Raw genomic sequence first — 72,089 nt, 5'->3', positions numbered from 1 at the left:
AAGTTAGTCTCTTGTGGGAAACATATAATTGTGCCTTGTTTCTTAATCCACTCACCCATTCTATGTCTTTTGATTGAAGAGTTTAGTCCATTTACATTTGAAATAATTATTGATAGGTATGCACTTATTGCCATTTTGTTAATTGTTTTCTGTGTCCTTTTCATAGTTCCTCTCTGTTCCTTTCTTGTTCTTGTTCTCTTCCTTTGTGGTTTGATGACTTTCTTTAGTGTTAAGTTTGGATTCTTTTCTCTATTTCTTTTGTGTATTTACTATGAGTTTTCACTTTGTAGTTGTTGTGAGATTCATATATAAAACCCTATATGTATATAATAGTTTGTTTTAAGTTGATAGCAACTTCAATTTGAACACATTCCAAAACACATTTTTACTCCCTCTCCTATTTTTTGTATCTTTGATGTCTCATTTTACATCTTTTTGTTTTGTGCGTCCCTGAACTAATTATTGTAATTTTAGTTAATTTTTACTATTTTCATCTTTCAACCTTCACACTTGCTTTATAACTAATTGATTCACTACCTTTACTATATACTTACCTTTTCCAGTGAAATTTTTACTTTCATATGTTTTCTTGTTATTAATGAGTGCCATTGCCTTTAAGCTCAGAGAAGTCCTTTAACATTTCTTGTAAGTTTGATTTACTGGTGATGAACTTCAACTTTTCTTACCTGGAAAGCTCTTGATCTCTCCTTTAATTCTGAATGATAAACTTGTGGGTACAGAATTCTTGGTTGAAAGTTTTTTCTTTTCAGCACTTTGAATGTGTTTTGCCACCCTCTTCTGGCTTGCAAATTTTCTGTTGAAAAACCTGCTGCTAGCCTTATGGGGTTTCTCTTATATGTAAGAAGTTGTTTTTCTCTTGCTGCTTTTAAAATCCTCTCTTTAACTTTTACCACTTTACTATAACATGTATTGGTGTGGATCTCTTTGGGTTCATTTTATTTGGAACTCTCTTTCCTTCCCCAGATTAGGTAAGTTTTCAGCCATTATTTCTTCAAATACATTTTCTAGTCCCTTCTCTTTCTCTTCTTTTTCTGGGACCCTTTAATGTAAATGTTATTCTGCTTGGTGTTGTCCCAGAGGTCCCTTAAGAAATCTTCATTTTTTTTAATTCTTTTTTTTTTTTTTTTTTTTGCTGCTCTATCTGGGTGATTTCCATTGTTTTTCAGCTCACTGATTCATTCTTCTGCTTCATCTAGTCTGCTGTTGTATTTTTTAGTTCATTTATCTAGTGTATTTTTCAGTTTGGTTATTGAATTCTTCAGCTCTGTAGCTTGTTTGGAACTTTCTTATATTTTCTAACTCTTTGTTGAAGATCCCACTGTGTTCAACTATTCTTCTCCTGAGTCTGGTGAGCATCTTTATTACCATTACTTTGAACTCTGTATCAGGTAGGTTGCTTATCTCTGTTTCATTATTGTCTTTTTTTCTGAGGTTTTGTCTTGCTCTTTTCTTTGGAATATATTCCTCTGTCTCCTCATTTTGCCTGACTCTTTGTGTTTATTTCTGTGTATTAGGCAAATCAGCTCTCTCTCCCGGTTCTTGAAGGAGTGGTCACTGGAAGACTGGGGGTGTACTTTGTTCTGTTGTCTGTGCAGTACTCTGGAGGTGCTAGCCTGCCAAGATCTGTCTCTCTGCTTGTTTCAGTCCCATGGGGCCCAGAAACACAAGCCCTCCTGGCCACCAGCACCAGGTGTTCAAGTGTCATCCCTGTGTGGGGTGCATGCACCTTCTATATCTAGTGGGGCGGGACAGCTGTGGATAAGAGCTAGGATGGGGCAAGCCCATCTGCTGGATCTGGCAGTGCAGGGACTGTGCTGGATGAGTGCTGGACTGGGGTGAGGTCTCACTCTGGGTCTGGTGAGGTGAGGGCTGTTGTGGGTGATCAGCAGGCTGTGTGAGCTGTGCTAGTGAGTGAGATTGAGAGTGCCAAAAATGATGCCTGCTAGCTCCAGGCTAATGAGGCAGAAGGAGAGTAAGAAAAATGGCACCTGCCAGCATCTCTGTCCCTGGAGAGGTCTTCAAAAGACCCTTACTCTCCGTATACATCCTAAGACTAATCAGCAAATCTCCCTCCTCAAGTGCTTCTCAAGCTATGGCTTCTGCGTTGGAACTTGGAGCCAGTGTGTAGGCCCTGCAAGAGTGGAGTTTCTGTTTTATACAGCCCTTCAGCTCTCTCAGAATAAGCCCTGCTGGATTTCAAAGCCAGTCATTCCAGGGGTTCACCTTTCTGGTTCAGGTTTCACAGGCTGAAGTGTCAAATGTGGGGCTGAACCCCTTGCTCCTGAGGGAGGAGCTCCCTCCTGCTTGTTGGTCACCTCTCTTACCCATCTTGATGTGCCTTCCCCCCCTCCTTTGTCTTTTGTTGTGGAAGAGCTGTTCTGCCAGTCTTCTGGTCTTTTTTGAGAGAACTGTCCTATATGTAGTTGTAAATTTGGTGTGTCCATGGGAGGAGGTGACCACAGGATCTTCTTATGTCACCATCTTGAACCCTTTTCCTGTGGTTCAGTTTTGACTGTGATGCCAATCGTGTGGCCATCCTTTGCTCCTGCTCATTTTCTAAACCTGGTTCTCCATCTTCTCTCCTTAGAGTGAGTACCTTGTGTCCTTTCAATATTTTCTCCTCTCCTTGATCCGGCCAGAGTCAGTTTCCTTTGCTTGCAGACAGGTCTATCATGCTTGGTTTTTTCAGGTCTCAGCCAAAACAACTCCTCAGAGAGACCTCCTCCAGCCACAGGGGAGGTAGCCTGTTATTCCCCAGGACAACACCTGTGTTTTTCCTTCATTACACTTATAACAAACTGTCAGTATTTTATTTGCTGGTTTACCTGCTTCTGTCTGATTCTCCATTAGGATGTAAACTTCATGAGTTGGGGCCTTCCCTGGTGGCACAGTGGTTAAGAATCCACCTGCCAATGCAGGGGACACGGGTTCGAGCCCTGGTCCAGGAGGATCCCACATGCCACGAAGCAACTAATCCCATGTGCCACAACTACTGAGCCTGCACTCTAGAGCCTGTGAGCCACAACTATTGAGCCCGTGTGCCACAAGTACTGAAGCCCGTGCCTAGAGTCCGTGCTCTGTAACAAGTGAAGCCACCACGATGAGAAGCCTGTACACCGTAATGAAGAGTAGCCCCCGTTCACCGCAACTAGAGAAAGCCCGTGCACAGCAACAAAGACCAACACAGCCTAAAATAAATAAATAATAAAATAAATTAAAAAAATAAACTTCATGAGTTCATAGACCACTGTATTCTCATGTGTGCAGTGCCTGACACAGAGTAAGTATTTAAGATGGTTGTGATTGAGTAGATGCATAGATGACTGATGGATGCACGGATGGTTAAAGAGGCTTGTTTTGGGACAGGGCTGACCTGGGAGGCATCAGATGAGCAGATAAGCCCTTTACCTTAGGTCACATTCCTTACTCCAGAGTCACTTTGAGTCTCCCAGTTCTCTTCATCCATGATGAGCAGGCACATCATTTTTACACGACAGCATCATGAAGAGAGAACCCTATTCTTAAACAGAACCACAAGGGTTGCTCCTGTCCTGGGTGGGGAGTGTTCCTGCCTCCTCAACAAACAGGCACCAGCCAAGCACAAAGGGGAACAATAATAAGATAATATTTAGATAAAATGCTTTAATGTCTGTGCATAATGCCTACTTAGACACTGATAACCCTGGAAATAATAGGGACACATTAATGACACTGGGAAATTATTCAAGAGGCTGACATGCACTGAAGCTTGTGTCAATTAACTGATGCGTAACAAACTACCCCCAAACTTCGTGGTGTAAAACATTTATTTATTGTTCTCATGAGTGAGGATTTCAGACATGGCATGGTGGGGATGGCTTGCCTGTGTTCCATGAAGTTCAGAGCCTTGGCTTGAAGACTTGAGGGCTGAGTGTAACTCAATGTCTGGGGCTGAAGCTACTGAAGTTTCGTTTACTCACATGGTTGGCAGTTGATTCTGGCTGGTGGTGGGAACCTTAGCTGGATTTTCAGCTGGCATATCTACATGAAGTCTCTCCATGTACTGTGGGCTTCCTCACAACATAGAGGCTGGGTTCCAAATGTGAGTGCTGAGAGAGAGAGAGAGAGCAAGAACGAGAGCAAGCCAGGAAGAATCCATGTTGTCTTTTATGATTTATCAGAAGTCCCATAGCATCACTTCGGCTGCATTGTTCATCAAGGCAGTTTCAAAGGACAACCTTTGAGAAGGGGGGAGATTAGACTTTACCTTTTGATTGAGTCTGGAAGAGCATATGGAACTAGGATTGTGTCCATGTTTGGAAAATATAATCTGCCGTACAGCCCCTCCCCCACTCTGCCCCACCAAATTGAAATGAACTCTGGCCAGTCAGGGTCAGGCTTTTCCCAGTCCTCATCCACTTGCCTCTCCAGCCTCACATTCCTCATGTTTAGCAGCAGATCTTCCCTTCTCATGCACCCCCCTCACCCGGATCCAATGTCTCCTGCCTGAATATGAGAATGTCTTAACATCTTTCAAGGTCAACTCATCTGAGACGTTCTCCTTGATTGCCCCAGCCTCCCAGCTGGACCTCAAGTCTTCTTTTCCCTCTGAAACCTGCTCCTCCTTCCAAGACTGGTGTGGAGTTCTGAACACCTGGGACATTGACCAAAGAAGATGTTTCCTGGGCCTAGGCCAGGGTCCCAGCACAGGGGTTAGAGGGTTAGACACAGAGAGGTGGCCAATGGGGGGCCAGAGTGAGTCTGGAGGGAGAGGTAAAGAGCTTCCATTTTGCAGTCCCCCAGGGCTTACCTAGTGGAGGAAGAGCAAAAGAGCAGTGCTCCGTGAGCCCTGGAATCACTGTATTGTTCACGCTAGTAGATGTTGGTGTCAGTTATAAGCCTCCTTTCTTCACATTCCACGTCTAATCCCTTGGGATGTCTAGTGGGTTCTGCCTTCTCCACCACTTCTTCGTCGAGCCTTTGCTACCCACACTGGTCTGAGCTACCATCACCTCTTACCTGGATGGTTACAGTAGCCTCCTCACTGGACTCCCTGCATCGGCCAGAGGGTTTCTTTTAAAACACAAGTGAGATCCTGTCACTTCTCTGCTCAAAACCCTCCTGGACGCCCCATCTCATCCAGGATAGAAGCCAAAGTCCTTACAGTGGTCTCCAAGGCCCGATGGAATCTGTGCCCCCCACCCCACCACTCTGCTTTCATTCCGATTACTCTCACCCTCACTTCTCCTCTACAAGAGCATTGCTTCCTTATGTTCTGATTACACACCAGGGATACTCCCACCTCAGGGCTTTGCTCTGCTGTTCCTGGAACTCACTCCTTTAGATCTTCACATGGCTTTCCTTCATAGTTCATTTTCTGTTTCTAGTAAATATTACCTGTCAGAGGGCTGCCCTGCCCAGTCCCTCCTCAACACATATCCCCATCCTGACTTTTATTCATCAGTGTACAATAATTATTTGAAGATGTATTTTGTATTTATTTGATTACTCATTTTATTATCTATCTTCCCACATCCACTTCTATACCTCTGTTTCCCCATGCCAGAAAACTTCTAGAAAACAAAGATCATCTGTGCTGAATCCCTAGAACCTGGTCACAGTAGGGGTTCATGAATCATCTGTGATTCAAGAAATCTTGGAATTTAATGGCTTGGTGACCCTAGGAGGTCGCTCACATCAGGTGAGTTGGATTGTCAATGTCATATACAAAAACACCAAAATCTTCCTGTAGAGTTATGCCTCCAGTCTCCACAGGGATATCAAGTTTAAACAGAAGGCTGGACCTTCAGTCTGAAGCACTGACCATCAGATGATTTTACAAAAGCCTGTAATTCTCACCATGGAAGAGTAGGAGACCCCCCTCTCTCCTCTCTCAAGGGCCCAGAAGTTGGAAAGGGCACACTCCAAATTGACAACTTGTGTGTTCTCTAGAAAAAAGAGTAGAAGAGGGGTGGGAAAGAGAACTGTCTGTTTTTCAGTCTCTGTTTTGCTCATGTATTTAAGGGATTTTTATACTGTAACTATATTTGTATAAAATATTTTAATAAATGTATCTGTATATGTTAAACATTTTTATTTTACAAAAGAGAAAGCTAATTTACTATGGGTTGGCCATTAATAAGGTGATATCAATAACTCATTTTATGTACATTTGCCTATGTTTCTACCTTGTTTATTGGCAACTATTGACAGATAAACAAATGATTGCAATAAAGATGATCATAAAGGTATGTGAAGGTTAGTATGAGAGCAAAGAATGGAGAGAACTTGCTCTAAACCTCTGCTTCCCCATTGGTACAAGGGAAGTAAATAATGTCTGCCTTTCAAGGTTGCAGGGAGGGGAAATGACACATGGCAGGAAGACCCCCTACTATGCGGCAGGCTCCAGGAGATGCTGGTTGAATTCAGCTGTTTGAGGCTGGCTTCTAAGGCAGGTGTGATCAAGGTTGGGAGGAGGAGTGGTCTAGAGCCAAAGGTAGGACGGGTAAGGAGGCTGTTTCTGGGAAGAGGGACTCATAGCTCCCCTATTGATGGCACTTAGTGTGGGAAGGAGAGAGCCAATAACCAAGTAGTTGCAGGAAAGTAGTCTGGGAGGAGGCATCCAAGAATGCCTCTCCAGGGCTGGGTGCCATGGCAGAGACACACTTCCTTGACTTTCTGCATCATTTACCCCCTTGTTTCTTTGTAAACCTGTGATGGCATTTATCACTGGATACCTTTTCAGAATTTGTGTAGGTAGTACAACGTAACATAGAGGTTAGGCACTATAGCCAGTCTGCCCAGGTACCACCACTGCCACTTACTAACTCTCCTGTGACCCAATTAAGTCTTGAAGTCTCAGTTCCCTTATCTGTAAGGTGAAGATAATGTTAGTCCTTTCCTCAAAGGTTTGTTGGAAAGCTTAAATAAACAAGTACCTATAAAATGCTTAGAACAGACTTCTGGCTTCCCAGTCTGACATGTAAGAAGCTTGGAAGTCGCCACTCTGTACTAACAACAAGTAAAAATCTAAACAAACTGAAAAATCAACAACTCTTCTTAGATCCATAAGAGAAGTGAGGTCCCAAGGCAAACTGCTGTCCCCCAAACTGGAGAGATTTGTGAATACAGAGAAACACTTGAGCAGCAACCTCTGTGGGAACCAGTGTTGGGGTAGGAAAACCTGAACTGAAGTGACTTTTTTGTTCTGTTTTATACTTTATTAAGATTTTTAAAATAACTCATCTTAAACAAGGTCAGTTTTTACAGGATTACTCTAAAGAAAGTGGTGATTGATGGAGGCTCATTGTGGACAAGTCTGAGAGTTAAAAACTCCAGGGGGACCCAGTCATAGAGGGTCCCCAACATCTCTGTGGGTTTTCCCTCCAGAAACCTTACCAGGTTTTCTTGGTGAAGATCGGAGAAAATTCCCCTCATGTTTTCTTTGTTTTTCTTATTGTTAATTGATCTAAAAGATAATAGTTTGTTCAAAATAATAATTGATCTAAAAGATATTATTTTGTTCAAATAATAATAGTTTGTTCAAATAGTAATATATTTGATTGTGTATTTATATATTTCATATATATGGTGTATATATGTATGCTTACATAATAAGAAGTGAAATGAAGGAAAGCAGTGATATAAGGGACAGGAGAAAAGAATTTGGATTATTATTATAAGGTACTTGCACTAAAAAAAAAGAACAAAAGATATGCTAAGCAAGGAGAAAAAATGGAATAATATAAAATGATCAATTAAAAGCACAAAGGCAGAAAAATAGTGAGAGACAAAACTAGAAACAAAGTAACAAATAGAAAACAGTAATAAATGTAGATATTAACCCAACTATATCCAGTTACTTTGAATGTCAATGATCTAAATACACCAATTAAAAGACAGAGATTGAAAGAGTGGATCAAAAAACAAGACCTAACTATATTTTGTCTAGAAGAAATCCACTTTAAATATAAAGACATATATAGATTAAAAGTAAATGAATGGAGAGAGTTGCACCATGTTAACACTAATCAAAAAAATGTGGGAGTAGCTATATTATTTTCTGACAACAGATTTCAGAAAAAGGAAAGTTATCGGAGATAAGGAGGGTGTTACATAATGATAAAGGGGTCAGTTCTCCAAGGAAACATAACAATCCTTAACGTGTATGTGCCTGATAACAAAGCATCAAAATATGTAGGATAAAAATTGATAGAACTGTAAGGAGAAATAGATAAATCCACTATTACAGTTGGAGATTTCAACATATCATTATCACAAATGTGTAGATCCAGCAAGCAGAAAATCAGTAGGGACATAGTTGAATTCAACAATGCCATCAGTCAACTGGATATAATAGACATCTATAAACTAATACACCCCAAAACAGAATACACATTTTTCTCCAGCTCACATGGAATATTCACCAAGATTGACCACATTCTAGGCCACAAAACACACCCTAACAAATTAAAGGAATAGAAATTGTGCAATGTGTGTGCTTAGACCACACTAGAATTAAACTAGAAATTAACAGCAAAAGGATAGCTGGAAAATCCCAAGATAAATGGAGATTAAACAACACAATTCTAAATAACACAGGGGTCAAAGAAGAAATTTCAAGGGAAATTTTAAAATATTTTGAGCTAAATGAAAATATAACTTAAAATGTTTAGGATGCACCAAACCAGTGCTTAGGTGGAAGTTTATAGCACTGAATGCATATATTAGAAAAGAAGATCTAAAATCAATAATCAGTTTCCACTTTCGTAAACTAGCAAAAGAAAAGCAAATTAAATCCAAAGTAAGCAAAATAAGGAAAATAAAACTTAAAAATAAAGCAGAATCAATGAAAAACAAGAAATCAAAAGAGAAAATCAACAAAACCAAAAACTAATTCTTTGAAAAGATCAATAAAATCAATAAGCCTCTAGGCAAGCTAAATAAGAAAATATAGAGAAGACACAAATTATTAATATCAAAAATGAAAGAGGGGACTTCACTGCAGATCCATGAGCATTAAAAGGATAATAGAGAAATGGTATGAATAATTCTATGCCCACAAATTTTGTAACCTAGATGAAATGGACAAATTCCTTGAAGACACAATCTGACAAAACTCACAGAAGAATCTGAAAAGGCCTATATGTATTTAATTTCTATCAAAGAAATTGAATCAGTACAAAACAAGAAGAACCAGCCCAGATGGGTTCAATGGTGAATTTTACCAAAAGTTTAAGGAAGAAATTACACCAATTCTCTACAATCTCTTTTGGAGAGTGGAAGCAGAGCGAATACTTCCTAACCCATTCAATAAGGCCAAATACCAAAACCAGACAAAGACATTATAGGAAAAGGATATGACAGACCACTATCTCTCATGAACATAGATGCAAAAATCCTCAACAAAATGCTGTGTAAAACATTGTGTAAAAAGACTTATGTACCAGAATCAAGTGGGATTTATCCCAGATTTGCAAGGCTGGTTCTGCATTCAAAAATCAATTACTGGAGGAGACCATCAAGTTGGCTGAGGAGTAAGACATGGAGATCACCTTCCTCCCCACAAATACATCAGAAATAAATCTACATGTGGAACAACTCCTACAGAACACCAACTGAATGCTGGCAGAAGACCTCAGACTTCCCCAAAGGCAAGAAACTCCCCATGTACCTGGGTAGGGCAAAAGAAAACAGAATAAACACAGACGAATAGGGATGGGACGTGCACCAGTGGGAGGGAGCTGTGAAGGAGGAAAAGTTTCCACACACTAGGAAGCCCCTTTACTGGCGGAGATGGGGACTGGGTAGGAGGGAAGCTTCAGAGCCATGGAGAAGAGTGCAGCAAAAGGGGTGCAGAGGGCAAAGCAGAGAGATTCCCACACAGAGGATCGGTGTCAACCAGCACTCACCAGCCTGAGAGGCTTGTCTGCTCACCTGCCGGGGCGGGTGTGTGCTGGGAGCTGAGGCTCAGGCTTCAGAGGTCAGATCCCAGGAAGTGGACTGGGGTTGGCTGCGTGAACACAGACTGAAGGGGGCTAGTATGCCACAACTAGCCGGGAGGGAGTCTGGGAAAAAGTCTGGAACTGCCTAAGAGGCAAGAAACCATTGTTTTGGGGTGCACGAGGAGTGGGGATTCAGAGCACCGCCTAAACGAGCTCCAGAGACCCGTGCGAGCCACAGCTATCAGTGCAGACTCCAGAGACAGGCATGAAACACTAAGGCTGCTGCTGCAGCCACCAAGAAGCCTGTGTGCAAGCACAGGTCACTACCCACACCTCCCCTCCCGGGAGCCTGTGCAGCCCGCCACTGCCAGGGTCCCGTGATCCAGGGACAACTTCCCCGGGAGAACACACAGCGCACCTCAGGCTGTTGCAATGTCCCGTTGGCCTCTGCCACCGCAGGCTCGCCCTGCATACGTACTCCTCCCTCCCCCCGGCCTGAGTGAGCCAGAGCCCCCGAATCAGCTCCTTTAACCCCATCCTGTCTGAGTGAAGAACAGACGTCCTCAGGTGACCTACACGCAGAGGCGGGGCCAAATCCAAAGCTGAACCCCAGGAGCTGTGCGAGCAAAGAAGAGAAAGAGAAATTTCTCCCAGCAGCCTCAGGAGCAGTGGATTAAATCTCCACAATCAACTTGATGTACCCTGCATCTGTGGAATACCTGAATAGACAACGAATCATCCTAAAATTCAGGTGGTGGACTTTGGGAGCAACTACAGACTTGGGGTTTGCTTTCTGCATCTAATTTGTTCCTGGCTTTATGTTTATCTTAGTTTAGTATTTAGTTTATTATCATTGGTAGATTTGTTTATTGATTTGGTTGCTCTCTTCCTTTTTTTAAAAAAAAATATATTTTTTTCCTCTTTTGTGAGTGTGTACATGTATGCTTCTTTGTGTGATTTTGTCTATATAGCTTTGCTTTTACCAGTTGTCCTAGGGTTTTGTCTGTCCATTTTTTGGGTATAGTTTTTAGCACTTGTTATCATTGGTGGATTTGTTTTTTGGTTTGGTTACTCTCTTCTTTTTGTTTTTTACTTTTTTAAAAATTACTTTTTAATGTTTTTTAATTTTAATAACTATTTTTCACTTTAATAACTTTCTCTCTCTTTTTTTTTTTGCAGTATGCGGGCCTCTCACTGCTGTGGCCTCTCCCGCTGTGGAGCACAGGCTCCGGACGTGCAGGCTCAGCAGCTGTGGCTCGTGGGCCTAGCTGCTCCACGGCACGTGGGATCTTCCTGGACTGGGGCACGAACCTGTGTCCCCTGTATTGGCAGGCGGACTCTCAACAACTGCACCACCAGGGAAGCTCCCTCTCTTTCTTTCTTTCTTTCTTTCTTTCTTTCTTTCTTCCTTTCTTTCTTTCTTCCTTCCTTCCTTCCTTCCTTCCTTCCTTCCTTCCTTTCTTTCTTTCTTTCCTTCCTTCCTTCCTTCCTTCCTTCCTTCCTTCCTTCCTCCTTCCTTCCTTCCTCCCTCCCTCCCTCCCTCCCTCCCTCCTTCCTTTCTTTCTTTCTTTCTTTCTTTCTTTCTTTCTTTCTTTCTTTCTTTCTTTCTTTCTTTCTTTTCTCCCTTTTCTTCTGAGCTGTGTGGCCTGACAGGGTCTTGGTGCTCCAGCCAGGTGCCAGGTCTGTGCCTCTGAAGTGGGAGAGCTGAGCTCAGGACACTGGTCCACCAGAGACCTCCCAGCTCCATGTAATATCAAATGGTGAAAGCTCTCCCAGATATCTCCATCTCAACGTTAAGACACAGCTCCACTCAATGACCAGCAAGCTACAGTGCGGTACTCCCTATGCCAAACAACAAGCAAGACAGGAACACAACCTCACCCATTAGCAGAGAGTCTGCCTAAAATCATAATAAGGTCACAAACACCCCAAAACACACCACTGGACACGGTCTTATCCCACCAAAAGGACAAGATCCAGCCTCATCCACCAGAACACAGGTACTAGTCTCCTCCACCAGGAAGCCTACATAAACACTGAACCAACTTTAGCCACTGGGGGCAGACACCAGAAACAACGGGAACTATGAACCTGCATCCTGTGAAAAGGAGACCCCAAACACACTAAGTGAAGCAAAATGAGAAGACAGGGAAACACACAGCAGATGAATGAGCAAGGTAAAACCCCACCAGACCAAACAAATGAAGAGAAAATAGGCAGTCCACTGGAAAAATAATTCAGAATAATGATAGGAAAGATGATCCAGAATCTTGTAAACAGAATGGAGAAAATATAAGAAACGTTTAACAAGGACCTAGAAGAACTAAACAGCAAACAAACAATGATGAGCAACACAATAAATGAAATTAAAAATTCTCTAGAAGGAATCAATAGCAGAATAACTGAGGCAGAAGAATGGATAAGTGACCTGGAAGATGAAATAGTGGAAATAATTACCACAGAGAAGAATAAAGACAAAAGAGTGAAAGAAGGGAAGAAAGTCTCAAAGACCTCTGGGACAACATAAAATGCACCAACATTCGAATTACAGGAGTCCTGGAAGAAGAAGACAAAAAGAAAGGGACTGAGAAAATATTTGAAGAGATTATAGTTGAAAACTTCCCTAATATGGGAAAGGAAATAGTCAATCAAGTCCAGGAAATGCAGAGAGTCCCATACAGGATAAATCCAAGGAGAAGCATGCCAAGACACATATCAATTAAACTATCAAAAATTAAACACAAAGAAAAAATATTAAAAGCAGCAAGGGAAAAACAACAAATAACATACAAGGGAATCCCCATAAGGTTAACAGCTGATCTTTCAGCAGAAACTCTGCAAGCCAGAAGAGAGTGACAGGACATATTTAAAGTGATGAAAGGGAAAAACCTACAACCAAGATTACTCTACCCAGCAAGGATCTCATTCAGAGATCCTTGACGGAGAAATTAAAACCTTAACAGACAAGCAAAAGCTAAGAGAATTCAGCACCACCAAACCAGCTTTACAACAAATGCCAAAGGAACTTCTCTAGGCAGGAAACACAAGAGAAGGAAAGGACCTAAAATAACAAACCCAAAGCTATTAAGAAAACGGCAATAGGAACATACGTATTGATAATTACCTTAAATGTAACTAGATTAAATGCTCCAGCCAAAAGACATAGACTGGCTGAATGGATACAAAAACAAAACACCTATATATGCTGCCTACAAGGCACCCACTTCAGACCTAGGGACACATACAGACTGAAAGTAAGGGAATGGAAAAAGATATTCTATGCAAAGGGAAATCAAAAGAAAGCTGGAGTAGCAATTCTCATATCAGACAAAATAGACTTTAAAATAAAGACTATTACAAGAGACAAAGAAGGACACTACATAATGATCAAGCGATCGATCCAGAAGAAGATATAACAATTGTAAATATTTATGCACCCAAAATAGGAGCACCTCAATACATAAGGCAAATACTAACAGCCATAAAAGGGGAAATCGACAGTAACACATTCATAGTAGGGGACTTAAACACCCTACTTCCACCCATGGACAGATCATCCAAAATGAAAATAAATAAGGAAACACAAATGATAATGATAAATGATACACTAAACAAGATGGACTTAATTGATATTGATAGGACATTCCATCCAAAAACAACAAAATACACTTTCTTCTCAAGTGCTCATGGAACATTCTCCAGGATAGATCATATCTTGGGTCACAAATCAAGTCTTGGTAAATTTAAGAAAATTGAAATTATATCAAGTATCTTTTCTAACCGCAATGCTATGAGACTAGATATCAATTACAGGAAAACATCTGTAAAAACCACAAACACATGGAGGCTAAACAATACACTACTTAATAACCAAGAGATCACTAAAGAAATCAAAGAGAAAATAAAAAAATACCTAGAAACAAATGACAATGAAAACAAAACAACCAAAAACCTATGGGATGCAGCAAAAGCAGTTCTAAGAGGGAAGTTTATAGCAATACAATCCTACCTCAAGAAACAAGAAACATCTCAAGTAAACAACCTAAACTTACACCTAAAGCAATTACAGAAAGAAGAACAGACAAACAAAAAAAACCCAAAGTAAGCAGGAGGAAAGAAATCATAAAGATTAGATCAGAAATAAATGAAAAAGAAATAAGGAAACAATAGCAAAGATAAATAAAACTAAAAGCTGGTTCTTTGAGAAGATAAACAAAATTGATAAACCATTAGCCAGACTCATCAAGAAAAAAAGGGAGAAGACTCAAATCAATAGAACTAGAAATGAAAAAGGAGAAGTAACAACTGACACTGCAGAAATACAAAGGAACATGAGAGATTGCTACAAGCAACTGTATGCCAATAAAATGGGCAACCTGAAAGAAATGGACAAATTCTTAGAAAAGCACAACACTCCAAGATTGAACCAGGAAGAAATAGAAAATATAAACAGACCAATCAGAAGTAATGAAATTGAAACTGTGATTAAAAATCTTCCAACAAACAAAAGTCCAGGACCAGATGGCTTCACAGGTGAATTCTATCAAACATTTAGAGAAGAGCTAACACCTATCCTTCTCAAACTCTTCCAAAATATAGCAGAGGGAGGAACACTCCCAAACTCATTCTACGAGACCACCATCACCCTGATACCAAAACCAGACAAAGATGTCACAAAGAAAGAAAACTACAGGCCAATATCACTGATGAACATAGATGCAAAAATCCTCAACAAAATATTGCAAACGGAATCCAACAGTACACTGAAAGGATCATACACCATGATCAAGTGGGGTTTATCCCAAGAATGCAAGGATTCTTCAATATATGCAAATCAATCAATGTGATAAACCATATTAACAGATTGAAGAAGAAAAACCATATGATCTTCTCAATAGAGGCAGAAAAAGCTTTTGACAAAATTCAACACCCATTTATGATAAAAATCCTCCAGAAAGTAGGCATAGAGGGAACTTACCTCAACATGATAAAGGCCATATATGACAAACCTACAGCCAACATCGTTCTCAAAGGTGGAAAACTGAAACCTTTTCCACTAAGATCAGGAACAGGACAAGGTTGTCCACTCTCACGACTGTTATTCAACATTGTTTTGCAAGTTTTAGTCGCAGCAATCAGAGATGAAAAAGAAATAAAAGGAATGCAAATCGGAAAAGAAGTAAAACTGTCACTGTTTGCAGATGACATGACACTATACATAGAGAATCCTAAAGATGCCACCAGAAAGCTACTAGAGCTAATCAATGAATTTGGTAAAGTAGCAGTATACAAAATTAATGCACAGAAATCTCTGGCATTCCTATACACTAATGATGAAAACTCTGAAAGAGAAATTAAGGAAACACTCCCATTTACCATTGCAACAAAAAGAATATAATACCTAGGAATAAACCTACCGAGGGAGACAAAAGACCTATATGCAGAAAACTATAAGACACTGATGAAAGAAATTAAAGATGATACCAACAGACGGAGAGATATACAATGTTCTTGGATTGGAAGAATCAACATTGTGAAAATGACTCTGCTACCCAAAGCAATCTACAGATTCAATGCAATCCCTGTCAAACTACCAATGGCATTTTTCACAAAATAGAACAAAAAATTTTACAATTTGTATGGAAACACAAAAGACCCCAAATAGCCAAAGCAATCTTGAGAAAGAAAAAAGGAGCTGGAGGAATCAGGCTCCCAGACCTCAGACTATACTACAAAGCTATAATAATCTAGACAGTATGGTACTGGCACAAAAACTGAATTATAGATCAACGGAACAGGATAGAATGGCCAGAGTTAAACCCATGCACATATGGTCACCTTATTTTTGATAAAGGAGGGAAGAATATACAATGGAGAAAAGACAGCCTCTTTAATAAGTGGTGCTGGGAAAACTGGACAGCTACATGTAAAAGAATGAAGTTAGAACACTCCCTAACACCATACACAGAAATAAACTCAAAATGGATTAAAAACCTAAAGGTAAGGCCAGACACTATAAAACTCTTAGAGGAAAACAGGCAGGACACTCTATGACATAATTCACAGCAAGATCCTTTTTGAACCACCTCCTAGAGAAAAGGAAATTAAAAAAATAAGCAAAAGGGACATAATGAAACTTAAAAGCTTTTGCACACCTAAGGAAACCATAAACAAGACAAAAGACAACCCTCACAGTGGGAGAAAATACTTGCAAATGAAGTAGCTGACAAAGGACTAACCTCCAAAATTTACAAGCAGTTCATGCAACTCCGTATCAAAAAAAACAAATATTCCAATCCAGAAATGGGCAGAAGACCTAAATAGACATTTCTCCAAAGAAGATATACAGATTGCCAACAAACACATGAAAGAATGCTCAACATCACTAATCATTAGAGAAATGCAAATCAAAACTACAATGAGGTATCACCTCACATGAGTAAGAATGGCCATCATCAAAAAATCTACAAAACAATAAATGCTGGAGAGGGTGTGGAGAAAAGGGAAGCCTCTTGCACTGTTGGTGGAAATGTAAATTGACAGAGCCACTATGGAGAACAGTATGGAGGTTCCTTTAAAAACTAAAAATGGAACTACTATATGACCCAGCAATCCCACTACTGAGCATATACCCTGAGGAAACCATAATTCAAGAAGAGTCATGTACCAAAATGTTCATTGCAGCTCTATTTACAATAGCCAGGACATGGAAGCAACTTAAGTGTCCATTGACAGATGAGTGGATAAAGAAGATGTGGCACATATATACAATAGAATATTACTCAGCCATAAAAAGAAATGAAATTGAGTTATTTGTAGTGAGATGGATGCACCTAAAGTCTGTCATACAGAGTGAAGTAAGTCAGAAAGAGAAAAACAAATACCGTATGCTAACACATATATATGGAATCTGAAAACAACAACAACAAAATTTCTGAAGAACCTAGGGGCAGGACAGGAATAAAGACGCAGACGTAGAGAATGTCCTCAAGGACAAAGGGAAGGGTAAGGGTAAGCTGGGACGAAGTGAGAGAGTGGCATGGACTTATAAATACTACCAAATGTAAAATAGATAGCTAGTGGGAAGCAGCCGCATAGCACAGGGAGATTAGCTCGCTGCTTTGTGACCACCTAGAGGGATGGGATGCGGGGGGCGGGGTGGCGGGGAGAGATGCAGAGTGGGGAGATGTGGGTATTTATGTGTGTGTATGGTTGAATCACTTTGTTGTAGAGCAGAAACTGTCACACCATTATGGAGCAATTGTACTCTGAAAAAGATGTTAAAAAAAAAATCTGTGCAACTCAAAAAAAAAAAAAAAAGAAATCAATTATTGTAACCAATTACATCAATAGGCTAAAGAAGAAAATCACATGTCACATCAATAGATGCAGAAAAGACATTTGCCAAAATGCAACACTCATTTCAAACCTTCAGTAAACCAGGAATAGGGGGGATTTTTTCAATTTGATAAAGAACATCTACAAAATACCTAGCATCATACTAGAAGGTTTCTCACTAAGAGCAGGAACAAGGCAAGGATGTCTCCTCTCACCATTTTTTTTCAATATTGGATGTTCTAGCTAATACAATAAGAAAAGGAAATGACAGGTGTACAGATTGTGAAGGAAGAAATAAAGCTATCTTTGTTCATAAATGACATTATTATTTTTGCAGAAAATCTGAAAGAATCAGCCACAACAGCAGCAAACTCCTGGGACTAAGAACCTATTATAGCAAGATTGCAGGATTTAAGGCTAATATAAAAAAAATCAATCATTTTCCTATATACCAACAATGAAAAGTGGAATTTGAAATTTAAAAAACCATACTATTATTTAATTTAACACCCTCCAAAATAAAACAGATAAAATGCTAAGAAAATACATATAAGATCTATACAAGGAAAACTACAAAACTCTAATGAAGAAATCAAAGTACTAAATATAGGACAGATATTCCATGTTTATGGATAAGAAGACTTAATATTGACAAGATGTCAGTTCTTCCTAACTTGATCTGTAGATTCAAAGCAATCCCAATTAAAATCTCATTGAGTCATTTTATGGATATCAACAAAATGATTCTAAAGTTTATATGGAGAGGCAAAAGACCCAGAATAGCCAGCACAGCATTGAAGGAGAAGAACAACATCAAAGGACTGACACTACTCAACTTCAAGATTTGCTATAAAGCTACAGTTATCAACACAATGCGGTATTGGTGAAAGAATAGACAAATAGATCAGTGGAATGGAATAGAGAGCCCAGAAATAGAGCCACATAAATATAGTCAACTGATCTTTGGTGAAGGAGCAAAGACAATACAATGGAGAAAAGATAATCTTTTCAACAAAGGATTCTGAAACAACTGGACATCTACATGCAAAAAAAATGAATCTAGACACAGACTTTATACCATTCACAAAAATTAACTCAAAATGAATCACAGACCTAAATGTAAGATGCAAAACTCTAAAACTCCTAGAAGATAACATAAGGGAAAAATCTAGATGACCCTGGGTTTGGCAATGACTTTATTTATTTTTACTTAAAAAAATTTTTTTTTGGCTGCACTGAGCAAGATGCAGGATCTTAGTTTCCCCACCAGGGATTGAACCCAGGCCCCCTGCAGTGCAGCAGTGGAAGCACGGAGTCCTAACCACTGGACCACCAGGGAAGTCCGTGGCAATGAGTTTTTAAATACAACACCAAAGGCATGATTCATGAAAGAATTAATAAGCTGGACTTCATCAAAATTAATAATTTCTCACCTACCAAAGACACTGTCAAGAGAATGAGAAGACAGCCACAGACTAGTAGAAAATATTTGCAAATGACATATCTAATAAAGGACTGTTATCCAAAATATACAAAGAACTCTTGAAGCTCAACAATAAGAAAACAAATAACCTGATTAAAATAAAGGCTAAATACATTTAGCAGACACCTCACTAGAGAAGATATATAGATGACAAATATGCATATGAAAAGATACTGGACTTCATATGTCATCAGGGAAATGCAAATTAAAACAATGAGATACCATTACATATCTATCAGAATGGCCAAAATCCAGAACACTACCAATACCAAATGCTGATGTGGGTGTGGAGCAATAGGAACTCTCGTTCATTGCTGGTGGAAATGCATAATTCTACTTTGGAAGAGAATTTGGCAGTCTCTTATAAAACTAAGTATACTGTTATTGCATGATCCAGCAATTGGGCTCCTTGATATTTGCTCAAAGGAGTTGAAAACTTATGTCCACACAAAACTCTGCCCATGGATGTTTATAGAAACTCTACTGATAATTGCCATAATTTGGAAGCATCCAAGGTGTCCTTCAGTGGATGAATGGATAAACAAACTGTGCCACATCTAGACAAAGGAAGATTACTCAGAAATAAACTATCAAGTCATGAAAAGACTTAGAGGAAACTTAAATGCATATTACTAAGTGAAAGAAGTCTGGCTGACAAAACTACTTACTGTATGATTTCAACTATGTGGCATTCTGGAAGAGGCAAAACTATGGAGACAGGAAGAGGATCAGTGGTTGTCAGGTGTTAGAGGAGAAGGAGGGTACTATAATGGTGGATACATGTTATTATAAAGTTATCCAAACCCATAGAATGTACAACACCAAGAGTGAACCCTAATGTAAAACTATGAACTTTGGGTGATAATGATGTGTCAATATAGGCTCATCAATTGTAACAAATGTACTATAGGCTCATCAATTGTAACAAGTATACTATTCTAGTAGGGATATTGATAATGGGGGAGGCTATGCGTACGTGGGGGCAGGGGATATATGAGAAATATCTGTGCCTTCTGTTCAATTTTGCCGCGAATCTAAAACTACTCTAAAAAATAAAGTCCATTTATAAAGAAAGTTAAAAGGACAAAAATAAGAATAACAATGATTGCCACTCAAGAATGCTATATAGGATTCAGTAAGATAATGGACATGAAACATTGAGCACGATATCTGGCACATAGTAGGCACTCAATAAATTTTTAAAAATCCTTAGAACAGTGACTTACAGATTTTACACTCTCAACGAATGTTAGATATTATAATTTTTTAGTACTTCCAATTAGTCACTTCATTCATTCATTTGTTTGTTCAACTACAATCTCATTCACCTCTTTGGTCTTTAATGAATATCTATGGGTACTTAATCTACACCAGACACTGCTAAGTGTGGAGGGCTAAGGGAAACCTGGTTCTTGCCCATGACAAGTACATAGTCTAAGATGGGGAGAGGGATGTACAAAGGCCCAGATGACTTTAAGCCAAAGTGGTCTAAAAAGACATGTGCACAGTGAAGGGAATTTTAGATGAAGGAGGGGCCAACTGTGTATGGGTGCAGCAAGGGGAGGAGGGATACGGAGAAGGTTTCTCAGAAGAGGGGACATTTCACTGGAAAGGGCAAGGATGTATGCATGGACATGGAGAAAAATGGTTCCTTTGCTGTATAACAAACCACAGGAAAACATAGTGACAAAACAACCAGCCGCTCTGTGGCTTGTTTGGCTTCTGGACAGTTTCTGCTGGTTTTCACTCCAAACTCAATTTCTTTAACAGATATGGGGAATATCTACTTTTCTTGAATGAATTTTGATAGTCTGTGTCTTTCAAGGAATTCATTTTATCTAAGTTGTCTGATTTATTGGCATAACATTGTTCATAATATTCCTTTACTCCCTTTAAATAGCTGCAGGTGCATTCATTCCTGATATTTGTAATTTGTGTATTTTTTATTTTTTCCCAATCAGTTTGGCTAGAGATATATCAGTGTTATTCATTTCAAACAACCCACTTTTAGAGTCATTGGCCAATGGGATGTTTGCAGAAGTGAAGTGCATAATTTCAACTTTTGACTTTCAGATTGGGAAGGAGGGTGCCCATCTATTCCCCTTTTCTTTCTTCCTGCTGGATGGCCTGTGGGCTTTTGCCTTGAGCTGGAAGAACCACCTGGAATTGATAGGTGGAAGCTATGTGTGGAGGATGACAGCATTGTAAGACAAGGAAGCCTGTGTCCCTGAGATGCTTCCCTTGGCTCTTATATGAGAGAAATGAATGCCCATTCTGTTTAGGACCCTGGCAGTTTGGGTTTCCCTGCTATGGCTACTGAGCATATATCCTAACCAATAGAGTAAGGTCACCTAATTCTGGGGTTCAGCCAGCAGGCCGACTGCATCTCACACTTTGCTACAACCTCTAACTTCTCTTCTACCAGAAATAAATATGGCGCTGTGGCTTCTGCCTGCTATTTCTTTGTTTTATTGCTAAAATCCTTCAGAACCCAAGTGGGGGGGAGGGGTGTATAGACATAGCTCTAAGACACACGTACTTGGGGTTGGTTACAAACTCCCCATGGATTTTTAATGACACACCTTAGGAGACTCCCTTGAGGATGGAAACCCAAAGGCAGGGATCATGCTCTTGTTGGTTTTTAATCTCTCTGGACAGAGCCTGGCAGAAAGCAGGCACTCGGGAGACGCTTGCTGACAGGGCTGATGCTTGAAGGATTTAAAGTCTGGGGCAGGCCTCATGTGGATGGGAGGAAATGGAAACCTCTGGATTTCCTTTTTTCTAATAGAAACCAGGGCAGAAGTCTGACTATTTCACCCTGCCCCTGCTCACTGGGGACTGGTGTCTCTCTCCAGGCCAAATCAAGGGGCATTTGAGAGAGTGGCAAGGCTCCAAGAGGAGAGACGAGCTTCCCCCTCCGCAGCTGGGGGCCTGGTGTCCTGCAGAGACTGGGAGGCCCAGCTGCGTTCAGACACCAGAACTGGGCCCTGGTGAGAGCTCCTTGACACCAGGAGCAAGTATGGACACACGTTCTGGTGCTGACTGCCCACCTGGGGCACTTGGAGGTGGGAAGCTGACGCTGGACCAGCTTGAGATGCAGAAGCGGGAGAGGAGGTGGCTGTGGCAGGGCAGTGGAGCCCATGAAAGGGAACTGGGCTCAAACCATCACAATAGGACCACTACTTCCAGAGCAGTTAGCGGTAGGGGAGAACCTCCAGAGGCTGAGTCTGAGGGGCATGTTGGCCACACTGGAGACATGCAACGCAGAAAGCCTGCACTTACATGCCAGCCACGCGGCGGGCTCCTGTGGCCAGGCTGCATCAACACCAGTGAAATAGAACTTTGTCATTTTTCTCCTAATTTCCTCTCTCCCTTCTCCAACTCTGATGGATCAGGCAACAAGAGGGGAAGGAGGAAGGAAGAGGGGGCATGCACAGTGCCTCCTTCTGCAAGCCCAGGTCAGGCCTGAGCTGAGCATAGGGCAGAAGCTTTGAACTGGTTGTGAGGCTGAAGCTTCTGTGTAGGTTGGACTGGTCCCTTATATCCAAACAGGGAGGCATGATTGCCAAAATGGGGTTAGTCAGCACCAGTGACGGAAAGCTCTGGGATCTGCTTCGGGTATTTCAAGGGGCAAAGACTGAGGAACCCTGAGAGCATGTGTGAAGGCAGAGAAGGTTCTGGTGGAGTTAGCAGGGCTCTGGCTGCAAGAGGAGGAGTGTGGCACAAGTTGGGGCGAGTGCAGTGTGAGCAGAGGTTGGGCCACCACCCACACCTGCTCTGTGAAAGGGTTCCAGTGAAGATTTTGAAGTCCCTTCTCACCCTGACGCCTGTAGAGACCCTGGAAGAGTTTGCCTGGCTACACAGAGAGTGCCCGAAGCCTGCCTGGACAAGGCGCTCCCTCCAAGGCGCTCCCTGCCTGCTCCAAGGCAGCCAATCACTTTTTGGACATCATCTTAGAGAGGTTTCCTAAACTGATTTGAAACATCTCCCTAGTTTTGCACTTGGAGCCATACAGAACAAGCCCACTCTTCTTGGACACTGGAACATAGAGAGCACGGCCTCCCCAAGGCCATCTGTTCTCCAGAAGGACATGGCCCCAGCCCCCCTCTCTCCTTCTCCACCACCTGAGTTGAAGCAGCAGTCCTGTAAAGTGAGTGCTGTGTGATCGCGCTCTTTTTAACATTTATTTTGAGGGTGCGGTTGTGAGTGTTACAACAGATGGCTAACCATCATCCCCCCACCTCCATAGTGGCCTAAGAGAGGAGCAGGAATGTGCCAACTGCAGGCTGGGGATCAGCAAACAGTCCAGACCATCTTCTCCTCCTGTATCCATTTGGAGAGCCGCTGGGTCAGGTGTCGCTCCATGCCCACAGCACTGAGGGTATAAGGGCTGAGCAGGGTCATGGAGCTCACAGAGTGGGCGGTGTTGAGGAGAAGCTTGGGGAACGTGCAAAAGTGATCAAGCTGCGGGCCAGGGTGAAACCAGCCCAGCCTGGGAGCAAGGGAGGGGTGTGTGCTGGAGCCTGGAGGTCCGAGTCCAGGCCACCTTGGGGGACGGAGTGAGTTTCCCAGGCTGGACAGTGTGGGTGGGCAGGGGGCTCACTCCACAGGTGAGCCCTGCCTGCTCCCTGTTCCCCAGTTTTTATGGGGCCACCTGGGCCCTTCACTCGACCACTTTGATGGGCAGCATGCCCTTGATCGCGGAGAACTTGTTGCAGGAGAGGTTGACGAGGAGCTGCTTGGTGCCACTCCGGGTGGGCAGGATCTCAAAATCCACTTGGGACTGCTCCCTGGGGCTCAGGTTTGGCATGCTGATGGGGAAAGGCAGGAGTCAGCGTGAGGCCTCAAGTTCTGCTCTGGTCAAGGTCACTGCTCCTTCAGCTCCCTCTAGCTGCCACCCTGGGTCATCAAACCCCTTCAGCTCTGGGACCCTTCAGCAGGGGAAGGGGCAGTGGGTGGATCCCATGATCTCCCAAATATGAGGACCAGCTCCAAGCTCTGGTGACGTGGACTTCCCTTGAGTTCAAGTTTGGTGAGCCCCCAAACCAAATGCAAACGTGTATCCCTATGTGCAGATTCCCAGGTTCAGAGGCTAGAGGAGTTCTGTCTGCCCTGCCCCGGGCTCTGGGGAGGGCCCCTCTGCCCCCGCTCCCACCATCCCACACTGGACCCTCAGCCTGGGACTCACTCGATCTCGAGGGTGCCCTGCAGCAGGCCGCTCCCCTCCGCTATCAGCTTGCAGTCCTTCACCAGCTCATCCAGCGGGTTGGAGAAGAGAATCTGCACAGTCACAGGCTTTTGCACGCGGGCCTGGTCCAGCACCTGTGGGGAGAGGGGTTGACAGAGTCAGGGCTGGGCTGTTCATTTCATCTGCCCTTGATGAGAGCCGACGGGGCTGCGCCGGAGGCTTGGTGATGGGGAGGATGTTGCTGAGGACAAAGGTAGGGAGGATAACGATCCTTAGGAGGTTTATTCCTCCTAAGTTCCAGTGACATCCATGCAGGGGGTTCCTAGGAAATTGCTGTCATCCCCAGGATACAGACAGGACACCCAGGCGTGGAAGAGAAGCAGCACATCGCAGTGGCTGAGAGGGCTTGAATTCCCAGCCAGGTTCACGGGCCCTTTCTTAGTTCATCTCAGGAAGGGCAGCCGCCACTTCCGAGGACGTGCCACATGTGGTCTGCACAGGGTCCTTGATCACGGGCTGGAGAAACCTAGGTTTCTGGTCAGAGGAGCACCCTGGACTATTTGCTCCCAAAGATGAAACCTTGTGCTCCTGCTGATAAGCCGCCGAGCCTGGGCAGATACGTCGTCTCCCTGGGCCTTGACTCTCACGCTGATAAAGAGGGCTGATCCCTCCCCTCCTCCCTCCCTGGGCTACAAGGGACCAAATGAGATCATGGATGCAGAAGAAGGCGTTTTGGAAACAGAAACAGAAACTGGGTGACTGGTGGATTTCTTTTCTCTGTTAGAGGCCGCTACTTTTTGTTCATTTGGTTTTTTTTTTTTTCTTGCCACCAATTCTCACTGCAATCATTTTACAGTGATAAATCTGCCGTTCAGGTTGATTCAATAACCGAGGCCTTTCTGGTTCCAGAGCCATTTGCTCTTCTTGCTAGACCCTGCAATGCCTGCTAATAATTTGTGCATAATTGAAACATTTTAGAGACCATGATCTATACCGTAATTTCTCCCATGGAACTCATTTAAGTGTATGACACGATTTGAAGAGTGAAGCATAATTTTATGCCATTGGGACACAAGGGTACATAAACGATGCCATATCCTTCACGCTGATATTCAATTTGAGATTTTCGTGTATTTGTTTTCTTTTCTTTATTGCTGCTTACCACCCCGTCCTATTGACCTAAATCTCTGCATGCACCCAAAGAAGAGGATAAGAGCCACCAGAAGACCGTGTCTGATTGTCAGTAGGTCATGGGCCAACGTGAAGGACATCACCCTTTGGAACAAAGTTCAGATTGTATGGTCTGGTTCTAAAGTCTTCAATACCTACTCCCGATCAGCGTCAAGTAAGATAATAGGATTTTACCCAAATTATTCTCTTTTCATACAGATCACCCACGTGCCCTGCTCTGAGTGAGCTATGCATTGATTCATTCAATCAAGATGAGATTGTCTTGATTCTCTGAAGGCTGAAGTAAGGAGAGGTTGCGATAAGAGCAAATTCACACCAAGATGCCCCAAAGAAGAAAGAGCAGATGCCCTTTAAAAAGATTAAATAAGAAAGTTTTTGATGGAATATTTCCAGGCTGTGTGTATTCTGATTTCCTTTGAAAAGATGTTACACTCTCTTGAAAGACAAAGCTGATTTGATATGGAAGTCTAAAAGATGTAGAGTAAAAGTACTGCATACAAGAGAAAGCTATAAGCAGGTCTGAGGATATTGGATAAGGGAATATAATGGGGGAAAAACTAACTTCATTTAAACACTGATAATTTTTATGCAGAATGTTTCATTTCGCAGCCTGAGGAGTGGGAAACAACACTTGCTGCCTGTCATTCTACAGGGACGGGGTGCATTTCTTGGAAATGTCCTGGGAAGCAGGAGAAGCTTCTACACTCAGGGGACAATCATGAATTGAGGATGAAAACTCGGCGGGCAGGAAAGAAGGTGAGCCTGGAGCCCAGAAGCTCTGTTCTAGTCCTGCCCAATGTGGGGGGCTGTTTCTGTTTCACAACCAGTGTGATGGGCCCACAACAGGGGTGGCCCTCCCTCCCTGGCCCTGGAGGTGATGGACAACCCCCCTCCCCCCATTCTGAAGAACAGTCTAGACTAACCAGGACAATGAAAGAGCTCTATTGCAGGCTAGCTGCATGGAGCAGGTGCCCTGGGTCCCCCTGCCCTCTGTCTGACATTAGGAACCTCTGAAGCTGGGGTGTAGCTTAGGGAGGGTGGGGCTAGGGCAGCCACAAGTACTCTAGAAATCTGGGGCTAGGGAGGCTAGTGGCACTGCGATGGAAAATAAAAGGCAATCTCTGTCTAGACCGCTGGTGCAGATGGTACAGCAGACTCGGGAGGAGCCTCGGAAGGACCCCTGAAGCTCTCTGTGGGAGCCCACGGGAAGACCCCATCTTCCTGACCCATTCGTCTGCCTGTCCTTCCCTGCCAGGCTCTCACCCCTCAGATGTGTGCTGTCTGGCTCTGGCAGCCTCCACACTGGGCTGGGGTTGGCGTGGTCAGGGACAGGCTTGGAGTCAGCCAAATACTTCCAGCCCCAGTGCTGAGGAAGGAACAGAATGGCCCCAAGTGCCTCACGCCAACCTGCAAGCCCCCAGATGCCTGGGCTCCTGAGAGGGAGCCTGGGAGCAGAGCCTGCAGCCAAAAACTGAGGCATCCTCATTCTCAACCACTGGGAAGATGCTGTTGCTGGCTGTGGGTGTGCTGGGTGCCCTGGAAAGGGCCTGAGGTCTAGCCCTGGCTCTGGCAGTAATTGGAAATTCCCTTCTCCTCTCTGGGCCTCAGTTTACTGATATGTGAAATGGCAGGACATGGGAGCTTGAGACTAGTTCTCCAAGAGTCCACAATTCTGTAACTCTGGGATCTAGAGTTGGGAGATGCACATGAGTTTTGACCATTGCGGATTTGCTCTACAAGTGTGTCCAGGGGCTGGGCTGTGGGTTTCTTGCAGTCAGGACCCACCCCTTGTGGCCCCCTGTGATTCCCAAGCCTGGCACAGCCCAGGACACAGCAGATGTCCAGAGCAAGTGAGCTGAAGAGCCCCTCTGGCCATCCTCAGCTGGCATCCCCAGCGGGTCTAGAGCTGCAACCAAAGAAGCCACAGGGCAACGTGCCTGTGGAGATTGTCAGACAGGGAGCAAGGAGGCTACTTTTTTTTTTGCCTCATCCCACAGCTTGCAGGATCTTAGTTCCCTGACCAGGGATTGAACCCGTGCCCCCTGCAGTAAAAGCTCTGAGTCCTAACCACTGGACCGCTAGGGAAGTCCCAAGGGCGCTACTCTGATTGGAACTCTTGACTGATCCATTTGGCAGAGGCTGGAGCTGAGCTGGGCCCATCAGCAGGGGAGGGCCTTCTCTGTAGTCTGGGAGGGCTGGGCTGGCTGGAGAGGCACCCCTTCAGCACCCCTTTACCTCCAGGGTCAGGGTGGGGTTTTCCAGGATGATGTCCCTCTCCACCACCACCTCGGTCTCGTCGCTGATCTTGCACACGGCTGTGGCCCGGATCATGTTGTCTGCCTTCAGGTACTTCTCGTACAGTGCATATGCGATCTTTACAGGATGCTGTATTTCTGGAAGGAGAAGCCAGGGAGCAGAGTGAGAGGGAGTGGGGTCGAAACCTTAAAAGCTGATGCCAAGCCAAGTCGATGCGAGCTGGCTGGGATCATCTGCAGCCCAGGCTTGCCTGAGCCCTCCCTGCCAGGCCCTGTGGGAAACATCTGTCTGCTCCATGCAGGCTGCAGAGCAGGGGCCAGGGGTAGCCCAGGACTCTGGCTGGATGGGCTCATAGGGGCTGAAGCCTCCTCCCTGTCCTGGAAAATATCGAAGGGCAAGTTTCCTTCTAAGGGGCAGGGGAAGAATACGAGTACTAACTCATTGCCCAATGACGAAAACAGTAATGATGACAACACAGTAATAACTAGCAAGGGAAGCCAGGGCTAAATAAGCGCTTGGGTCCTCCCGGTCATCCAGTAGCCTGGGATTCTGTGGCAACAGCATCTGGACCACCTCCCCGCTTCTGGTCTCCCCTGCTTCCAAGACACTCACACACACCGGAAGATAGGCTTTAGAAGCACTTCCACCCCCACCCCCAAATCATGTCACTCTTCTTCCACGTCACTTCAAAAATCTTCCACGGCCCCTCGCTGCCTCAAGAATAAAGTTCAGACCCCTCAGTACGGCCCTTCGTGACTCTCCCCCTCAAAAGAACGTTCCCTCCCATGCTTCTCATTGTCCTTTTGACAAAATAGGTACCTTATCACCTCCAAGCTTTGACTCACAAGGTCCCCTCAGATGGAAAGGCCTTCCCCAGCTTTCCTCCCTTTATCTGGCTCCTCCCTAAGCTTCAAGGCCCCTCTCTGACTCACAGGGCAGGCAGCGAGGGTCCTCCCCTTCCAGCGGGTGCAGGGCACTCCCCCCTCCCTTATGCAGTCATGTTGGGTGGTCTGGGGGGGCCCCCGCATCCACAGGGTCATACACCCTTTGAGGAAAGTCTGTGAGGAAGGAGCTGTCTCTGCTTTTAGCACTGGAGGGACTTACCTAGCCTGCCCCGAATGTGGAGACGCAGGCCCTTGCATCAGCTGGTCCTGCCCTCTTGGACAGTGAACGCTGAGGCTCAGCAAAAGAGGGGGACTTAACAGTGTCACCCAGAAAGTAGGTGATGATGTCAGGCCTCCAGAACCACTTCACTTGCCTCCTTCCTCTCCTTCCCATTTCACTCTGCTGCCTCTGGCAGAAGTATGGATTTTTAGAAAGCATTACCTCACGTAAATTATTTTTGCTCTACAGAAATAGCTCTTCCCTTGAGCTTTGAAGGTAAATAAGAGCCAGGCAGTTGCTCTTGGTATGGGGAAGATTTCTGCTACATTCTGCCAGAAGAGAGGTTGCTAGGGATGCTGCCTTCTGACAGGTGTAATACAGAGGTATTGCAGTTTCTCTGCAGACAGAATTCCTTCAAGATGGGCTGTGTAATTAATCAGTTTTTATTAGTTCCTTATGTGAAGCAAATAGCCACCCCACCCTTGTCAATCTGCTTTGTATAAGTCCAGACTTTTCATAACAGCTTGAAGGATTTTGCCACTGTGGGCACACCTGCATTCTAATCCTTCCACAGCCCCAGACTCTCTCTCCTCTACTTTGGTCCCCTCCTGTCTATGCTACCCAGGAGTACAAAGTCATGGTTCCTCCCAGAGGCTCAGACCTCCGAGAAAACCTATCACTGTCGCTGGGAGTCAAGAAATTCCACGCACCCATTGGCAACTGTGGGGGAACATTGGAGAGGATTCAAGACCTTGTGGTATATTGCAACCCTTCTAGGGTCAAACTCAGAAAGTGATTCATTGCGTGGTGGGGAGGGGTGGGGTAGGGTGGCAGCTGGTATGGGAGAGGGGTGGCAGCAATAAAACCTAGGAAATGGGTGGTGGCACTGGATTTAGCATTAGGAAATCTAGGACCAAGACTTGGCATTGCCACCTGCTAGCTATGACACAATCTCTTAAGCGAGTCACAATCTCTCCAAGCCTCAGTTTCCACCTCTGTAAAAGGGAATACTGAAATCTGTCCTTTTAGAAGGTCAAATGTGATAGTACCTACGAATATATAAGGAAGTACTCTGCCCACTGGGCAATGTGGTATGTACCTGTAAGGGGTATTTGCAGTGTGTCTATTAACTGCCAAAGCCTCCCGCCTTCTTCCCCCAGGGCATAAAAGGATTCGGGTTAGCACCACACTGACTTGCACTATTCACCATAATAGCAGCCTCCAAAACTTCAAAACCCCAGGCTTGACCACAGAGGTCACGTGCTGTTCCTTCCTTAATCAATTGACTCGGTTCCAACAGGAACTCTCCAATCCCAAGAGAATACCAGCTACCTTGGGTGCATGGTACCCCAGCAACCTACAGGATGAGTTACCTTCATTGGGACCCAGAGACAGGGTGACGGACTCCTTCCACACCTCGTGTACAAGTGTGCCATTGTAGACGATGGTCCAGGCTGTCATGTTCACCGTCACTGTCTTCGAATCACCCATTAGGTTTCTGAGCATCAGGACCATGTTGACTTCTTTGCCCACTGTCAGTATGTCAGTGATCTTGAACTTCCCGGAGATGCTGGGCTGCCGTTCCTCTCTACTAAAGACTCTTGCAGATGTTGCGTGAAGTGACATGGAGGGTTGAAGTTTCCCCAAAGCCTTTTCAAACACTTGCCTTTCCTGGCTGGAACCTGTGTGGTGGGAAAAGAGAGAAGCACCTCAGGGATGCGGTGGCAACCTGGACAAAGGACAGCGTCCTGCTTGGAAGGGTGGCCTGGAACTAACACTGGTTCTGCTGCTTGCCCAACGATTCTGATTCAAGCAAGTGTCTGACCTCTGCAGGTCTCCATTTCATCCTCCTTAATACGAGGCTCACATCCCAGCTGTTCCAATCAGCTCTAAATTTCCATGGAGATGTAGGGAAAGGTGCATAAAATTACTCTATGGCTTGATATTTTGCTTAGGCTAATTAGGCTAGATCGCCCCCTTCCTTCTTTCCTCTCTTCCTCTCTTCCTTCCTTCTTTCTTTTGATAAATGGTCCTTTGTGAGACAAAGAAAAAACAGATAATTTAAAAATAACAAAAACTGAGCTAAAAAAGATTACAATAAGTTCATAAGTGAAAAAATGGTTATGATTTAGAGTTAACTTCATTGAAAAAAATTTCAAACCAGTTTACCATGTTATTCTGCTTTGTTTCTAAAGATGCTTTGAGAATTGAAGAGTGGAACTTTTGTCCATGTCAGTTGACGAGAACTTCCCACAGTTGTTGTGGTTCCAGGTTATGACTAGTTTAAATTGTCGAGAGAGTTCAGGTTTCATAAACACAAAGGCTGAACCACAGGTTGGGTTTCTGGTTCTGACCTGGGTCATGGGTGCTGCTGAATGTGATGCTATAAACAGTCCCTGGAGAATGGCCAAGATCATGGCCTAAAAATCACGGCTCCTGGGATGCTAAGAGCCAACTCCAAGTCTCTGAGCCCGGGTAGACCACACAGTGCACATAAGGCTCCCTGCCTGACCTGAAGATAGACCCACTATCAAGGAGAAGGTATTGTCCTTCCAGGAACACAGACAAAGATACACAAAGAATGACCATACTTTTGCCCCCGCCCCCTAACTTCCCCAACCAACCTGTGAAATTTTAAGGCATCAGATGACTTACTTAGAAGCGCTTTACAACCAACCTGTGAAATTTTAAGGCGTCAGATGACTTATTAGAAGCACTTTACAATTTAGTGAGGTCTTTCCCATAAGTTACATGTAACAACTGGCAGAGACCCCAGAGGCCAACTGTTAGAGTTAAGGCCCTAAGAGGAGGAGCGACTGGTCCAAGGGACTGGTAATCTGGGAATTAGGGGCAGAAAGAAGGCCAGTCCCCAGAAATCGAGACCTGAGTCTAGTAGTTCCTCCTGCACAGCTTACTGAAAAGAAGACAGGCAGCCCAGTTACCCAGGCTGATGGCTCCTGGTGGGCTGGGTTCCTTTTGGTGCAATTCCCATTCTCTAGCTGAGCTGTAAGTCCACACCCAGGTCTGATGGCTGTGCAGGGAGCTGAGCCTCTGTGCCCAGAACCTTGAAGCAGGTGTGTTATGCACAATGAGGCTCAGAGCCTACATAGCTACATAGGTCACCTGCCAGGCTTACCCAAGACCAAGCTTCCTGCTACTGTTTTCTCCCTTGGTGTTGCTGTTGCGCCAATGCTTAGCAGCCCATTTTATGAGCTTTTCCTCCCTGGGGCCATCAGACACAAGCTGGAATCATTAGGTAAGGAGGACTGATCAACAGCAGGCGGTGTGATCAGCCCTGCTGTCACACAGGGGCTAGGTCATCACCAGGGCTCCTGCAGGGATCCCACAACCTGGCCGTGGCCCCTTCCCATTTCTCAGGAGGTTTGGCTGGGACAGCCAGAGCCCCCAAGAAGCAGAATCAAGGTGTGACAGTCAGGTAAGGAACCCCACAGAATCACACAACCGTGTAAACAGTGCACTTCAGAAGTCCCTCTGGGAGGTCATTCCAATGAGGTTGCAGATGTTCAAGTTGACAAAAATCATCACTATTTATTAAGCCCTCACTATGTGCCGGGCACTGCCCTTGGCACTTTCTGTACACTAGCTCATTTAAATCCCACTGAAGATAGGCCTCGCTCTTCTCATTTTACAGGTGAGAAAACGAGGGATCAGAGAGGCTAAGCATCCTGCTTGAGGTTGCACGGTTATGAGGGGTAGGATGGAGTTCACCTCCTGCCCGGGGTTATCTTTTCCTTGGCCCCTACTCTTGTTTCTACATCATGACACTGTTGAGAATTCTTGTCACACACCGGCCTGTCCCCCTGGCCTGTGAGCTCTGCAGGGGCAGGGGCTCATCTGCGGAATGCTTCCTGGCCTCCCAGAGCCAAGCGTGGGTGGGCACTTGGGGAGGTCTCAGTACATGTTTACTGACTGAGAGAAAGGCCATCTGACCCCAGCTGGGGGGAATGGCCTACATAGGTGGACTGGGGTCCAACTGAGGGCACCAATCTCATCACCCTAGAGTCGTGCCTCAAAATGGCCACAAATACCACACCCAGAGGTTCAGCCACCTGGGCTTGGAGCCCACTCCCCTGCTCAGCTTTCCTCTTCTGTAAATGGCACCCAACAACAGCAGTCAGCAGGGTATGGAGCTGTGGGGTTCACGTTGGGGGCACGTGGGCACCTTCATGAGAGCACTTTTCTTGACACCTCAGAACCAACAGTGAGGATCAGCTGAAAGAACTATTTCAAAGTATTTTAGAAAGAGTGACATGTTGACCCCATTAAGGAGTGATTGGCCTGCTAGAGCAAGCATTAATTCACTTTTGCCTCTTTCTAAAAATGAACATCACCTTCAAATGTACAACTTTGGTCACTATTGAGACTCCTCAAAGAGATAAGTCTCTGACTCTGAAAGCAACTTCCTAAATAGAGCAACAAATGTAATTTGTGTTAAAGGTGGCCTCGTAGCAATTAGGCTTCTAGGTGACTTTAGGGAGACCAGCACTCATGTGGATGCTGAAGATTTCAGGGACTCGGGCATTGTCCTCATGGTGTAAGCCCACCTCATCTGGCTTTTGGGGAGGCCTCTGAAGCAGACGAAGCAGTGCCCACATCTTGGGGGACTGTCCATTTCTTTTTTCAGAGAATGTTTCCTGCCTGTGTTTCTTAGAGGCTAGGGGAGTGGGCTGATTGAGAGGTCCTCGGGGGGTCTCTCGTGGGGGCCATGTTTCTCCCTGTGATGTTCAATCGTGGGGCTGTCATCCCAGTCGTGTAATTGGCAAAGGGACACAGCTGGAGATGAGCTGGACTGGCAGCTGCCTGAGTCCTATGGCCAATTCCCAGTGGTACAGTGTCTTTTCATGACGGTTCTGTTCCCACGGGAAACAGTCTGGGGAGCTGGGCATTAGATGCCAGGGAGCAGTCCTACCATTCAGGCAGAATTGGCTGACAATGCGGAAGGAGTATGAGCAATTTTTCCTTCTCCACCTCAGAGCTGTCTTCCCACCGTTAAGCCCTGGGTGGCACAGCCCATCCACACCCCCTCCTACCTTCTGGGTACTTGTACTTTTCAGTGACATCCATGCGAGAGTTGCTGCCCACCGCCTTGGTACTGATATTTTTGCCGATGGTGTGAGTGTTTGAGAAATTCTTCTTCAGGGCGCCGGTCCAGGCATCGTAGATCCATGTGATGCGGTCGGCATTAACCTCAGCAAAGATGAAGGGCATGTCGTAGTCCCAGTCCACATTACCCTCTCGGAGAGCGACGACTGAAGCAGGGCCGCACTGGAACACCCCTGGGGGCCAGGGTGCAGAGGTTGGATACATGCCAAACCCAGGCCCATCTGCAACAGTACACCCCATGGCCTGCTCCTCTGGGGGCCACCCATGACCACCCAACTCCCCTGCCTCTACCCCGCCAAACTCCTTCAACCCCAACAGTCTGCCCCCTTCTTGGGGCACTCAGCAGGACACTCCGGGGCTATTGTTATCTTCTGCAATAGCGCTCTGGTGAGACTCCACCTCCACAGAAGACGGCCCAATCCTGTATTCTGTGGGTGCATAATTTGTGCTGACCCACTGCCCTCAGTCTGTTTACTAAAGGGGAAAGTCTTGCTGTCTTGTGCTCAGGGCTGCCTCTTTTCTACTCTGCAAATCATTCATCATGGCACATATATGACCCTGAAACAAAAATTCCACAGGACAATTCTTAGTCTTAATGTCCAATGTACCCTGATATTTTCTTTTCCTTTCCTTTTCCCCACCCCTTTCCATGATATTCTATTTCATTTCTTAAAATGATGGTCACAACACATTAACTTGATTTTATAGCTGCTAATGGGTTGCGGTGAAAAGGTTGAATAGTGACCTAGAAAATATCTGGAAGGTCACCCTCCTCACACCCAAGTTCCCCAAATCTAACGTTCCTTGCTTCTGGTAGAGACGCTGCAGTTGGGGAAGGGAGTAAGACTTCATTTTCATTGTAAGTCCTTTTAGAATGATTTGAATTTTTTTTAAGCCGTGTGCCTATATGACCTTTATGATTTTTTTTAAGTTTGAAAGAAACAACTGAAAATGAGGGTAACGGACAGGAATGCTCTGGAGGTCAGGGGAGGGAAGGGGAAAGGTTCCTGGAGAGCCTGAGACCCAAGCTCTGATGGGAGAGTGGCCAGAGGTGGGAGCACAGGGATGGGGCCGGGCCAGCCTGCGTGGAGAGCTCGGTCTGGCAGGGGACACGTGTGAAGGTGAGAGAGGTGATGGGGGCCGTGATCACGGAGGTCTGGAGCTGAGCCAGGGAATTTGGGTTAAGTCCCAAGGCAATGGGGACCTGGAAGCTTTCTGTGCTGGGAGGGATGGGCTACCAGAGGTGGTGCAGGAGAATCATGGCTGGCAGGGGACGGCTCCTTTCCCTTGCTGCAGGGCATGTGCCAGGGCCTCTGCAGCAGCCATGTGAGTGCAGGTATGGCAGTCATTTTAATAGCAGCCTGAACCAAGAAAGTTAGGAGGGAAATCTACTTTCCAAATAGTTTTGTTTTAATCCCTCCTTTCCCTCTGGAGGTAGAGAGGATTTGGGTGACCTTGCTGTGCCGCTGTCCACCACTATAAAGAATCGAGAGGTCATGACTTAGAGCCAAACCCAGAGAAGGGGGCCATCAGAGGGTTGGTTACCTTGGCTCCTTTCCTGGGGGGTGGCGTCCAGAACCTGCCATCCACTGTATGATGGGCTTAGGTCAGTCCGTGCAAACCAGGCTTCATTCCAGACGTGGAAATTCCTGCAGACAGAACCACAGACTACAGAGTTTGGCCAAGGCCACACAGCAGAGGAGTGGCAAAACACCACATCTCTGATCTGACAGTGCAGCACCCTGATACTCATCAAGCGAGTTTACTCTGTGCCAGATATTGTGCTAGACCTTGGCAAGCATTGTCGCACTTAAATTCTCACAGCACTGTTAAATGGGACTATTTTTATGCACATCTCTTAAAAGAGGAAACTGAGGCTCAGAGAAGTTAAGCAGCTAACAATGCCAGAGTCAAAGTTTGGACCCAGGTATGCCTAACTCCAAAACCTAGGTCCTTGACCACCATGTTCTACTGCCTTTCTGAGGAGCAGAACAGATCTAGGTTAGAGCCAGAATCCAGCAAGCAAACCCACACAGCTTTCTCCTATGCATCCTGTTGGGGGACACTACTGTATTTCGTGTGGGATGAAAATGAATGGGGCTGCAGCAAGAGTGCCAGGTCTGGCTAAGAGCCACAAAGCCCTTGGGCTGAGGTCCGGATTGAAGAATGACATATACCAGTCTTAAAATGTTCTTCATCCATGGCAGCCCCTTGTCTCCCAATCTATATGTCTCAGTCATTTGTCTTCTCCCTCAGCAGGTATAACCAGTTAACCAAAGCTTTATGCATTCTTGATTCTGCCCTCTACTCTCCCCTTCTCCAATCTCACAGCAACTACATAAACATTGGCTTGGCAGTTTTGAGTCCAACTTAGAAGAAAATGTAAGTAAGTCTGACATAAATTCAAGTTCTATCCAACTTGAAAAAAAATTTTGTTATACTCATGAGTTGGAGAAGATAGTTTTAAGCAGAGAACCAACTTCTGAATGATAAATGTGACTAGGTAAAAATATTAAACTCGCATATACCAAAAAAACAAAGAAACAAACTATAGTTCTGTTTCCAGCATGGGAATAAGCTCATAATAGACAGTCCTTTCTGTAGAAAACAATAAACTGGGGGAAAAAATACAAAAGACAGCTGAGAGTAAAGAAAGCAGGAGGATTTTGAGAGGGTGCCAAAACTTTTAGGAAGGGGCCAGCATGGAGCAAGTTGTACTTTGGCGCCCTAAGGACAGGTTGCAGTTGAGGTAAAGTGCAGGGCAGTAAAAACTCCAACAGACAGCCTACATCTTTCTGACCTGGGGAGATAAGAAACTGAGCCTGGGTTAACCAGGGTTGCTAGAGAGTGAAGGGGAAGTCTTAGAAAGGAAAGAATCAGAAAGGGGGACCCAGATTTGTATATAAACTCTGCCTAAGCTTCTGGGTGACCTCTGAGCTAGGCGTATATGAAGCAAACTATAAGTAGTCCAGCTAAAAATTCAAAAAATGAACTGAAATTTGGGCTGCTGCCCACCATAGGTGAGATAGAATTTGCAGTTTGAGTCTACCTCAGGTAGACTGCTAAGACAAAATGTAGAATCAAGAAGAAGCCAATGTCCAGGAGACAATCCAAATTTACTCAACATACAAAGAACCAGAAAAGTGTAGCTTGTCCTCAAGGTAAAAGACAATCAACAGGGACTAACCCTTAGATAATCCAGGTGTTGGCATTATTGGATAAAGACTTTAAAGCTGTTATGATAACTATTCTCAGTGTAATAAAGGAAAATATGATCATAACAAATGAAAAGAGGGGGCCTCTTAGCAGCAAAATAGAAAATATGAAAAAATGAACCAAATGGAAAATTTTAACTGGGAAAAAGACCAATATCTGGAATTAAATAATTCAATGGATGGCTTACTAGCAGAATAGAGAAAACAGAGGGAAGAGTCAGCAAACTTGAAGACAGATCAGTAGAAATTATCCAATTTGAAGAAGAGAGAAAAAAGCGTTGAAAAAAATCCATTAAGCAGGGAAAATATATGCAACATGTATACTAGACAGAGATTTACTATAATGAATATTATAAAGTACTTACAAATCAATAAGACACAAAAGATCACCTAGAGGGGTGGGATAGGGAGGGTGGGAGGGAGACACAAGAGGGAGGAGATATGGGGATATATGTCCATGTATAGTTGATTCACTTTGTTATAAAGCAGAAACTAAGACACCATTGTAAAGCAGTTATACTCCAATAAAGAGGTTAAAGAAAAAGACAAAAAAGAGGAAGTCAAACATGTCAATAATTGACAATGAGCAGGCAATTTTCATAAGCAACACAAATGATCACTGAACATATGGAAATAGTTTTAACTTCACCACCATTAAAAGAAAATTAAAACGACAAAGAAATACCATTACACTTATTAGACTGACAAAGATGAAAGCATAGGATGATACACATTGTTGTGTGATACTCATCATTGTGTGGGAAAACAAGCAGTGTTATACACTGCTGGTGGGAGTTTAAATTGGTATGACATTTGTCAAGGGCAATTTGGCAATGAGTTTGAAATACCCTTAAAAACCTATATACTCACTGAGCCAGTAGTTCCACTTCTAGGAATTTCTCCTATAAAAACCCTCACATTAGTGCACATAGGTGTACATGGAAAGATGTTCACTGAAGCATTGTTTGTAATAGCAAAAATAATGGAGGAAAAATTTATCAATAAGGAATTGGTCAGATAAATTGTGGCACAGCCATGCAGGAGAATATCGTGCAGTTGTCCAAAAGAATGAGGAAAATTAATCTAGCACTGACATGGAAGATGTCTAACTTATATGACCAAGTAAGAAAAAAAATTACAAAATAGTGTGTATATGTAGAAGCTTATAAAAAACATATTAATAAGATGAAACTATTTCGATTTAGAAAATTATACATTAAAAAAAGCAGTGAAAGTTAGTCCCCCATAATTCTATTATCTTAGATAACCACAGTTTAAATAATGGTTTGGTGTATATATTGTGCACATGGACAGATTTTGGTGCATATGAACTAAGTTGCACATTATTTATTTCTGTAATGTTTTCATATTCTATAATGAAAATTACTTATTACTTCTGTAATTCTATATTTACAAAATAAATAGATATTTAAAAATATGTATATTATATAAACACTAATAGCTAATACAGTTGTGTCAACACAGAATATTATTAAGTTTTCTGTCTTATATAGTAGCTCATTTAATCTTCACAATGCTCATATAAGATAGGAATAATTATTATCTCCTTTTGACAGTTCTAGAAACTGAGGCACAGAGAAGAAGTTAAGTGACTTGTTCAAGGTCTCAAAGTGAGTAAATAGGCAGAGTGAGATTTTAACCCAGGCAGAGGGCTGCAGGGTCCATGCTTTTAACTACTAAACTATACTGTCCTTCTAAATTTTAATTTATTGACAAGAAAGATATTAAAAATTATGAAATAGACTAGTTAACTTGGTCTCATTTGGGTAATTAACACTCAATGCACAAAAACAGAATGAAATGTCTGGAAGGATCTACCTCAAAATGTTGTTAGTGTTTTTCTTTGGGTAGCTATATTACTATTACTCTCACTAATTTATTTTTTTAGTGTTTTATAATCAGGAAAAGATTGTTTTTGTTTTGCATGCTGTAAAATGAAACCTGCAAGGCTTCCTACGGGGACCAGATTGGGAGTTCTACACTATACAGTTGTCAGGAGTTAGAAGTGCTCCCTAAGTACTGATCAGGTGCACTGTGACCCTGCTACATCCTTCAGAGAACAAGGGGAGAGTTACAAAGTCAGCTCCAAAACAAGACAGAAGGAATAAGACCATAAGAGGTAAACAAACAGACAATGATAAATAATACCAACCAATGATATGAGTAGGAAGAGCACATACTGTCAGTACTGTAAAGAAACACAGGTCAAACTCCCTCTTGCCAGAACACCAGAATCACAACTAGCTGCTGGACAATCATTGACAGGAAGACACTGGAACTCACCAAAAAAGACACCCCACATCCAAAGACAAAGGAGAAGCCACAATGAAATGGTAGGAGGGTCACAATCAATCACAGTAAAATCAAATCCCATAACTGGTGGGTGGGTGACTCATAGACTGGTGAACACTTATAGCACAGAAGTCCACCCACTGAAGTGAAGGTTCTGAGCCCCACGTCAGGCTTCCCAACCTGGGGGTCCGGCAACGGGAGGAGGAATTCCTAGAGAATCAGACTTTGAAGCCGAGTGGGAATTGATTGCAGGACTTCAACAGGACTGGGGGAAACAGAGACTTCACTCTTGGAGGGCACACACAAAGTAGTGTGCATATCGGGACCCAGGGGAAGGAGCAGTGACCCCGGTGGAGACTGACCCAGACCCACCTGCTAGTGTTGGAGAGTCCCCTGCAGAGGCAGGGGGTGGCTCTGTTTCACCATGGGGACAAGGACACTGGCAGCAGAAATTCTGGGAAGTACTCCTCGGCGTGAGCCCTCTCAGAGTCTGTCATTAGCCCCATCAAAGAGCCCAGGTAGGCTCCAGTGTTGGGTGGCCTCAGGCCAAACAACCAACAGGGAGGGAACCCAGCCCCACCCATCAACAGTCAAGTGGATTAAAGTTTTACTGAGCTCTGCCCACCAGAGCAACAGTCAGCTCTACCCATCACCAGTCCCTCCCATCAAGCCTCTTGATAGCCTCATCCACCATAGGGCAGACAGCAGAAGCAAGAAGAACCACAGTCCTGCAGCCTGTGGAACAAAAACCCCATTCACAGAGAGATAGACAAGATGAAAAAGCAGAGGGCTATATACCAGGTGAAGGAACAAGATAAAACCCCAGAAAAACAACTAAATGAAGTGGAGATAGGCAACCTTCAAGAAAAAGAATTCAGAATAATGATAATGAAGATGATCCAGGACCTTGGAAAAAGAATGGAAGCAAAGATCGAGAAGATGCAAGAAACTGCACAACAAAGATCTAGAAGAATTAAACAACAAACAAACAGAGAGGAACAATACAATAACTGAAATGAAAACTACACTAGAAGGAATCAATAGCAGAATAACTGAGGCAGAAGAACGGATAGGTGACCTGGAAGACAGAATGGTGGAATTCACTGCTGTGGAACAGACTAAAGAAAAAAGAATGAAAAGAAATGAAGACAGCCTAAGAGACCTCTGAGACAATATTAAATGCAGCAACATTCGCATTATAGGGGTCCCAGAAGGAGAAGAGAGAGAGAAAGGACCAGAGAAAATATTTGAAGAGATTATAGTCGAAAACTTCCCTAACATGGGAAAGGAAATAGCCACCCAAGTCAAGGAAGCTCAGCGAGTCCCATACAGGATAAACCCAAGGAGAAACACACCGAGACACATAGTAATCAAATTGGCAAAAATTAAAGACAAAGAAAAATTATTGAAAGCAACAAGGGAAAAATGACAAATAACATACAAGGGAACTCCCATAAGGTTAACAACTGATTTCTCAGCAGGAACTCTACAAGCCAGAAGGGAGTGGCATGATAAACTTAAAGTGATGAAAGGGAAGAACCTACAACCAAGATTACTCCACTGGGCAAGGATCTCATTCAGATTCCATGGAGAAATCAAAAGCTTTACAGACAAGCAAAAGCTAAGAGAATTCAGCACCACCAAACCAGCTCTACAACAAATGCTAACGGAACTTCTCTTGGGAAACACAAGAGAAGAAAAGGACGTACAAAAACAAACCCAAAACATTAAGAACATGGTCATAGGAACACACATATCGATAATCCCCTTAAATGTGAATGGATTAAATGCTCCAACCAAAAGACACAGGCTTGCTGAATGGATACAAAAACAAGAGATCAAGATAAAAAAAAATGAATTACATGGGACTGAGTGAACTGATGAGGATGATTATAATTTTTGTGACTTTCTGTTTGAATAAAAAAAGAATCTCACAAGGACTCAGAGGCAAAAAATGTACAAATCAATTATCACAGCAAAGTAAAGGAGCTGTTACAGTGGAGGATTACTGGACTGAATGTCAATATTATGACATAGTATGAGTGTGTTTCGTGTTTGGTAATTGCAATCATTGTTGCTTTTGTTGTGGTCATCCATTTACAATGCTTGGTGTCAGTTTATTTATCTCTTATAAAAATAAAATACAGTGTGTGTGTGTGAAAAAAAAAGAATGTTTAGTGCATCTTTAGCAGGGCGTGGGGTGGGGGGGATGAATTGGGAGATTGAGATTGACATATATACACTAACATGTATAAAATAGATAACTAATAAGAACTTGCTGTATAAAAAATAAAATAAAATAAAATTCAAAAAAAAAAAAAGAAACATAGGTCATTACAAAATTTCTGGAAGGCTACAGCACTAGATGATTTTAAAATGTCCATTCCCTTTAACCCAGCATATACCATTACTAGGAATCTTTCTTATGGGACTAATCACAGACATGCTCAAGATTTACATATAACAATGCTCGTTACTGTGTTATTTACAGTAGGAAAAAATGGGGATAGGTAACATAGGGAATAGGAGATAGTTTAAAGCAGGAAAAGAGATAATGGTTTAACCATTCAATGGAATATGATACTTTTAAAATCTTATTTTTTGAAGATTATTTAATGACATTGTGAAAATGTTCATAATACCATGTTTAGTCAAAAGCACACGATTTAAAACTATGAAGTGGTTGGTTTCCAGGTGTGGAGAAAAGTGGGATGTGTCTATCATATGCTCCGTCTTTTACCCATGCCTTTGTAAAATGTATGATCCCAATTCTATAAAAACAACAACTAATAAAGAAAAGATTGGATAGAAAACTACTTTACATACTTCTGAGATTTCCTATGACTGTGAAAAAAAAGTCATCATAAAAATTATCTCCAGGCAGCCCCACAAAATGCCTTTTTGATTGGGTCCTTAAGATCAGTTAGAATTCACCCAGGAAAGTAGGAGGAGTGTGGGAAGATGACCCTAGAAGGGTGAAAGGAGAAAGAGAGGATGAGGAAACAGGGAGAACACCACGTTTCACTTTCATCTCATTCCTGGCAGAGAGCCCCAGAGAAGGGCGGGTTGGTTAAGATAGATTGGTAAGTAGCTATGTTTGAATACTTATTTGCAAGGCAGGAATTTAAGACAAAGCAGATAACAAGTTCATCCTGGTCCCTCCATCATTTGAAAGCCAGCACTTTGCTCACAGCTACTTGGGATGTATGTGCCTTTCAAATGCACCATCGGGTTTGTTTCTGCTTGTGTGCCACATACTTTCCCACCTCCCAACCTTGGGCTCTGCTCCTGTCTTGAGTGTTTCAGGAGTAGGAGTTTAGGAAAAGGAGAGACTGAGGCATTTATTTAAAAAGATGCAGATTTCCTGCCCTCCCAGCTCCCTCCACTCAAATCAGTTCTAATGCGACCTTTGAAGTTTATAAACCACCGCCCCTAGAGACAGCAACTGAGTTATGCTAACCTTTGAATTCACGGGGTCAGGAGACCCTCTCTAGAAAGTGACCCAAATCCCTACCCATTCTGCCTCTTTGTCCTTCCAAATGCAGTCCAGATACCACCTCCTTCAGAATATCTTTTCCTAACATACTCAGAGGGTGCCAACCTTACCTCTGTGCTATCTCTGCATCTTGCATGATTCAGTTATTTGACTTCTGCTCAGTAATCACCCAGCTTCTCATGCAGCTAGGAACTCCTCTAGCGAGATTCCTGTATCTCACTCCTCTTGGTGCCCTGTGCCCAGTGCAGGGTCTGGCATGCAGTACTTACACCATGCTCACTGAATTGAATTGTTGTGGAACCTGGACACTCTTGCAGCCTTGGTTTCCTTGCTGTGGGTCTGAGCAAGCTACTCCAGGTACGTTGGGGACTAGCTAAGTATTAGTGGAGGCTGGTGGCCATGGAGAGACGCATTAGGAGCCAGGGCTCGAGTGGGGGGTATGGGTTCTGACAGCTCTTCTCCAGAACTGACCGACGCCACCTCCCTGACCACAGGGCCGGGAAATCTCCATCTGCCTTCCACCCCGGAGCTCTATAAAAGGCTACAAATAGAGTCAAGTCTGTGACTCGAGAAACTGGGGAATCAAGTTGAATGAAATAAGAAAATGAGCCAGAAATGCCAAGGTAAAGATAACCTTGGCCGAACTGTTCCAAATCATTTGGTTGCAGGTCTCAGAAACCTCCTTTATAGTGGTGTAGAAGGGAACCATATTAAAGAAGCTTCCCCCAGAGTGTCCTGACTCCGAAGAAGTGAAAACTCCAGAGCCTTGTGCCTTTTAAGCCCAACCACTGTCATGAGCAGAATGGCTTAGAAGAAAATGGACCCCACTGGATCCTGTAATGTGATTCAAAGAAGGATCTAGAAGAAATTTTTGAGGTCCCCGACCTAGCCCTTCATTTTACAGATGGGAAACAAAGGTACAGAAAAGTTAAGGAATTTATGTAAAGTTAGGCATTTACTTAGAGCGTCCGAATGTCTCCAGCTGTTTACCGGTGCTTCCCCCTGGGCCTCTGTTTTCTCCTTTATGAAATGAGTAGGTCTCTCTCTAAGATCCCTTCCAGCTCTAATGTTCTTTGACTTGGGGAGAGTCATGTTGACAGACACCTAGGTCCACCTCCAACTTGGATGCTATTTCAGTTTGACTTTGGGCAAATTGTTTCTCCCCACCGAGCTGCTGAGACAGCATCTAGTATCATAGAAAAGTTGCGTTTGCTGCCTAAGTGTGAACCTAAGAACCCAGCTTTTCCACCTGGTTGGTGTCCAGCCACTCCTTTTCTGGAAAATCTCAAAGTAAGCGGTCTGAATTCTCAAACATCAGTCAGGAGTAGTGATAACATTCTTTGGCATCTCTCTGGTGCTTCGTAGTTTACAAAGCCGCCTGGGTTCAAATCCCAGCTCCACCATTTTCTAGTTACCTGCCCTTGGGTGAATGACTCTGTGTCTCAGGTTCCTCAACTGTAAAATGGGGTGTTCATAATAGTGCCTACTTCATTGTTTCTGAAGAGTACATGCAAGCACTCAGAACATTACCTGGAACACAACAATCGCTCAGCAAATTATTAGTTGCTGCTGGTATTATTATTAAGCACTTTCAGATGCTTAACCTCACTTGATCCTTACATTCTATTACTTTAAGCAAATCTGGACAAGGATCTAAAAATTTTTAACATTTACAACATACAAAGATTCAGTTGGAAGGATTTCTGTTCAAACCCAAACTGTCCTTTTAATAATAGGTTAGGAATCCCACTCTATGCAGAAAATGACTCGTGGGATAGCTCCCCCACTACCCCCTGGTGGGAACCATGTTGAAGGGATGCAATAGCTCCCTTGGGAGGGGTAGCTCTTACATAAAAAGTGGGGCAAACTGAAGCTGCAGAGAATAAAATAATTAAAAAGACTTAAGTGAACATCTAGTTTCAGGCCAACCTTTATATTTCACTGCTGGGGAAACTGGGGACCAGAAACATGAAGTGGCTTTCACAAGTTCTAGAGCCAGATGGTAGTGGGGCTGGAACTAGGGCTCAGGATTCCCTGTCTGCACACCACCCAGGGCAGCTTCCCCACCCACAGCTGGTAGGGAGGAGGGTGGGGAGGGACTCACAGCTCTCACTGCTTTCTGAGGACGGTTCTGATGAGGGGGGATGAGACTCCCAGGAAAAATCACAGCTTTAGGGCCCAATACCCTGCAATGAGGCCAAGAGAAATGACAGTGGAGACACCTGGAATGTCTCCACAGGCCCAGACTTGCCCCAAGGTGATTATATTTGGAATGAATTATGAAGCTAATGTGGAGTGGTAGCATGAACCAGGAACCAAGAGATCTCAGGACTAATTACAAATTCAGCTTAAAGACCCCACCTTCCTGTTCCCAGGAAGTCTTCCTTGATGGCTCCCTCCCTGAGTTCCCACAGTGCTTACAGTCTGAATCACGCACCTGGCATACCCCACACCATCCCACATTGCTAAATAGCTTCTACTAATGGCCTCCCCACTCCTTATCTCCTAGCAGCACCAGATATGCTCTCAGTGGAGGGACTGAGCCTTAAGCATTCTGGTCTCTCTGCAGTTGCTAGTGTGCAGGATGATCACAGAAGGGTTACGCCAAAGGGGACCTCCCCTTCCCCAAATCAGTCATTTGTTGAACCAAGCATCTCCTTTTGTGAAGGAAGCCAAAGTCAGGACTGTCATTGCCCCAAGGATCAGAACAGGTTACAATGGGATTTTGGACACAGTAACAAAAGAAAAAAACAGGCAGAAGAAAAGACCTTCATTTATGAGAAGCTGGGAAAAAAACCTCTCTGTAAGTAGCCGTGCCACTAGAGAGAAACGTTGTGTACGGGCAGGTTAAGAAAGAACCTTTGAAATAAGCTTTCTCTGCCCCATTAAACCCTAGAATCCATGTGACCTTGAGTGAATTCATACTCCTCCCTCCCTTCAGAGGGGAGGGGCTGCTTACACTACCCAGTGCCATTATTGGTGTGGGGTGTTGTTTATTTGTTTTAAAAGCTTTTTCTGTACATTTTACTATTGCTTTGACTTTATTAGTTACCCTGAGTACATTTCAGTAAAGTTGGATCTACTTATTCTGGGAATAATAAGTAATAAAGAATTTTTTTATAGACCATTTCAAAGTTGAACATCTGGAAATAAGATGGCATCTGTTATCAGGTTATCTAGACAAGTATATGCATGTGAGGGATTATGTGTGTGTATAGCCTTTGAAATGGATTCAAACAATGGATTATTGACATATGCATGTAGTACTTTATATACATAGACACCTAGATATCTATGTGTATATACAGATATAGACATAATTATTTTCAGTTGCCATCTGGTAATAACTTGGCATATGGTTTAATCTTAAATAGCTGTAACAATATCTATTTTATGTATATATGCAGCTATACAAAGTTATGAATATATGTCTATAAGTTTTAGATAACTTACTTCCAGTTGGCATTTATTATATATTACATACATATGTGTGTGGATAGATTCGTGTGCACATAGCATATTTATGGTTAGAAATATATATGCCCAGTTACATAGAAAGCTTCTTTTTGTTCAGTTGGAATCCAGAATAAGCTAACATGTTATTCTATCAACCATGATACACAGCAAGTATATATGCATAAGAGAAAATGTGTCGCTTTTCTCTAAGAAAACCCAGAAGTCATATGGGTTGCCTGAAGTGACATAAGTCTATATTTATTACTAGAAAATCAATAGTTTCAGTGTTTATCTTCTAAAGTAGCATAGGGTCTAGTGGGAGCTACAAATTCAGGGAAGAGCCCAGGAATCATATCTTGCACTGGTATAACAGCCTTCATCTGGCGGCGAGATAAAGTAGACCATCAGATTTTGCAGAACTCTGAGAAGAGCTGTTTCGGGTCTTGCTAGATTCTTGCTAGATTCAGCATTTTCATTTTACACTTGATCTTAGCCAAAAGGTCAAGAAGTGATAGCATTTCCACTCTAAACCATATGTTGACATGGTACTTGCCTCCTAACTCCTGTTTGGAGCTGGGTCCCAGGAGGTGGGGAGAGCTGGGGAGAAGCTGCTCAGATGTGGTGCTCAGAAAGGGTCAGACACTCACCATACGCTGTCACTGCCTTTGTCCATGGGCCATCCTCTGGGGTCATAGTACACATCCACGCTGAGGTTTTTGTCTGTGTCATGAGCTGAGTTGAAGTTGGTGATAATTCGGGAGGGAATCCCCAAACACCGCAGCGCTGCAAGTCAAGGGCAGTCTGAGGACTTGGGGTGCAGTGGAGATGGTATCTTGGGGTACCCCACTGCTGCCCACCCAGGAAAGGCACATCACACCCAGAGTACCTGTGTTGAGGGTCCCAGCGAAGACCCAGCACTGGCCGTATCGGACTGGCCTGAAGCCGGAACTTTGCCACTGCTTGAGGATCTCCACGCTGCCATTCCAGTTCCTCGGGTCCTGGCCACCTACGTAGTTACCACTCCAGTTCCCAGAAATCACACCATAGTCATCATTGGCATTGATCTGGGCAGGAAAAAAACCCCAAAGAAATCAGCACAGATAGTGACGTGCAGAGTTCAGGGGACAAGATAAGGAGACACGGAAGGAAGCCAGGGAGCCTCCTTCAAGAGGATTTTCTGTCTTTCTGGGTGATTTGGATGATAATTGTGACAATGATCCCCCTAGGGGTATCAAGCGGTATATGAATTTAACAGTGCTTTCCTTAACAGGCCATGTTTGCCCCTAATTCACATAGCATCCCCAGCTCACAGGGAAAACTGAGGCTCCGGGGCTTGTCAGTGGTGAGGGACGGGCAAAAAATCAGCCTGCAGGCAATTTCTGGCCAGAACTCATGGGCAGCTGCTGCTGCCTGACTCGAGAGTCCACGGTTTGAAGCTCTCTTTTGGTGTCCTGGTCTTCTAAACAGATCCCCTTAGAACTTCAGCAACTAACTTCTTCTTGGAAAGAATAAAGATGGACTCTTGCTTTTCATTCATTCATTCATTTATTCATTCCCTCAACTTAAGGCATGATTCTTGTATAAGTAACACAACCACGATGCAGTATGAAAAGAGCACTGGACTAGCGATCAAAAGATCTGAGTTTCTTAGTCTTAGTCTTTTATAGACTCATATTGAAATATTTAGGGATGAAATGATATAATGTCTGGGATTTATCAAACAATCTGTGGAGGAAGGGACACAGATGAAACAAGAATGGCCTTGAGTGGGTAATGGCTGAAGCCGGTGATGGGTACGTAAGAGTTCGTTTTACTTTTTCCTCTACTTTAGTGAAAGTCTGAACTGTTCCATGACAAAAAGTTAAAAGAGAATGAAAAAAGGAGAAGCCTGAGAGAAAAACAAATATCGTATATTATCGCTTATATGTGCAATCTAGAAAAATGGTACAGATGAACGTATTTGCAAAGCAGAACTAGACACACAGATGTACAGAACGAATATATGGTTACCAAGGGGGGAAAGGGGGTGGTGGGATGAATTGGGAGATTGGGATTGACATACACACACTACTATGTATAAAACAGATCACTAATAAGAACCCGCTGTATCGCACAGGGTACTCCACTTTGCTGTACAGTAGAAACTAACACAACACTGTAAAACAACTATACCCCAATTTAAAAAAATTTTTTAAATAAAGTAAAATAATAGATAACTAATGAGAACCTACTGTATAGCACAGGGAGATCTACTCAATGCTCTGTGGTGACCTAAATGGGAAGGAAATCTAAAAAAGAGAGGATAGATGTATACGTCTAACTGATTCACTTTGCTTACAGCAGAAACTAACATAACATTGTAAAGCAACCCTACTCCAATAAAAAATAAAAAAAAAAGAAGAAGAAGAAACCCGAGTTGCAAGCCCAGCCTGGCTGCTTGTCAGCTGGGTGACTGCTTGCGCAGGAGTCGATTCCCCTCTCTGGGCCTTCATTCTTCACCTTCCAACACAGGGAACTTTAGAAACAAGTATTTCCTCAGCTGTCTTCCAGCAGCCACGTTTTCAGAGTTTATGAAACTTTGACTAGCATTTATCCCAACCTTACAGTGAGAACGGCTCCCTCTCTCAGTGGGGGCCACAAGGGCAAGGCCTATGAGGACGAACAGTCTGGAAATGGAAGGATCCTTGCCCAGGACAGGCTGACCCAGCCTTCCGCGGTCCCTCCGTGTGATGGGGGAGCTCCACAGCCCCTCCAGGATGGTCTGGGCTGGAATAGCAGGATGGGGCCAGATGGGGCTCCTTCAAGATGGAAGATTGCATGGCCCATCCCCATCTCCTGAGTCACAGGTGCATCAGCCTCCAAAGTGGTAATCAGCAGGGTCATCTCTGACTGAAAGCTGAGGTTTCAAAGCCCCACACAGGCCATAATTCGCTCGTGGCCCAGCCCAACCAGGAGGGCTGGAGAGAGAGTGGGGAGGTTCTGCTGAGGCACCCAGCTCTGAGATCAAGTGGTTTGTCTGGAGGGCAGGGGTGAGTCAGCAGCTACTGGAGCCAGCTGCCTCCCCTCCCCTCTCCTGAGCTGAGGAGGCTCAACTTCCTAAAGTGCCTGAATCCAGCTTCCCTCGACCTTGGCGTTGGCTTTAATCCACCCCCTCTTGGGCCACTTGGTTTTCCAGGTTGGGCCCAGGCCCCACTCCCTCTCTGCACTCTTCCCGGCTGCCTTGGTCCCCACCATTTCCTCAGCACCTCCACATTGCCTGGGCCTCCCCACAGCTGTCCTGTGAAGTTTGGGTTAAGAAGTGCTGTCTGATGACCCCCGATATCTATCATGCAGTCAGAAGGTCATTCAAATTTCTAACCATGTAACTAGCTTGTTAGCTTGGATATTCTCCCAACTCAAAAGAGACTTGAAATGCCTAGTCCATTAATCAAAAAAAAAAAAAAAAAAAAAAAAAAAGGTAAAGACACTCCTGAGTAATCATTTAGTTTCAGAGGGTTAAAGTTCAAGAACTCTCTGACTTTTAGCTTTTTACTTTGTAACTTTTGAGCAGGCTATCCCTTGTTTGGATAATTTCTGATGGAGGTGCTCTCTGCACACTGACTACAGAGCAGTGCATTCCTCCAGCATCCAGCTTCTGTGTGCCTCTGAGTGCACGTGCACATGTGTCTGGGGAAGTGGGGACAGGTTTCTCACGTGGAGGGACTGGACAAGTGAAGGAGGCCCTGGGCGGGCAGCTGGAGGCCTTGTTCTGGCCAGACTCACAGGCTGAGGCTGTGAGTGAGTCACTTCAGCCCCCTGGCATCAGTTTCCGCATCTAGACAATGACTGTGTTGGCCTCTGCCCTCCCCACTGGCACTGGAGCCCTCTGTGCTGAGGATGGGATGAGTCAGAGCAAAGGAGGTTAACGCTTCAGGCTCACTCAGGAGCTTACCCCCTTTCCCAGGAGCCCCAGGGATGGAGCAAATTCTCAGCTTTGCCTCCTTCTGGTCCTGGCAGACACCCAAAGACCGAATCCTTCGTCACTGGAGGAAGGCCTCGCAATACAGTGGAAAGGGCTTTGGAGCCAGGCAGCCTGGGTCCAGTTCTGCCTTTGCCACCCACTCGCTGTGTGTCTCAGGAATGTTCTTTAATGTAGAGGCTCCACGCGTGCGAAATGGGATGGTAACAGCCACAACTACATTTTGTGAGATGTCAACCAACGCTATAAGTGGTTGTGCCTAACCCATAGCTGGGTTTGATATACAGGAATAACTAGTTGTTATGGTTTTCTCATCACTCACCATTGCACTCAGCACCCGGCCAATATACTGGGGATCGTCTCTGCTGGCCACATCAGTAGCAGGGTCACGGCGAAAATTCAGACTATTATCCAGCAGAGAGAGGCAAATGTTCAGAATGCCTTCTTCAAACTGTTCAAAATGGGACCATATGTTACGATGAAAGAAATGACAAATAGTATCAGCTTATTGAAGGCACGGGGGCTACCCTGGTAAGAACCATGGGCTCTGCCCAGATCCTTCTACTCCACAGCCTCCAGAGCTGAGAGAATCTGAGGAACAACCACCCAACTTGGGCTTTAACCCTGCAAACTCATCCAGAGCTCTCGCTATACACAAGGCCTTGAACTGAGGCCCCTAAAGTTAATGGCACTCCCTCACTGTTATGAACTTGAGAGCAATCACTTGGCCTGTCTGGGCCTCAATTTGTCGATCTTTATAACAGGGGATCAGACTGAGCTCATCTCAAAGTTTCCATCTAGATCTGACATTGATCTTGAGCATATTACTCAGACTTTGGGGGAACTGATTAAAAAGATAAAATGTCTCATTAAATTGGAATTTGAAGCCATTTTCACAAAATAAGACTTATTTTTGTCATTGCTTCTCAAATGGAGAAGGCCAAGCTCTTTCTTGCCTTAGGGTCTTTGCATGTGCAGTTCCTTCGACCTCCAGTGCTCTTCCCCAAGAGATCTATCTGGCTCCTTTGCCTCCTTCAGGTTTCTGATCAAAAGTCCTTTTCTAAGAGAGGCTTACCCAGATCTCGCCCTTCAAAAATATCTTCCCTTCCATCCCCGGGTGCACCTTATGCCCTTACCCACCCCATCCCACTTTCTTTTTGAATGAAATTTAACACAGAACCCAACATATAAAACTCAACATATAAAATATACGGCAGATGTGCTCTGGTTGACTACAGAATGGGGTCTGGACATGGCAGAGAATGCACCTGTCCACCCCCTGCTGGACATGCAAGGTACCCCACCCAAGGCACTTCCTTGTAATGTCTTCATTTGTCTACTGGAGAAAAGAAAAGGTGGAGGGAATCCCTGGATGTTTTTCAGGCTGAGCAAACCTGGGAACTCTGTGGACTCAGATGTCATACTAATGAAGGACCTTTGAAAGGTCAAATGCACACGCCAAGGAAGCTTCCTCACATTCTTACCTAGAATGAATAACAGAAACTACATTATTGTCCCAAGTGTCTCTACTGGGCCTTATCCTCATTTGTGCATCATGGTACCAATAACACTTCATTGCATCAATTTAGTTACGTGTCTGTTTTGCCCACTAGATTGTGACCTCCTCAAAGACAGGAAATCTGTCTTATCCATCTCCTGTATCCATAGTGTGCAGCTTGGGGCCTGGCACATAGTAGGTCATCAGTAAATGCCTTCTGAATGGATGAATGAAGAGAAGGCAGGCGAATGGACAGATTTGGGAACTTCCACCTATCTGTGGGGCCAGCGGCTGAGCTTCTTGGGTATAATAGGGACATTACCACCAGGCTTTATGATCTTTTTACCTGTCCATAGTTCCAGCCAATCTTGCTAATGTAACTTGTTCTTCCCACGAAGATGACGCCAGCATCTTCCTGAACATACTCCTCTCTCTCATCATGGTTACTCATAAAGACACTATCGGCTGTTTGACACAAAAAGCAGATATTAGGGGTTATAGAGAGGACTATAGAGACCAGTCGTCCTCTCAGTCCTGAGTATCCTCCTGGGGGCTGGAGCAAGCCCCACCTGCAACCCTTCACCCAACCTCCACTGAGGAGTGAAGCCTTGGGCTATAATGCTTCCACCTCATATTATGGGAACTATGAGCTTGAAAAAGAAGCTGGGATGACCTGAGAATCTGAAAATGAGACCCTTGGGAATGAAACACTTGCTTCTTCAGGCACAAGCTATCTCCACACTGCAGAATTGCGCTGTGGTCATTACACCGTACTATACAGTTTTCAAAAGCCCATGAGATCCCTGCAATAGCTCCAGAAATAGCAGGATGTCCATTTAATGGTGAGGAATTTGATGCTTGGAAGGGTAGAGTGACTGTCAGACACACAAAGCTGGTTAAGTGGCAGAGCTGGACTCAAACCCCTGGCTTCTGACTTCTAGCTTCTCTGCGGTTTCCATATTCCAGAAACTTTCCCTAATCAAACCTGAGCCCATGAAAATCATTCCCCCCGTCTTCTTTCCATGGGCATCGCTTGGCTGATGGCTGGGAGTGTGGGTGGCTAGGTACCTACCTTGCAACCAGGGGTTAAAGAGCAGTATGAATGTTCCAACTTCCGTAGTGGAGTCATTGCCCTCATAGGAGATCTCAATGCTCAGCGTGTATCTTCCTATGGGTGCATCGGCAGGACTGAGGATGGAGATGCTCAGAACATTGTTCTTGTTGTTCAGAAGTTGTGCACCCCAGCCAGTGCCACTTATCCTGTTGGAGAGTGGAAACACAGCCTTTGTCTTGGCCGACTCTGAGGGGTAAGGCCCTGTAAAAGAAGACATAGGACAATGGAAACCAAGTAGTGTTGGCCAGACTGTGGGGAGAAACCAGATTCCAATATAACTGCCGGGTCCCTTTGGGAGACATCATACAATGAAGCATTGTGTTATGGCGCTGGAAGCAGCTGGAGAGACCACGTGGGCCAAATCCCTCTTGATATGAAGACCGTGACCCTCAGACTCAGAGACAGGCCGAAACTTGCTCAAGGTCACACCAAGTCAATGGTAGAGCTGGGCTAAAGCCCGGGGCCACCACCACCACCATCCCTCGGATGCACAGCCCCAAGGTCTACTCAGATGTGTGTTGGCTGGGAGAGCAGGGAGCAGGTACCTGTGGAAGCTGTGAATGTCGCACTTCTGTTACAGCCGAGACATCGGTATACGGTCAATGACATGTAGAAGAGTTGGCCTCTCCGCACGACAAGCTCCTGGCTGGAGAACTTGTCTGTGTGATGCGCCTGCTCATTGAGGCTTATCTGCCAGTCGACACTCTGGAGTCCTAAAGCCGTGAGACAGAAAAGAAGACTTGAGATCCTCAGAGGCAAGGGGTGGTGGTGTGGGGGAAAAAGTGTAAGTTACCAAAGAGCCTGCTTTTGGACAGGGCTCGCTGGGGAAGAATATTCTAGGAAGAATCACATGAAAATGCAAGCATAGCAAGCACTTTACAACCTATTCCCATCTGCCTTTTCAGGCTGCTGAAGCTCTGCACACACTAGTCCCACTTCCCCCTCCACCTGGCCAACTGTCACTCAGCTCTCAAAGAAGTAGCTTCACCCAACTGGCCAGGAGAACTGAGTACCCAATTCTGTCCACTTTATCCTCCTTCCTTTGTGGATGCGGGCTCACGTAGAACTGGGAGGAGGCTACTTCTCTCGAATCCACCACCCTGGTTTGGCTTCCTTGCTTTTTCCTTTGTGTCCTCCCAGATACCAGGTGTCTTCTATCACTCCAACACCCAGCAAACATTTAGCTGTGTCATCTGTACTTTATATGTGCAACACCTCGGTGTTGGCCTGAGCATCTGATGCTGAGGAGGACTGTGTAACCCTGACAGCATTTCGAGGCTGGACACTGGGCAATCACTGGCCTGGAAGGTCTTTCAAATGCTCACTGGCAAGAGTGGCCTAAGGCCGTGAGACTCCTGGATAAGACCCTGAGGACTAACACCTCAAAATCCACCCCCAAACTTCTCAGGTGATTGTGGAGGTGAGGGAGCTAAGCTGAGAAGGGTTTCAGAGAAGAAAGATTCCAGGAGATATGAGGAGTTTAGCCAATTTAAACCTTTTGAGATATTTAATTCCTTTGAGCTACATTTGAGATGTTCACCACCCATTCTTCTGCAAATGAAAGTGGTCTCTGTCTTTACGATGTGGCCATGGCTATGATGGGAGTGGAGTAGCCCATCCCAGCACCAGGCACAGCTCTTGTTTATACGTCTGTCTGTGTTCATCAGAATGTGCCTTCTTGAACTTTATCTTCTGATGCCTAGCACATTGCTTGACTGTATTAGGACAGTTAGACAAACAACTGAGGGAATAAATGAGCAAACAAACATAAAACTAATGTCATGCAATGACTATCATGACTAGAGCTCTAAATTTAGTCTATAAGGAAAGGTGTATATGGGGTATTTGTTCAATAAACATATAGAGAATACGTATTATTTATAGAACACTACGTAAAGCACAATGTTGGGGGTGTGAAAATGTATGAAAAGTAGTTTGAATCCTCAAAGAGCTTCAGGAGTGCATAAGACGACATGTCAGAATGAATGGTGGAATGAGGTAAATCCAATCTCCCCCAGAAAAGGTGTCTAGGAGATGTAGGTAAGAATCACTTTCAGTTATAAGGATCAGAAAAAATTCATTGAAAATGCTGGGCCTTGAAGGAAGAGAGAATTTTGTCAGGTGCGTTCCAGGCAACAGGCAGAGAGGCCCAAGGCCCAGGAGAGCAGGTGTCTCATTCAGCTAGAGCAGAGGCTTTGCACAGAGGAGAAAGGGGAGGCAGGGAGGGCGTGGCTCCAGGGCGGGCCTGGGGCTGGGGGCTCCCATCCAAGCAACTCCGGAGGTGGGCAGAGGCTCGTAAGAGACACTCTCTTGAGTGGGACACAGACTCGGGTGATGAGCCAAAGGCTGCTGCTGAAGCAGGGCTCAGGAGGTGATCTCACCTCCACTTGGAGTACTAAAGATTCATTCATTCAAATGCCCACTTGTTCATTCATTCATTGAACAAATGGTTATTGAAAGAATAAATTAAGTTTTTTTTACTCAGGGAAACTAAAACATTCATGCAATCAAAAATATCTATTGAATGAAGGGCAAGGCAAATGGAGAGAAGGTGGGACAGAAGTGGATGAACGCTCCTGAATGCAGACATTGAATGGCGACAGCTCAGATCTCAGGCACCCTCTGGCAAACATCAAGCTCTACGTGACTTGCAGAGAGCTGGTTTGCTAAAAGCTAGGACTCTTTAGGGCAACGTTCCCACCTTTTAAACCCCTGCCTCTTACGAACTGTGCTCACTGCCTTCTGTGCATGGGATCCGGTAGAGCTTCACTCACTGTCTCGTTTTAGAAAAAAAGAAGAGCTCTTAGAAATGTGTGGTCTGAGGTCACACAAGCCCCCCTGGAGATTCTTCCCCGCTCCCAAACCCTAAAGGATATGCGCCTTCTCCCCAGGAGAAGCTTATTATTCTTGACCATGGACTCTTGGAGAGCAGCAATTATGTCCCCAGACAGCCCTCAGTCAAGCACAGGGGTGAGGAAAGAGGGGTGGCAGCGACTCCCATCTATAGCCAACTTCTGCCTTCCCTCCAACAGGCCCACCTCCTTCTTTGCTGTGCCGAGGGTTATGCACTGTTTGCTATATGAAAAAAAGATGAATCAACATGCAAAAGTACACACAGCCAGTGTACCTAGGTTTGCTTAAGTCCTGAAAAATAAAACAATTCTAACTATCAGAAAAATAGTAGCGATGTCTCCCTTTCACGCCAGAACGCAGTGGCTTGTCTGCAGGGAAAATGATGAAGAAGACTGAGCTCCAGGGTGCCTTGGCTGCAGAGACACCGAAAGGAGACGAAGGGCACTTTGTGCAGACTAGGTGAAGTCCTGGGGTGACTGAGATGGTCATCTCTGCCTCTCCCAGCATAAGCCCTGGCATGAAGGAGTCTTGCTCCTTCATGGGGTGCTCGTGGGACATGCAGAGCTTCTCTGAGCTGGAGGGTGAGGAAGAGCATGACACATTTGTCATCAGTCTCCTATGTGTCAACCGCTCTTAACAGTACACAGAGCACCCCTTCGGGTGCGGGGAGGAGGGGCACCTGAGCCCTTACTGCCGGAAGGGCATCGTGTGTAACCTTTGTGGCAAACGAGGACACGCCTTTGCCCAGCGTCCCAAAGCGGTTCACAATTCCGTGGCAGCTCAGCTAACCGGCGTGGCCGGGCACTGAACACCCGCCTGCCTGCCAGGGTGAACACACAGCCAGCTTACCCCTCTTAAGTGCCAAACCTTTTATTTTTAACCATTTTTTATCGTTTTTGAAGATCAATGTTTGTTGAATTGAGAACATTGTTGACCCTGGCTTCTGTCAGGGTGTCTATCTTTTGAAGCTCATCCCATCCCCTTTTAATTTGCTGCTTCTAATCTCCGTGGTCTGAGAATTTGTGAAACCAGTGTTGTTAGAAGTGTATGTAACCTGAGTCAATAGGCTCTGAATGGTGGCCAAGGGCCTCTCTTATGGCATTAAAATGCATGGACTTTGTGACAGCGCTTTCAGTGGCTCAGAAGCCATTCTTCACAGAATCATGGAATCGAATCTGGAATTTTCCTTCTGGAAAGGACCTAAAAATTGGTCTAGACCAATCCACTGGTTTTCCAACAGACGAAACAGGACCAGAGAGGTTAAATGACTGGGTCAAAACTCACATAGCTGTCTGGTGCCAGAGCTAGCCTAGAGTAGAGTTCCCTGACCCCAAGCCTGGTGCTCATTCCACTACCTCTCACACCTCACAACATTTTCCTCAACACTTGAGGGCCCAGAAAGTCTGCTCTTTCCAGAATAATGAGCCCAGGGGAATGCTAAGAAATCATCTGGGGAAGGAAGCAGAAGATTTGGCAGGAGCTTCAGAATACTTGGGAGATACGGAAGGGACAAAGGACCATAATCCAGGGTGTACTCATTGCCCCCTTGGGTACCATATCTGGATTAAAGTGGCCCCACTTCTTTGTGGCCTTCCCCTTCCCCGTTCATTGCCATCAGTGAGAAATAGAGGTGCTCCTGAGTAAAGCTTTGCATTTGCATCTTAGCCTCAATAGCTAGTGTCCCCAGAGAAGCAGCCGACTGGAGCTCATCTGCAACCTCCAGACTCTCAGGAGAAAGATGGAATTCCAAGGGAGCTGTTAACTCTGAAATGTACTTGGGAAATAGGCCAAGCTAGAGGGCATTGGGTCTACTAAGTGTTATCAAGTTCAAGTAGAAAAGACAGTACACTGCTTTTCTTTTAGTTTTTGTCTTTCCTTTATGTTTCGCGATTTCCTCGTGGCTTAGAATGTAAAATCGATTGTTTAAAGTTTTGTTCTGAATAAATATTTACCTTTTGTATTGCTAAAAAAAAAAACCCAAAACAGTACACAGAGCACCTTACACCTGTCATCGATGAAATCTTACAGAAACTGCAAACTGAGGGGGGGATTAGCAGATACACACTACTATATATAAAATAGATAAACAACAAGGTCCTACTGTATAGCACAGGGAACTATATTCAATATCTTGTAATAATCCTATAATGGAAAAGAATATATATATATGTATAACTGAATCACTGTGCTGTATGCCTGAAACTAACAGAACATCGTAGATCAAGTATACTTCAACTAAAAAAAAAAAAAAAAAAGAAAGAAACTGATACCTTATTCGAGGTCATATACCTAATGATTGGCAGAGCCAGGATTCTGAACCCAGGTCTTACTGACCCTCCCTGTTGCCATGGTCCCCTGTTCTCCACCTGGGAGGGGGACCCAGGTGGTGAGAAGCCCTCACTGTACATTGTCCTCCCTTCTGGCATTTGCATCCTGACACGGAGGAGAGAGTGAGCACCTGGAAGGGGAAATGTGTTCCAAAGGGCATTCTACTGGGAGGTGAGTAGAAGAGGAGCATCCCTGAATCCCGAGGGGGACGGCATGCTGAGTGCACGCTCCCAAAGTCCCCAGGTGGTTCCTGCCTCCCTCGGTCACCGCCCCACATGTGAGCCCTAGGATCGTTTCTGCCAGCCCCAAATCAAGGATCTGATGATCCTGTCTGTGGATTATCCAGGGCCTTTGTTCTCCCACCCACCACCCCTTGGCATAGCACTAATCACAGCCAGAGTGTTCTAGAAAGGGTAGGGCAGGGGGTAGGGGAGGTGCACAGCCATCCAAGTTTCTTCTTGAGTTTACAACTTCATGGATGTTTATGAGCCTCAGAGCTGTTTTTCACACCTGCCTGGATGAAGGGCAGGGATGAAAGGAGAGTGGCTTCACCCTTACAATTGACTCATCAACACAGACTCTCAAAACCATCAGAGGGAGAAGCCTTGGAGACCGAGCATCTCTCCACACCCTTATTCTGGCTGTGAGGACGTGGAGGCCCAGGAGATGGTTTGCCCACAGTGGATTGTTTCTGAACTCTCATCCAGGGCCCGTCTCACAATCCCACACCACCTCCTTGAGTCTCTGCTTAACTCTACCATCAGGTCGGGGGCAATTTCCCCAATATTTTTTTCCTGAGAATATCAGTGTCACCAGCAACACTAATGTGGTAGCAACTGACAAATGTCTATCCCAGGGCTTCCCTGGTGGCGCAGTGGTTGAGAGTCCGCCTGCTGATGCAGGGGACATGGGTTCATGCCCCGGTCTAGGAAGATCCCACGTGCCGCGGAGCGGCTGGGCCCGTGAGCCATGGCCGCTGAGCCTGCGTGTCCGGAGCCTGTGCTCCACAATGGGAGAGGCCACAACAGTGAGAGGCCCGTGTACTGCAAAAAAAAAAAAAGAGTCTATCCCAGTATTCACTTGCTCCTTCTTTCTTGGTAATAAAATCCCCCATGTTAATGGCCAGGCTCCCCTGCAGCTGGGGGTCATGTGAATGAGTTCTGGGCAATGACTTGTAGGTATAGTGATGTGTATTAACTTCTAGGAAACTCTTTTTCTTAAATTGAGGTGAAATTCACTGTTTTAACCATTTAAAGCATACAATTCGGTGGCATTTAGTATATTCACAATGTTGCACAACCATCACCACTATCTACTTTCAGAACTTTTGCATCAACCCCAAATATATCCCCCCACTCATCTGCAGTCACTCCCCATTCCTCGCTAACTGCAGCCCTGGCAACCATTAATCTACTTTCTGTTCCCCTGGATTTGCCTATTTTGGTCATTTCATATCAATCGAGTCACACGTGTACTTAGTCTTTGAGTCTGGTTTTTCACTTAGCATAATGTTTTCAAGGTTCATCCATGTGGTAGCATTTATCAGTAGCTCCTTCCTTCTTTATGGCTGAATAATATTCCACTATGTTTATATACTGTATTTTGTTCATCCATTCATCAGTTGAGGGACATTTGGGTTGTTTCTACCTTTGGGCTCTTGTAAATAGTGCTGCTATGAACATTCATTTGCAAGTATTTGTTTGAATACCTGTTTTCAATCCTTCTGAGGAAACCTCTTTTTCAAAAGTTGGCAAATGCCCTTAGCCTGCTCACTTCCATCTTCTTCCACCTGCTGCCCGGGGTGTGGGTGTGATGTAGACTCAACTCTAGACCACGCATGCCCTCAGGACATCAGAGTGGAGAACTGCACAGAGCCCAGGCCCCTGGGGATTGTGCAACTGTCCTCTCCACCAGAATGGCCTACATCCAGGCCTATTGTGTAGGGAAGAAGTAAACTTCTGTCTTGTTTATTTCTCTAAGCCATTGTTATTTGGGGTTCACTGTCATTCACAGCTAAACCTAATTACATATACCTGATAATGTAACCTCCCCTTCTTCTGTGGTCCACCTTTGGCAGGGGTAACATGAGAAGCACAGAACAGATTCCAGATTGTGAAAGCGGGCTCACTAGGCAACCGTCTCCATCCTTATCAGCTGGGCTCTGTAATCGAGTCACCTGCAGCAGGTGGGGAGGATGACTTGGTTGCAGGTGTGGGACTGGGGTTTTCACTTGCTGTTTCCGGGAGGACCACAGAGAGCTGATGGCAGGTGCCCATCACATAATGATACTCTAGGGGCTGCATCTTCCCCACCTGCCCAGACCCTATTCCCTAGGTCTCTTCTCTAGACTAAGATTTTTTTTAATCTTACAGATTTCTAGAGTTAATTAGGGCTGAGAGATATATTAAAAGTCATCTAGCCAAGTGTCTTCAAGCTTTTTGTTAGAGACTTCATTAATACAGAAATACATTTTGTACATTGCTTACACACATGGGTCTATGATTGACATAAAGTTTCACAAAAAAATACTAACCCTTATTATGTACAATGCACTGATATTTTCTGTTTTTTTTTCTTTTTATTTGCTGATCACAATCCACTAAACTGATCTCACAACTTGCTAATGGGTGACAACTGGCAGCTTGAAAAACAGTGATGTGATCCAATATTCCCATATGACAGGTAAGAAAGCTGAGGCATTGGAAGGGGAAGCCATCTGCTGAGGTCACAGGGTAGTTTAGAGGCAGAGCTTGGCTCAGAAACCAGGTCTTAGATCTTGGTCACTGGTGGGCTGTGAGTCATTCCCAATGCCCCCCTCAGCTCCAGGCACCGGGATGTTTCCAGCTCCTGGCAGGACCCCCAGTCACTCCAGCCCTTGCCACTCTCTTCTTTCTCTCTCTCTAGCCTGTGCTGCTTCCCTTCATCTTTCCCCCACATTCAGACATTTTCAATCCCTGTGCAGCATGGGTGGTACAATTTCTTGGCACCCAGGTCGTGGGGAAATGGGGGTTCCCTGGGTGGCTGAATGAGGGGCTGCTGAGGATCCCGGGATGAATGAGCCCTGAACGGATGGTCTGAGCAGCCTTGAGCAAGGTCTCAGCATCTCTGTAGAAGGGGACAGTGAAACCAAACATCCTCCCTTGTAGGGCTTTTGTTGGGATCCCACATGTGCCCATCACTAGGGCCTGGCCCTCTGGTAGGGGCATACAAATGCCTTAGGATCCCACACATAATGGCACCAGCAACACAGGATAGAGGAGGGTTTGAGCTTTCTCATGGGCTGCCATTGAGGGCCTCAGATGTGCAGACACTGCTAAGCATGTGTGAGCATGTGTCCTTTCATAGTTACAAACCCTTCTATGTTGTCATTCTCATTTCACAGATGAGTGATTTGAAAGTCCAGTCAGGTGATGTCACTTGCCAAATATCACTTGCTCAGGCAAAGCCTGGCCTGAGCCCAGACTGGGAGCTGGTGCAGCCTGACCACACGCAATTTCCACGCTGCCACCCTGCAGCCAGCTGAGGTCGTGGTGGTGGCATGACCTGGGCACAGTTCCAGGAAGCTGCCAGAGAGAAAGGGCCACCCACAGCTTCCTCCCCTACGCGACATTATATGGTCAGCATGAGAGGAGAGGAAGGAAGAAGGATTCTGGGCCCCCTTCACTTCCAGAGAGAGTTTAGGATCTCTTAGACCCTCACTGAGTCCAAGGATCATTTGGAGAATTCATATTAGCCTAAGCCCCACCACTGACCCACGAAATCAGGATCTCGATCTCTGCGTTAGGGACAGCGTTGATTTTTTTCCCTTAAACTCTCCTGGTGATTCTAATTCGGAGCCAGAGCCAGGACTGAGAATCACTGCCTTAGGCCTACATAGCATTTACACTAATCAAAGCTCCTTTCAGTGAATTCTCTCCCCTGAGCCACACAGCTGCTCTGGGAGGGAGGCAGATGGGGCAGTCACCATCTCCTGTTTACAAAGGAGGAAAACGGGCTGAGAGAGACGAGTGCAGACTCCTTCGGAATCCCCCTCAGCCCCTACCAGAGACCTGAGTCCCCGTTCCTTACTTCAGCGATCCAGAGACCTGAGTCCCCGTTCCTTACTTCCTCACTCCAGCTCACACCCCAGGCCAACACGTGGGCCCTGGGGAAGGAACCATTGTTCCAGCTGTGGAGCGCAGCCCAGCAGGGTGGAGGCTAAGCCGAGAAGTTATCTGAGGTGAACAGAGCAGCACGGACACAGCGCAGGGGCTTGGAAATGGGGAAAGAGCCGCTGGCATCCCAGCTCCCAGGAAAGGGCTTCTGTGCAGACCCACAGCCCAGAACGGCACGGGTCCTCTGCACACTGGGGCTTGAGGCCAGAGAGGGTAAGTCCTGAAGCCAGCGCTCTGCCCAGCAAAGCGGCTGGCGGGAAAGCGCACCATCCCAGCGGGACAGGGCGTCAGTCCTCAGCACAGAGGTTCTGGCCTCCTGCAGGCAGAGGTCTGCATCCAGGTTGGAACCTTGGGGATCCTGCCTCTGACCCAGGGCCTCCGAGTGGCTTCAAGGATGGGGAACAATGCTTCCCCTCCACACTGGGCCCAGCGTCTGTGTCCACAGCCTGCATTCCTGTCTGTCGTGGGGCTCTGGCCTCGGTGCCTGGCAGGCAGATGGTGCCCGACCACTCTGTGCAGAAGGCTGCCAGGCCTTCCTCCACCACATCATCCCCCACTCCGGGAGGCGGAGTAACCGCACACCCCGGATTCCAACACGAACCTTAACTTGGGAGCTAGACGCAGCCCTCTCAGACCACACGCTGCGACCCTGATAGTCCCCTGGGTCACACGTGCTCAACCACCCACGTTTCTTTTCCTGTTCCCTCCGCCCAGAACACTCCTCATTCCACAAAACTACTTTTTTTAAAAAAATTAATTAATTTGTTTTTTTGGCTGCATTGGGTCTTCATTGCTGCGCGCGGGCTTTCTCTCGTTGTGGCGAGCGTGAGCTACTCTTCGTTGCGGTGTGTGGGCTTCTCATTGAGGTGGCTTCTCTTGTTGTGGAGCACGGGCTCTAATACACGGGCTTCAGTAGTTGTGTCACGTGGGCCCAGTAGTTGTGGCTCGTGGGCTCTAGAGCACAGGCTCAGTAGTTGTGGCACACGGGCTTAGTTGCTCCGCGGCATGTGGGATCTTCCCAGACCAGGGCTTGAAGCTGTGTCCCCTGCATTGGCAGGCGGATTCTTAAGCACTGCACCACCAGGGAAGCCCCCACAAAACTACTTCTGACTGAGTCCAACTCATCGTCCATACCAAGTGCCACCTGGGTCCCAGGGTCTTTCCTACCCCAAACCATGGCCAAGATTAATCCCCTCCTCCTCTTGGCCCCCTGGCTCTTGCTTGGATTTGTAACACAGCCTAATGACAATCCACTTCGAGCCCCACGAGGGTAGAGACCGCAGCTCATGATCTCTGTGCTCCACCGCGCCTCGTGGCTCTTTCCCTGGGTGTCCAGTAAGTGAACCCATTCATTCAGGAACCATTTTCTGAAACCTGCTTGGCTGACTGACCAGGACGGGCCAGGAACTCAGGTGTGAGAGCTTCAAAGGAGTGAAGGTGTTTCCCTGTCTCTCTTTTTAAAAATTTGATTTTCTCTGAACTGACCATCGTCCACATTTCACTGTGACCTTAGAACATCTGGTGGATCCAGAAGTTGAGCCTTAAGAGCTCAATTCCATGAGTCACAGGCACTGACACACTGGGCTCCTCAGGACGTCATGCAGGTCTCCCGGTGGGCAGGCTGCTGTGGGTGCACATGCCCCCAGAGGGTGAGCCTCTGCTGGGGCCCATTGCTCTCTGTCCCGGGTGCCCTTTCATGGTGAGAGAGCTGTCAGTACTGGCAGGAGCCTGGAAGTCTATCCATTTCAAGCCCTTTGTCTTGAATCGGGAGCCTGAGGCTCAGCGGCAGCAGAGGCTCAGGCTCAAATGAGGAACCAGGTTCAGTACTGCTTTCCTGTGTCGCAGATGTCACCCGCACTCATGGATAAGCTCGGCTCTGATAGTAGGACACAGTGGAAAGGGTGCTACTAGAACCGAGTCTGGGCCCTGCTATCAGCTTTCTGTGGGACCCCGGTAAGTGTCTGTACCTTCCTGGGCCACCATCTCCTCCAGAGGGAGGGAGATGGCCTGGCTGACAGCTGGCATCCCCTCTTGCTAAAGTCTACAGGATCCAAAGCTCCCCTTCTTAGCAACCCAGCACTGCTGCATGCTCACGGGAGGAAGCTGGGGATAAGGGAATGGTCCTTTTTGCTGCCACCCTGTCCTGGTCTTTGTGACTTCTGAAGTAACCAGCATTGCCCGTTTGCATCGTGCTCAGCGATTTCTTGGGCAAACCTTCCTGCAGACCTAACCACCATTCACAGTATTTTACCGGTTTGACTCTTGCCTTGTTTGGATTTGGTGTAGCTGCCAAACCACTGGGCAGAGCACCCATGACAGGCAATAATTAGCCTGCTGCTTAGCAGGGGCGCCGTCAAAGCCGAGCCCAGTCCTCAAAGTGACCTCAGAGCCAGAGAACCTGAGCTCCCCAGCAGTGATTTTTCACCCCCTTCCCAGGGGCCGCTGGTAGGAACTGTCCTCGGCACACCTGCTCCCTTCTGCTCCTGGCGGTTCCAGCTCACCAAGTCACTTTTAAAGAGCTTGCTGGTGCTTCTGGATGTGTAGTTTACTTAGGAGAATTCCGGCGCTGCCAATGGTTTCTTTTAAATCAACTCACATGCTGTCACTCCCTCCCTCCCGTGTAGCCCTGAGATGTACTTTTCTTTGCCAGAGTGACTGACAGCTGGTAAAACTGCACTGAGAAACACAGAAAGCAGGTGCCAGCTGGCTTGAAAAGGCAAAGCTTGTCTGTCTGTCTAAGGGGACGTGACCTCCAGCTGCGTTGAAGACCCTGCCCATTATTCAGGACTCCATCCCAAACACGCTCTATCTCCGGGACCATGCTAGAGGGAATAGGCAGCCACTGAGAAAGAGAACCCTAAAATATCAAGGTCTAGCCTTCAGAGTTCCCAAGGCAGCTGTCCCGAGCTGGACACTCTTGCCTCTCAGTCGGCCCAGAAGCATGGGCATCCAGCGGGGGCTGGCAGAGAAGATTCCATGTACTCACCAGACATGTTTCAGGCTTCCTTTGCCTCCTCTCTGGGTTCGTCTGGGAATGGCACAGATGGTGTGGGGAGACTGGCCGCTGGGATCACCTTACCATTTATAGAAGCTTCTCCTACACACCCCAGTGAGAGTCCTAATGAGGTGGGTGGGGCACCCACCTCATTACAGGTCCTTCCTGTAGTACCTGTAAGCGTTTCACTAACCACATACTTGTTACCCAATGGAAGGTCATGCTGCTTGTGCAAGACCAGCTTGGGGAGAAGAGGGGAGGTAAGAAAAAACATGCAGAATTTGAGTTTATGATTTTTTTTTCAAGATGAGCAACTTCCTGGATCGTAGGGTTTAGGAAATGATGTCATGTTTTTCTCTTGTTTTTTTACGGTACGCGGGCCTCTCACTGTTGTGGCCTCTCCCGTTGCGGAGCACAGGCTCCAGACGTGCAGGCTCAGTGGCCATGGCTCATGGACCCAGCCACTCCGTGGCATATGGGATCCTCCCGGACCGGGGCACGAACCCGTGTCCCCTGCATCGGCAGGCGGGCTCTCAACCGCTGCGTCACCAGGGAAGCCCGATGTCATGCTTTTCTTGAAGTAGTTTGTCCAGAGCTGATGCTGAGAAGTCCCTTGGGGAGGTCAAAGAAATGTCTTCCCAGAATGCAAGCAGAAAATTGCCTAGTCCTTTCTCACCATCTGCACACGCTGATGGTCTCCACTTGCATGAGGGGCGTGAGATGCTCATCACGGTTCACTGTTCAGGTTGCAGTGTGCCAGAAAGTGCATTTGATTTGGGGTTAGAAGCACTCAGTTCCGATGCTGGCTGGGTCCTGGGCTATCACTAAACCTTGAAACCTTGGAAGCCTCCTCTGACTAGAGTGGAGGCATGCCCACCCTTCTCAACTCGATAAGTGGGGGAATAATCAAATAGGCGATGTGAGTGGGAAGTGCACGGATGTGCACCATAATGGATTAAATACAGTTGTCACCTGGAATCAAATGTCGGTTTGATTCAGATGTGGGGAGGGGCAGCAGGGGGGACTGTTCTTTTTAATGAGGCAGTGGGGACAGCCCCTGAACCTGTAGCTGTGGCATGCTTTCATTCTGGCTCTGCCATGTACTCTCCGTAACACTGGAGGGTAAGTCACGGACCATCTCTGAGCCTAGCTTCTATACTGGTTACATAAAGGAGAGGGAGACTCTCATTCTACGTATTTTATTTGCTTGTTTGTTGTTTTAAGGGGATATATTTTTCAAAAGATCCTATTGTGGCTGTTTACAAGTTCCAAGGTTTCCTGTGACAGACAAGGGACTGTTAAAACGTGATAGTGCTCCAAGGGTCCATGACAGAGTGGAGATTCCCAAGGCTTCCCCCAGGCTGGAGGGGGAGGGAAGCACCAGGACATGGTTAAGGCGTTAGGGAGAAGGTGGGAATGCTGGATCTTGAGAGAAGTGAGAGTGAATAGACAGGCGGACGGGGAAAGAGGCATCCGGATTGTGTCTCTGTGCTCTGGGCTCCCACAGCACTTGGTACATCTTAGGGCCTCTCTTACCAAATGCATCTCCCTGCACTGGGGCAATCTGGTTAGGTCTGTCCCCATCACTCACTCTCTGAAGGTCCAGGCTGTGTGTTATCCACATCTTCTCAGAACAGAGCATAGGCTTGTCACACGGCAGGAGCACACATATTTTTGAATGAGTGGATCAAACAATCAGTGTAAAGGTGGAAATAATTACCATCAATGTAGAGCCCACCCTGGGCAGGCACTGTCTAAACGCTTCACATGTATTACCTTTTCTTGTCTTCAGATCTGTCCTATGGCATGGGTACCATTACTTTTGCTATCTTACGGGAGGGAGAAATGGGTTAACACAAGTCTGTGTGACCAGGAGATTCACACCCATATGTGAGCGACTCCAGAGCCCATCTGCTTAACCTGGAGGTTGGCCGCCTAAGTGACGTGGGACCTCAGCCTTTCCCAGGCCTCTGGCGGCTCTGCACCCATGGCCCCGTGGACTGTGGCCACTGTTGGCTCTGGCAGATGACTCGGAAGAGAGCAGAGTGTAGAGAGGTAATGGCGGGGAGAGCTGGCCCCAGCAGCAGCTGGGTGTGTGGCATGCATCCTGGCCCCTGCCGTGGCACTGGCTGGCACTCTGGGCAAGGCCCTCACTATGCTGAGTCAGTCCTGCCAGAAACCCCGAGAGCTGCGTGATTCCAAGGGGATGAGCGGATGTGAAGGGCTGCACAAGCCCTCAAGCGAGGGATAAAGAAATGGGGGGAGGGGCTGCTTATTACTACTACTGCTGTTGTTGGCCTGGCAGCCAAGAATTGGACCCTGGGCATCCCTTTCAGTGACCTGGCAGGAAAAACTGACAAGGGAACAGGGAGGCAGTGCTGCCCTTGAAGAATCCTGAAGTCACGCAGACCGGGGTCCAAACTCGGCTGTGCCACCACCTCAACTCTTGGAGCCTCCGTTCCCTCATCAGTAAAGCTGAGATACAAGCCCCACGAGGATCGAAGGAGAGCATGAATACAAGTGCTCGGCATCACTTCTGGCACCACTCAGCATAACACGGTAGCACTGATGCTATTGGTATGCTCATTGCCCGTACAGCACCCCGCAGTAACGAGTGTCATAGATTTCGCGATGGGACCCACAGTGTGGACAGTGGTGCCTGCCCACCGGCCCCTTGGTTTCCCCTTGGAAAGATCTGTAGCTGATCAGTCTTGACCCCAGGGTGGTGTGGTAGAAAGATGCCCAAGTTGGATTCAGAGGAGCCCAACTAAACACCGGGCTCTGGGGCTTGCCCACTGTGTGACTTTGGCAGAATCCTTTTCCTTCTCTGAGCCTCAGTTTCCTCATCAGCCTATGCACACACCTCCCAGTGCTGTTGTGAGGTTCAGAACTCTGAAATCGTAGATATGACACTCCCCTATAGAAGGGTGGTGCCGGCGTCCCTCCGCCCTGCCTGCCGCTCTGGCCCGGCTCCCTGCAGCCTGCTAACTGCCCAGCAGTGGGGCCTTGCCTCCTTGCTCTGCGCTGACTTCACATTAGCTGCTGGAGGATTGTACCACGGCCACAGATGCAGCCACAGCCCCAGCCTGCAGGCGCGGGTAATGCTGTAATTGGCATGCTGTGTCACAATTTCAGCTAATGATTTTCAATTCACAGGTGGAGTCACCCAGCCACACGCATGATGAAATTCCTGCTTGGCCACGCTTTCTGCACCTCAGACTCCATTAGGATGGAACATGCAAATATGGGCTTTAAAAAAAAAGGAGACGCTATTTGATCATTTGCCTTTTCTTCTCCCTCTAATTAAGGGATTTAGAGTTGCTGAAGATTTCACTACACGTGTAAAGGTACAAAACCTTATGAGAAGTCATCTACTCAGCCTTTTTCCCAGTGTAAGAATCCCCTTTCCTGACACATTTCTCTTGAAAACTCCGGTGACAGGGAACTCACAGTCTCAAAGCAGCCCATACACGAACCAGACAGCTCTGGCTATAACATCCATTTCTGGGATGATTCTGTTTAAGGCATATCTTCCCCCATTTCATAGGAGTTCTGTGAAGGCAGGAGCTTTTTTCCAGATCCATCACTGTGCCATCCCCAGTGCATCACTGTGCCCAGAGCACACCGTGGGCTCTCAGGAACTGGGGTTTAAAGTGCGTTGAAAGGACCAGAAAGTTCTTCTCCTTTGAACTGAGAATCTGTCTCCTTAGAGCTTCTGCCCATTGATCCTCGCTGCTTCTCCCCACCCCTCACTGATCCCACCTGAGTCCCCCATCCCCCTCTTCACCCAACAACCATCGTGTTCTCCCCCAAGTCTGGCAAACACCCCCATCTCTCCCAATAAGTCTGTTCTTCTCTAGGTTAGACGTCCGTCTCTCCAGCCATTCTTGGTGAGTCATGATTTAGAGGCCTCTCCTCTTGATGAGATCATGTGCTCCCCTCTTCTGAAAGCTTCGATGGCTCCCAGTGGCTCCCCATGGCCTATCACAGCTCAAGTTCCTTAGTCTGGCATTCACTTCAGCGAATGTCCAGCTTAATTCTGTTTTTTTCTACCACTCTTACACGAACTCTCCTATTCAGCAAAGCATGTCTAATCATTTTTCCTGGAACCCCACATGATTGTCCCTGCCTCTATACCTGTTTATAAAATGCCCCTGCCTGGAACACCTTCCCTATTCCTACTGTATCAAGGTCTTATCACTTCCAAGGCCCAAAGCAAGTGTCTCCGCTCCTCCTGGTCATTCCAGTATGTTGTGGAAAAAGGGTTTGTGATGAAACAAGCAAACCTAGGTTTAAGCCCCAGACACATTTCATGAGCACATATCTTTATAATCACATGGACCTTGGGCAGATCACTTAACATCTCTGAGCCTAAGGTTTCTCCTCTGAAAAATGGGTATGATGATGCCAGCACTGCTCACCCTCCAGAGCGTTCTGAGGAATTGTGTGATGATACACGTAAAAGCTCTTTGTAAATGACAAGGTGCATTGACTTCTCTCTGTGTGAGCCTCTGGAACTTGTCCAGTGTCATGCATCAGGCACCTAACGATACACGATCTGACTCTGTTAGTGACGTTTCCTCAGGAGGGGAGTGTGTGAGTCTGCATGGCTGGCCACCGTTTCCTGACACCAGGCCTTGTGCCAAGTGTTTCACATCAGTTGACTTTTAAACCTCGCAACAATCCTCCCAGGGAGATAGTACAATTCCATTTTATAAATAAGAAACCAGAGGCTTAGTTAGAGAAGCTAAGGAACTTGACAAGGGTACACAGCTAACAAGTAGCAAAGCAGGATCTGAACCCGGGTCTGCTGGACAGCAGAGGCCTATCTATGTTACCCTGTCTCTGATGAATCCTCCAGTTCAGTGACACCAGGGTGTCTCTGGGTCTTGCCTTCAGGAGATTGTTGTTACTGATACGGGTGACAATGATGTTAACTCAAGGCTGGACAGAAGGAAGGGCCCCTTCGGAACTAATATCAAAGCCTCGACTTTAATGTGTTAATATCCAAATTTTCCACTCCCACCCAAACAAACAAATAAAGCAAAACCTTGGAGGGAGAGTAGACTTGTAAAAGTCCCTCACAGTTCATGTCAGTGCTCATTTCACGCAATGTCTGTCAGAGGGGTGGGAACTGGTCAGGACTGGAGACTCCAAGCCCTCAGGAAGAGAGGGAGCAGCTTAGGGAGAAGCTGAACTTGTTTTAAAAGCAGAAACTCATAAGAGCTGGAAAGAGCTGCAGAACAAGTGATGGCCTCCGATTGCGGAGATTAAAAAGAGTTATTTATTGAGGGGGAGGCAGGAAAAGACCAGAGAGAGCCATTCCAGGCAGAGGAGAGCAGGTAGCCTTCTCAGGAAAAGACTGCATGTGAGTTTATGGGAAGCACCAGTGTGAAGACAGTGGGAGAGGGTGGGGGAGGCCAGCTCTGCCCCGAAACAGGCTGAGGACACGATCCTGGGACATGAGGAAGGGACATCAGAAGGCAGCCCCGCTCAGCGCATCCGTGACGCCTCTTGACGGAAGGGTTGGTTCACTCTGTCAAGCTGTCACTCAGCCACCTGTGAGTGTGTGGCTGGAAAACCAAAGAAGGAAGAGAAGAAGCTACCGCCAGAAGGCTGGCGGTGTGCACAAGAGCACAGGCACCAAGAGCATACCAGGGAACAAGAGCACAGAGGGCAGGTCCCGGGGTTTGCCTGCCAGGAAACAAGAGCACAGAGGGCAGGTCCCGGGGTTTGCCTGCCAGGAAACAAGAGCACAGAGGGCAGGTCCCGGGGTTTGCCTGCCAGGAAACAAGAGCACAGAGGGCAGGTCCCGGGGTTTGCCTGCCAGGAAACAAGAGCACAGAGGGCAGGTCCCGGGGTTTGCCTGCCAGGAAACAAAAGCACAGAGGGCAGGTCCCGGGGTTTGCCTGCCAGGAAACAAGAAGGACAGAGGGTAGGCCAACGGGTTGGTCAACAGGAAACAGGAAGGACAGGGGGCAGGTCCCCGGGGAGTTGCATAAGTCCTCAGAAAGGAAGTGGCCCAGAAAGGTCATTCAGCCCAAACCTGCCTTTTACATATGGGAGAACTGAGGCCTTTGGAGAAATGATTTGCCTAAGGTCACAGGATAAACTGGCCTGGGCTCAGAACTAGAAGAGCATTGAAGGTCATTTGTCCCACTTCTTCCTTCCACCAAAGAGAACAGTGAGCCCCAACACCTGGAACTAGGATGCGGGCTTCCCTGCTTGCCACACTCTGCTCTATCTGCTGCCATTTTGGTCCCTTCCTTTTTTTCAGTTAAGAAACCCATCTTAGAAAGGCCTCAAGAGTCGGGTATGCAAGATTAAGGAAATATTTTTCAATCTTATCAATAGCAGCAAATATTATTAACATTGTTAAATATTTGTACAATTATCACAACATTTGCTTTTATATTCACCATCTCCCCTGATCCTTACCAGGCTCCTAGGAGCAGATTTTAGTACAACTGCCATGTTATAAGGAAGAGAATGGAGGCCCAGATAGATTCTGTGTCTTAGCAGAAGCCAGACTCAAATCTAAACCTTTGACTCCTAATTTCATCCTCCTTCTTCTTCACCTCATGTCAAGTGCTAATATGGACAAATTCTTAGAAAGGCACGACCTTCTGAGACTGAACCAGGAAGAAATAGAAAATATAAACAGACCAATCACAAGCACTGAAATTGAAACTGTGATTAAAAATCTTCCAACAAACAAAAGTGCAGGACCAGATGGATTCACAGATGAATTCTATCCAACATTTAGAGAAGAGCTAACACTTATCCTTCTCAAACTCTTCCAAAATATAGCAGAGGGAGAACACTCCCAAACTCATTCTACAAGGTCACCATCACCCTGATACCAAAACAAGACAGAGATGTCATAAAAAAAGAAAACTACAGGCCAATATCACTGATGAATATAGATGCAAAAATCCTCAACAAAATACTAGCAAACAGAATCCAGCAGCACATTAAAGGATCATACACCATGATCAAGTGGGGTTTATCCCAGAAATGCAAGGATTCTTCAGTATACGCAAATCAATCAATGTGATACACCACATTAACAAATTGAAGG

General features: G+C 45.6%; 1 protein-coding gene across 1 annotated transcript; it reads right to left on the bottom strand.

The window, feature by feature from the left end:
• Positions 1–22,930: 22,930 nt before the first annotated feature.
• Positions 22,931–65,088, bottom strand: TGM3 (transglutaminase 3). The gene is made up of 13 exons (XM_079945591.1): positions 65,000–65,088; positions 53,224–53,391; positions 52,637–52,879; positions 51,911–52,029; positions 50,389–50,517; positions 46,995–47,172; positions 46,756–46,891; positions 35,174–35,277; positions 33,556–33,801; positions 29,878–30,186; positions 27,380–27,537; positions 23,954–24,087; positions 22,931–23,576 (listed from the first exon to the last, which is right to left on the bottom strand). Exons 1-13 carry the CDS (start codon positions 65,004–65,006, stop codon positions 23,429–23,431), a joined length of 2,079 nt encoding a protein of 692 aa, XP_079801717.1. The 5' UTR covers positions 65,007–65,088; the 3' UTR covers positions 22,931–23,428.
• Positions 65,089–72,089: the final 7,001 nt, after the last annotated feature.

The sequence above is a fragment of the Stenella coeruleoalba genome, assembly GCF_951394435.1.
Source record: "Stenella coeruleoalba genome assembly, chromosome: 15".
Lineage (NCBI taxonomy): Eukaryota > Metazoa > Chordata > Mammalia > Artiodactyla > Delphinidae > Stenella > Stenella coeruleoalba.
This window is presented reverse-complemented; position numbering and strand designations above follow the sequence as displayed.

Coding starts and splice junctions, on each gene's coding strand:
- TGM3 (XM_079945591.1), bottom strand. Junction 52,880..53,223: donor GACATTCACAGCTTCCACAG/GTACCTGCTCCC, acceptor CTTCTTTTACAG/GGCCTTACCCCTCAGAGTCG. Junction 24,088..27,379: donor ACCCCACCCTGACCCTGGAG/GTAAAGGGGTGC, acceptor CTCTCCCCACAG/GTGCTGGACCAGGCCCGCGT.